Raw genomic sequence first — 72,089 nt, 5'->3', positions numbered from 1 at the left:
GTTAAGACGTCAAAAGCCTAAATCTTATTTATATATATACATATATATACAACACATTTTAGCGTAAAATCCGAACTTTCTGTGAATGTGTGCAAATCAAATCATCAAATTTCTCTATAGGTCACCAAAATACTGTTAATGTCTATATCCATTGTTCATCAAGAAAATATTTGCATCCATGTTCCCAAATAAAAAGAAAATATTTCCTAACACACTGGTTAACCTGTAAGGAAAGCTCAAAAGTCGGGCGGGGCCGACTATATGATACCCTACACCACTATGCATATTTAGTAGAGCTCTCGTAAACAGGTTTATACAGGGCATTTCAGAGCTCTATGAGATATTTGGTACAAAATCAAAATCTATCTAATTCTATCGTGCATTTTACGAACTATAGCTATCTCTGAACCGGGTTTCTCCAAATTTGACGTATTAGCTTCTAGACTGAATTCGGTCTTATGTACGAAAATTCATGCCATTTGGGCTGATATTGGCCATTTGATGCACAATTAACACGAAATCGGATGAAGATGTATATGGGAGCTATAGCTATATCTGAACCGATTTTTACTAAAATTGGTGTACTTGCTTCTAAGCTGGTTTCGGTCGGATTTGCCAAAATTGATGCTATTACGGCCATTTGGTGGTCAATCACCCGAAATCGGATGAAGACATATATGGGAGCTATATCCAAATCTGAACCGATTTCGATAAAATTACAAACAGCTATTTCTGGGCTGTATCTTTTATCTGGTGCCAAATATCATTCTTGTGGAGTGCATATTACGAATGTGAGAGGCTTAAACAGCAAATCGGATAAAACATATATATGGGAGCTATAGCTGTTTCTGAACCGATTTTCTCCAAATTTGTTGTATTTGCTTTAAGGCTAATCTCGGTCACATGTGCCAAAATTCGGGCCATTTGGGCTGATATTGGCCATTTGGTGGCCAATTAACCCGAAATCGGATGAAGATATATATGGAAGCTATATCCAAATCTGAACCGATTTCGATAAAATTTAAAACAGCTATTTCTGTGCTTCATCTAATACCTGGTACCAAATATCACGGTTGTGGAGTGCATAGTAGGAATGTGAGGGACTTAAAGATCAAATCGGATGAAAGATATATATGGGAGCTATAGCTATATCTGAACCGATTTTCTCTAAATTTGATATACTTGCTTCTAGGCCGAACTCGGTTGGGTGTGCCAAAATTCAGGTAATTTAGACTGATAGTGGACATTTGGTGCACATTTAACCCGAAATCGGATGAAGATATATATGGGAGCTATATCTAAATTTGATCCGAATCTCACCAATTTCAATAGGGTTCGTCCTTGGGCCAAAAAAATATTGTTTGGAAAATTTCATCTCAATCGGATAATAAATGCGACCTGCATTTTGTTCACAAGAATACATGGACAGACGGACGAACGGACGGACAGACGGACTGACATGCATAAATCGACTCAGAAAGTGATTCTATGAAGGTTCTCAAAAGTAACTATGGGTCTATCTCGTTTCCTTCTCCACGTTACAAACAAATGCACAAAGACATAATACCCTTACCACTATGTGGTGTAGGGTATAAAAATGGTTAAAAGGCTCGCAAGCCAACCAGTAGGTGAAGTGATATCTAATATCAAAATGGAATTGAAGCCTGGGAACATGTTTTGATATAGTCGTAACATTTAGTACAAATCCTTTAAGGTATATAATAAAAATATCTCAACTTAAACTCTGAAACAAATTGTATTTCTGCATCATACTCATGCCAATAGTAGTATAACATTCATATCACGGAATCAATGAATGAATTTGTGACGTATTGTTAATAAAATACTTAAATGATTAATCAGTCAGTTTGTTCAATGGTTTCAAAGAAAAACAAATGCAAAACAGTTACTCTATTCTCGTACTTGGAATATTTAGAAATTTTGCAAACACAGTTTTTTTCTCTGTTCATTGAATACGTGATTCTGCAAATACCGCAAAACAGCCACTGATCGAGTGAGTAATTTTCGCAGCCACCATGTGACACACTGAGCTGTACAAAAACAAACCCCAGTAAAAAAACAAGTTTAGATAAAACCCAAACAAGAATATTAAAAGTAAAGAATTCAATATTTTTTTGTTTGGGGTGTGAAGAAGTAATCCGTTAAATTGTAAATTTGAAAAAAAAAAAAAATAGTAAAAATTTTAATTTAAAAAAAATTCTTTTTAATTTTTACAAAAAATAGTAAAAATTTAAATTAAAAAAAACCTTTTTATTAATAAAAAAAAAAAAAAACACTAGTGAGATAGTATCAGTCGGTTTTGCCGACAGATGTATACCCCCAGACTTGACTTATGAATATTCAAACCGCCGACTCTTTAGGGGGATGTTCCGAAGCGGTTGGTCAATATTGGTATCTGATCAGACCGATTCGTATCTGAACTAGTACAAATGTTTGTATGTGGGATGTATGGATTTTGAAGCTTACTTAACTTTCTTTGAGCGTTTTGTTTTTCAAAATCTTGAACCCTATGTGGGGGAGGTACCAGAAGAAATGTTGCGATCTCTACCATATTTATAACATATTTTGTGTTGATGGAAATATTGAGGTGTGCCCAGTTTGAATGGAATCGGATGTTAATTTCGTGTTTTATGAGCTTCATGGATATTCAAAATGTTAACCCTTTATGGGGGAGGTACCAGAAGGAGTGGACCGATGTATTCCATCTTAACACCAGATCTTGATCTTATAAAAATATTGAAATGTGTAAAATTTATAAGAGTTATAATTATTCGAAATTTTGACAGTCTGTGGGAGAGGTACTTGCTGTAGTAGACCGATATTGTCCATTTTCGCATCTGACCTAGCGCTGATGCAAATATTACGACATGCAAAGTTGGAGCATAATCCGATTTTCTCATTTCTGTGTGGTAAATTATTTTCTTTGAAAATGTTGACATTTTGTGGGGGAGGTACCAGAAGGAGTGGTCCGATAATGCCCATCTCCGAACTCGATCTAAGACAGACAGATGGACGGACAGACATCGCTAGATCGACTCCAAATGTCCTGCAACGGATTTGGTCCAAAAAGACCTAGGGTCTAAACCCATTAGTTTGATGAGGCACATTTTGGCCATATCAAATGATATATACCCTCTCGGGTCATATGGCTGAGGGTATAAAAAAACAATGTTGAGGGCTTGAAAATTATTCAACAAATATTCTTAAAAATTTTAAAAAGTATCAACCAGTATCAGACTTCTACCATCTATCTGTATGTATAAAAGTGTATTGAAATAACTGACTGACCGAGACGAAACGGCTGAGGCTTGAATCTGGAAATTTTGCATAAGGGTCAGTCATGGTGCGTAGGCATGTAATAAGGTTGTGTTTTTGGAAATTCGTGCCGAAAGGATACGAAAAATACTAAAAATTGAATTCTTTGTATTGGACAAACGAAATGAGCTAGAACTCAGAAATTTGAAGTGAGAGTCACTCCATTACAGACTACTGATTTGGATATTTTGGGAAATTTAGGGTTTTTAGAAATTCGAACTTTAAGGTTAAAAAAAGTTCTAAAATGGTACTAAACATCTAAAATTAAAAAAAAAACAAATTTTGAGTTCTGATTGGTCATGAAAAAATATTCCTAAATATCGACGTTACAAGCTCTGATAATCCTAGAATAAATCCAAAAAATCGATTTGAGAACGTTTTCAAAAAATATTACCTGGAAAAAAAAAAACAGTTGAAACCTGCGCTGTTTTCTAAATTATTCTCTTGTGAAATTTAGATTGAAAGCTTCAAGATTTATTAAAAATCTACGCTGAGAACGTAGGTTGTCCTTGAAAAAAAATCCACATGGAGAGCCTGGATAATTGACAAAAAAAACTCTTTAAAAATCAACTTAAAGAGCTTTGGTAGTCCCTTAAAAATATAAAAAACACGTTTGGATTTCTGATAGGCCTTGAAAACACATTTCAAAAAACCAGTAAGGAAAGGTCAAAAGGAGGGACTGACTATATTTTACCCTACATCACTATGTGTACTTAGAAGACTTCTTGAAACAAAATTGGACTTTTATGGGAAGTAGATCATATCTCTTTGGACCAAATCCGTTTCAAGACATTCGGAGTCGATCTAGCGATGTCCGTCCGTACATTCGTCTGTCTGGTGGGCACGATAACTCTCGAAGGGAGCACCCGATTTGATCCAAACTTGGTATATCTTAATATTATTATCAAACTTAGATGGAGTTCGGAGATGGGCAATAGATGTCCACTCCTTCTGGTCCCTCTCGCACAAAATGTCCACATTTTCAAAGAAAATAATTTACCTCACAGAATGAGAAAGGATAATCCGATTTTGCTCCAACTTTGTGAATCCTAATATTTGCATCAGTGCTAGGTCAGGTGCGAAAATGGACAATATCGGTCCACTCCATCAAGTACCTCCCACACAAAGGTTCAAAATTTTGAATATCCATGAAGATCATCAAAAGCGAAATTATTCTCAATTACACTCAATATTTCCATAAAAACAAGATCTGTTATAAAGAAGGTAGTTTTGCATGTACCAATTGTTTGGCCCAAGGACGAACCCTATTGAAATTGGAGATAATCGGTAAAAATTTAGATATAGCTCCCATATATATCTTCGTCCGATTTGCCTTTTATTGTGCACCAAACGTGTAATATCAGCCCGAATAGTATGGAATTTTGCACATACAACCAAATAAGGCCTGAAAATAAGTATGCCAAATTTGATCGAAATCGGTTCAGATATAGCTATAGCTCCCATATATATATTGTTCATCAGATTTGTTATTTTTGTCCCTCCACAGCCGTAATATGCACTCTGTATCAACAATATTTGGGGAAATACATCAAATGCAGCTCAGAAATACCTTTGCAAAATTTTATCGAGATCGGATCAGATTTGGATATAGCTCCCATATATAACTTCGTCCAAATTACCTTTTATTGTGCACCAAACGTCTAATATTTGTGAATTTGGGATGGAATTTGGCACATACGACCGAATTTAGTCTAGAAGGTAGTATGCCAAATTTGGTGAAGATCGGTTCAGATATAGCTATAGCTCCCATATATATTGTTTATCCGATTTTTTGTATTTGTTACCCACAGCCGTAATATGCACTCCGTAACAACGATATTCAGGGAAATATATGAAATACAGCTCAGAAATATCTTAGCCAAATTTTATCGAGATCGGTTCCGATTTGGATATAGCTCCCCAAATATATCTTTATATGATTTCAAATTAATTTTGCACCAAATGGACAATACAAGTCCGAATTTAAAAGATACAAATGTTTCGGCATATTTAGTCCTTTGAATTTTAAATTATAATTATAATCATAGGGTGTATAATTGAATTCTCCCATAAAAACTTTTAATTGTTATGTGGAACTCAACTAAATTAGCAAAGTGGTGTAGGGTATCATAAAATCTGGCCCGCCCGACTTTAGGACTTTCTTTACTGGTTTTAACTGCATTAAATGAAGTATGAGAATGGAATACTTCCTTCCGTTATATCTTTTACCTCACGCATTTTTCGACATATTCCGAAAATTTGCTCACATCTCACATAAAGTGAAGGAAGTAGTCGATTTATAGTCCAAACCTGGCACATTGTAATATTTATATTAGTCTTTGGTCAGATACGAATTGGTCAATATTGTCCAATAGCTACGGAACCTCTCCCATAAAGAGTCAACAGTTTCAATAATCATAATTCAAGGCTGGGGGTACACATCTGTCGGCCAAAACCGACTGATACTATTTTACTTTTTAAAATCGACTTTGACAGTGTTTTAATTTTCAAAAAAATTACTTTTTAATCTCTGGTAGTCTTTATAACTTTTTTCTTAAAAAAATCTACATTGATAACTTAAATAGTCATCCATCGAGCTCTTAAAATGTCCTTGAAAATCCAGTTCTAATATCATTTGTTGTAACCAAAGTCGATTTTGTTTAATAAATTTCTAATCTAGAGTACTGTGTGGTATTAATTGTAACGAAATGGTCAAACCCACAAATTTAACACAAAATTCCCCCAAATGACTCATAACCTCATAGATAAACTTGTATGTGCTCAATTAAAATCATAGATTTGTTTTGTTTTTAGTTTTGGAATTGCCACAAAATGCAAAAAAAAAACTGAAATAAAAACAAGAAATTAAAACATAAACAAGTCAACCAAGCCAACCACAAGTAGAGCTTCAAACACATCCAAGAATTGGAAAAAAACCCTCAGCAAACATGAATGACACAACCAAGCGACCGAAAAACAAAGAGTACGAACTCCAGCATAAGTGAACGATAGGAAGAGCGAGAGAGAGAGAGACATAGCCAGAGATGGGCTTGAATACCATTCATGTGCTGCTCAGTCATTGATACGACTTCCATCGCACCAGTTGCTAAGGCATATCAAACATTCAGTTGTAGTTCGAACGTTAGGTAGTTCGGTTGTGTTTACGGTTGTTATTATTATTTTACTACGACAGCTTGTTAGCGTCCAAGTGCTAAGCGTGCTTATTGAGATATTAACAATCTATTAAAAGTAGGCAAATATTAATCTGTAGAAAACAGTACCACCGCCAACAACAACAACGACGAGAAGTGGTTTTTGTATTAGGTTGGTAGTCATAATGAGATACAAAAAAAAAAAAAAAAAAACAAAAAAAAATTAAATAAACAAAAATGCTTTTTGTTGTGATTTGAAATTCATTATTGGCATGGAAATGTGAAGTGATTTAAAAAAAAAATAATAATAAATTTTGTGCTCGATTTTAAGTAACATAATATTCACCAAGAGCTGGAGGTTGAAGATGCGAAAAACAAAAACAAATAAAAACAAAACCTCAAATTTAATCTGAAAAAAAAAAATCCAATGAGAACGTGTTCCCCAGAAAACAAAAGACTTAAGCAACAAACCTGTGAAACTTAATCTAACCAAATGAAAAAAAAAAGAAAAAAAAAAAAAAACAAGTTAAAAAGCACAAAGAACTTTGAATACCCTCCACCCTTCAACGAATTTGGAAATTTAAAAAAAAAATAAAATTCTTAAAAAATTCATTTAAAATTTTAAAAATACCGAATATAGCCATTATTTTGGGATTTATACGATGTGGACCTACATAGGCATTATTTGTCATAAGCCATTACCATATTCAAATTCGAAAATTGAAATAAACGGTGAATAATGTAGCTAAAATCATCAAAAAAATTCATATATGGGGAGGTAACGTAATATCGGAGCTGTGCGAAGACCTGGAGCAGCATAGAAAATACTCTGTCATAGGCTGTAGCATCCATTGCGAACGTCAAATACGACATCTCAAATAATTTCGGTGCGTTTAGTACCTAAACTTGTCGAAATACCGAATATCGGGAGGTACTGATATATGGGGTCTATACGAAGACCTGGACCTGCATAGATAATTTTCTGTCACAGACTGTAGTTCCTTTTACGAACTCTAAATACGTAATTTGAAACAATTCCGGTGAAGAATGCCGATAAAATCATCAATATACCGAATATTGGGAGGTACGGTTATATGGGGGCTATACGAAGACGTGGACCGGCACAGACAAGTTTCTGCCTTAGGCTGTAGTATCCACTATGAACTTCAAATACCAAATTTGAAACAATTCCGGCGAATAATTTCGCTAAAATCATCAAAATACCGAATATAGGGAGGTACCGTTATATGGGGGCTATACGAGGACGTAAACCTGCACAAACAATCTCCTGTCGTATGCTGTAGTATCCATTACGAACTTCAAATACCAAATTTAAAACAATTCCGGTGAATAATGTCGCTAAAATCAACAAATTACCGAATATCGGGAGGTACCATTATATGGGGGCTATACGAAGACGTGCACCGGCACAGACAATTTTCTGTCTTGGGCTGTAGCATCCATTTCGAACTTCAAGTACCGAATTTGAGACAATTCCGGTGAATAATGTCGCTAAAATCATCAAAATACCGAATATCGGGAGGTACAGTTATATGGGGGGCATACCAAAACGTGGACCTACATGGCCCATTTTCAATACCAAAAGTCCTGCAGACATAGTATACATTTGAGTAAAATTTTATCAATCTACTTCAATTCGTTCGGAAGCGAGAGTGATTTCCACAGACGGACAGACGGATAGATGGAAAGACGGACGGACATCGCTAAATCGACATAGAATTTTATGCTGATCAAGAAATTATATATAATTATATATTTATATATAATTTGTGGGGACTAAAATGTTTATTTCGAGGTGTTACAAACGGAATGACAAACTTAATATACCCTCCATACTATGGTGAAGGGTATAACAACAAAACAAAATTGTGGTCACACATGGACACCGAACACAAACCTAATCTCATGAAAATATTGTAAACAAGTGGATTGGATGTTGAGAACATAAAGTGTTGAAAAAAATTAAAAAAAAAAAATAGCAAATATTTGGATTCGCACTGAAAAAAATGCTAAATTCTGGGAATTCCCTATTGTCCGGATGTACTTTTCCGTTTTTTTTTCTCTTCCAACTAGCCGGCCGATCACGTGAATACTAATCAGCAAAAGTGCAATAAACTGACTGACAAATGCAAATTATCAGCAAATTTCCATTGTAGCCTGTTGTGACAGCAAATTAGAGTTCTTCGAATAGCTTGTCTCCCAAAAAAGGGGAGTAGTGCGAAAATTAAAAAAAGAAAAAAAAAAACAAATTAAAAAGTATCAGTTGATTTTGCCGACAGATGTATACCCTCAGCCAATGTTCGTTTATTTGAATATATTTTGACTTCTGTTGAGATTTTTTAAATTGTTGACCTTTTATAGAGTAGGTTCCGTAGGAGTGGGTCAATATTGTCCAATTCGTATCGGAGCTAAATAAATATGATACAAATATTGCGACGTGCCAGATTTGGACTATATCGACTACTTCCTTTACTTTATATGAGATATGTGATAATTTTTAGGAAATGTTAAAGTGTGCCTTAGGTACCAGATATAGTCGTCCAAAGTATTCCATTACCATACTTCATCTTATTTAGATAAAACCAGTAAGGAAAAGTCAAAAGTCGGCCGGGGCCAACTGAAACCCTACACAACTATGCATATTTAGTAGAGCTCCCGTAACAACATAATTTATTTAAAGTAGATCATACCACCTATCAACATTTGGCTTTAATGCAGTTATAGACTGGTTTCAGACGGAACTAATATATCGGAGACATATCCAATTCTGAAGAGATGTTCACCAAACTTGACGGAGACGTTTTTATCTTTTTAATGCCAAATAACATTGCTTGATATCACTTCGAGAAGGATTTTATAAGAAAATATATATCGGATACTAGTTCCAAAAAATGGAAACGTACGTCCCGAAATTCACTCCATTTGGGCTGATATTAGCCATTATTTGTACAATAAATATATCCATATATCTATATCCAAATCCTAGCTGATCTCGATAAAATTTGGCAAAGGTATTACCGAGCTCTATAAGGTACCTGATACACAATATCATTTTTGTGGGGTTGATATTGCGAATGTGAGGAAGTTAAAGCCCCAAATCGGATGAAATATATATATGGGAGCTATAGCTATATCTGAACTAATTTGACGTACTTGCATCTAGACTGAATTCGGTCGGATGGGACAAAATTCAGGTCATTTGGACTGATATTGGCCATTTGGTGCACAATTAATCTGAAAACGTTTGAAGATATATGCAGGGTGAGATGAAAAAACAGCAACAAATTTTTACATTTTTTTTAAATTTTATCAAATGAAAGCAAAAAATGTCGGAAATAGGATCAAATTTTAGAATAAGTTTCAATTTGTTCGAATTGGCCTTCAAACGGCCAATGAAACCGTCACACTCTGCCCGAATGTTGCTCTGCCGTATTTTGGCCCATTCCCGGCGAAGCGGATGCTAGAGGTGATCGACGCATTGGTATTTTTTAGTGCCAGCCTTCCTTTCCAAAATACTCCAGTATCCATTGTTATCCAAAGATTTTGGTGACCATTGAGCGCTGGTAATGAAGCGAAGAACCTCATTTTGTAACCATTCTCGGGTGGCGCGTGCTGAGTGCGATGGTGCTGAGTCCTGTTGGAATGTCCAAAGTCTGCGGCCAAAATGTTTGCGTGCCCAAGGCTTTAATACACCCTTCAGATTATTTTCACTATAATATTCGGCATTTATTTTGATGCCACGGTCGATTAATACTAGCGGAGAGCGACCATCGGCTGTTATAGTGGCCCACATAATCACAATGGCCGGAGCTTGAGTTATGGTGGCCAACCGAAGGTGCACATTTTCAGCTGACCTCTTTGGCAAGTAAACACGATGATTTTGTTTGTTTACAAACTGTTGGACAACGAATGTTTTCTCATCGGAGATCGGAGGAAAGCAAATTCGGCAGATCTCTACTTTCGGCAGTTCACCAAGCGAAGCAACTCTTTACCTCTTTTGAGTCTATTTTCCTTCTGTTGCGGTGTAAGTTCTTGCACTTTTTGGAATTTTAATGGATTTATCCCGAACTCATTTTTCAATATTTGCCGAATGGAATATTGCGATATATTCATCTCGCGAGCCATTTTTCGGCCACCGCGACGCGGGTTCCGATCAAATCGCTTTAAATTTATTCACATTTAAATGCTGGAGTGCTCTAACGATAGCCACTTGTGGTTTTCCAGGCAAATATAAAGAAATCACACTATCACGCTTGAATTCCATCACGAATAAATTTTTTTCTGGAAAATTTGTACGCTTATAAACAATATAATGAGCTGTCCATGGAAAAATTTTAACAGCTGTCGGACGAGTGGCTTAGAAATGACAGCAGTCTGAAATTGGTTGCAGTTTTTTCATCTCACCTTGTTGTTTGAAGACAATCGGATTTTTACATCACATTTTATAAGGGTTATAATTATTCAAAATTTTGACCTTTCGTGGGGGAGGTACTTGATGGAGTGGACCGACATTGTCCATTTTTTTCACCTGACCTAGCACGGATGCAAATATTGGTATTTGCAAAGTTGAAGCAAAATCGGATCATCATTTCTCTTTCTGTGCAGTAAAATATTTTATTTGGAGAATTTAGACCTGTGGTGGGGGAGGTACCAGAAGGAGGGAAGGAGTCTACATACCAGACCTAGACTTGTTAGATAGATATTGGAATATGCGAAATTTTAAGACAATTGTCCTCTTATTTGACATTCTATAAGCGTTAAGATTATTCAAAATGTAGATCCTCTGTGAGGGAGATACTAGAAGGAGTCAGTCTCTATTGTCCATATTTGCACATAACCTAGCACAGATACAAATATTAGGATTTGCAAAGTTCAAACAAAATCGGATGGTCCTTTCAAGTTCTGTGGAGTAAATTATTTTCTGTCAACATTTTGACATTTTGTTAGGGAGGTACCAGAAGGAGTGGACCGATATTGTCCATCTCCGAATTTGATCTAAGTTTGATAATAACATTACGAAGTACCAGGTTTGGACCAAATCGGATACTCCCTTCAAGAGTTATAGTGCGCACCAACCAGACAGATAGACGGACGGACGAACATCGCTAGATCGACTCCAAATGTCCTGAAACGGATTTGGTTCAAAGAAACCTAGGGTAAAATCCATTATTTCGATGAGGCACGTGTTGGCCGTATCAAAAGATATATACCCTCTGTAGCCATATGGCGGAGGGTATAAAAAATTGGTAGTGAGGGAAATTAAAGAGCTGAAATCCTGAAATTTCATATTGAGGTCTCTGTTGGTATCTGGGATAGATTTTTTTTAAAGGGCGTGCTATAATTGTTTCGAGAATGTCTGAAATTTTATCAAATTTTGTTTTGGGTTACATTCTGAAATTTGCTATTGAGGTCACTGTTGGTTTCTAGGGTTTAAATATGGAGAGGTTGAAATCGTTTTGGACAAAAAAAATTGAATAAGGGTCCGGTGGTGGGCAGTGGTTTTACTAATATCCGCCTCGGTTAACCTCAAAATGAAAGGCATTTTTTCTAACCGGAAAGCACCGGAAATATTTTGGTTTTGATGCCTTCAATTTAAAAAAAAATAGGTATTGATAAAAATTAAATTTTTTTCTTCTTTTTAAAGGCCGTGATTGTCATCAGATTCAAAACATCAAAGTTTTGAATAGATGATTGGAGCGTGCAATCTTTTAATGGCACATCTTTCATTTAATCATTTCGCCATGGCCAAATATTACATTGTTCAAAACACAGACTTAGTCGAATATAAGATATTTTCAAACCATTCAGTTAGTGTAGACATCGAACATATGTCCTCCCGGCAACCGTGGCTCAAAAACATTTGATCATAGGTGAGTTGATTTTGGGGATGATATGATCCAAAAAGAGTGTGCGCATGCATGTGTGTGAGTTTCGGTGACAGATGTTGCTTCCCTCTCCCGCAAGATGTTCGAACACCTGAACTATTCAGAGAAGATTCTTTGATGACAAATTAACATTTATATTTGTTACGGGAAAGGCCTTCTGGCCGAAAAAAATATTATCAAAGAGCATGCGCGTGTGTTTCTTAGTTGTTGTTATTATTGTTAGATGCTACAACAACACATAACGTTGTTGGCTTGTATTTGTTGTCCAAAAGATGCTACAAATTCAAAAGTAATTTAGTGAAAGGTCTAAGCGGGAGTGGTGTGTCCCATGTCTTTCGGCTTTTTTTAAACTCTTCGTTTTTAGGCTATTGAATTAATTTTCCCTTTCTAAATCGCTTGTTATTATTTTATGGGTGTGTGTGTGTAGGTAATTTATGAAGATCTCTCGGTTCTCATTCCTACCGTTAAACAGCTTGGCAACAAATTATTGGTTCTAAAATGACCTTTTAGTGTTCGAATCAATGGGTAATTTATACAAAACGAAGTCAAGTCGTTTGAGATAACAACGATAAACGATTTCTCATCGCCCGGTTGAGAGTCATAACTCAATTCAGCAGAACAAAGCCACTAAGTGAGCTACACAAATTGTCCGATTTTATGAGTTTTTAATTGATCCTAAGGTGGGGATTTCTTGTGATTTAACATTAATTAGGAGTGGCTAATAAAAAGGTGGATTAATGGACTGGCACTTAAGTACTCTAAAATGTGTTCTTAATAAATTCTTATTTAGTTAATCAAAATTTTAACATTTTTTAGGGATGGTACCAGAAGAAGAGGACCGATAGATTCCATTTTCATATCAGATCTCTGGTTGTAAGATCTCTGGTTTAGTCGATCTCTGGTTGAGTCGATATACCAAAATTGAAAAAGATTGCTAACTTGTTTCGCAAGTTATGAGAGATGACAAGTAAAAATGCTGTAAGTTCGGCCGGGCCGAACTTGGAATATCCTCCACCATTTAACAATTTTCAAAAAAATAAAATTCGTTAAAAATTCTGTAAAAATCTTGAAAATACCTAATGCAGCCGTAGAGTCTATACGACGACGTGGACATGCATAGGTAACTTTTGTCACAAGCTATTACAATATTCAAATGCGAAACTTGAAAAAAAAAATCTGTTTATAATGTAGCTAAAATCATGAAAATACCGAATATAGGGAGGTACCATGGTGGTTATAAAACGTGGATCTGCACAGACAATTTTCTGTCATAGTCTGTAATATCCATTACGAACTTCAAATGCAAAATTTGACAATTCCGGTAAATAATGTCGCTAAAATCATCAAAATACCGAATATCGGGGTGTACCGTTATATGGGGGCTATACGAAGGCGTGGACCTGCACAGACAATTTTCTGTCATATTCATTACGCACTTTAAGTACCAAATTTGAAATAGTTCCGGCAAATAATGTCGCTAAAATCATTAAAATACCGAATATCGGGAGGTACCGTTATATGGAGGCTATGGAAAGACGTGGACCTACATGACCCATTTTCAATACCAAAAGCCCTGCAGACATAGTACATTTGAGTAAAATTTTATCCACCTACTTCATTTCGTTCGGAAGCTAGAGTGATTTAGAATTTTATACTGATCAAGAATATATATATTTTGTGGGGTCTAAAATGTATATTTCGAGGTGTTACAAACGGAATGACAAACTTAATATACCCTCCATACTATGTTGGAGGGTATACAATTATTGAAAATTGTTACCCTTTGTGGGAAAGGTACCTTAAGGAGTGGTCCGATATATTTCATCTTCATATCAGATCTTGCGTTAGTAGAAATTTTGGGATATGAGAAATTTTATGCGAATCGGATGATTATTTCGCCTTTTATGAGAGTCATAGTTACTCAAAATGTTGACCCGTTGTGGGGTAGGTACCAGAAAGAGTGATCCGATAAAGCTCATTTTCTCACCTGATATTGTGTTGATAGAAATATTGGGATGTACTAAGTTTAAAAAAAATCGAATGCTCATATCGCGTTTTATGAACTTCCCAGTTATTCAAAATGTGGACCCTTTATGGGAAAGGTACCATAGGCAGTGGATCGATATCTATCATCTTTACACCAGATCTAGTGTTAATAAAAATATTTGGATGTCGGAAATCTGAGGACAAACGGATGATAATTTTGCGTTTTATAAGCTTCATGTTTCTTCAAAATTTTGACCCTTTGTGGGGTAAGTACCTGAAGGAGTGGTCCGATACTTTTCAACTTCACACCAGATATTGTGTTAGTAGAAATATTGGGATGTGTGAAATTTGAAGAGAATCGGATGATTATTTCGCCTTTGATGAGAGTTATAATTATTCTAATTTTTTCACCGTTATGGGAGAGAAACGGGAGGGAGTGGTCCGATATATTCCATCTTCACACCATATATTGTGTTAATAGAAGTATTGGGATGAGCCAAATTTAAAAGTAATCCGATGATTATCCGATGCTTTTTATGAGCTTATGATAATTCAACATATGGAGTTGCCAGAAGGCGTGGTCAGTTCTATCCGTTCTTTCGATCAGATCATGTGTTGGCAGAATTGTTGGGATCTACCAAATTTGAAGACAATCGGACTTTTAGTTTACATTTTATTAGAGTTATAATTATACAAAATTTTGAACCTTTGTGGAGAAGGTACTTGATGGAGAGGAGCGATATTGTCCAAAAGAGGAGCGATATGGTCCAAAGAGACCTACCTGTCTCCGGTCAAAATAATGCGTAAAATTATTCTTCTTAAGGCTATTTGCATTTTTCTTAAAAAATCCACGTTAATGCCTAGTTTGATCCTTGCCATTTTTCTTACAAATTCAGGTTTATGGCTCTCTGATCCTTCCTTAAAAAGTTTACGTTTGGTTTTTTTTTTAAATTTGTCCTAAAATGTCCACTTGTGGGTTCTTCGAAAAATTTCTTTAAAAAATCCACGTTTATGAATGCGATCTTTGAAAATGTTCTTAAAAATTATGTCCTTGAAAAAAATCCACTTGTCTGGCTCCGAATTATTCTTGAAAATATTTCTTAAAGGCCTCTGAATGGCTTAAATAAATGTATCTTAAAAAAATTCACTTTTTAGGCTCTGAACCTCTCAGACAAATATTCTTGAAAAAATCCACATTTATGGCTCTGAAGGGTCCTTGAAAACATTCTTAAAAAAACCATGGTTTCGAAAGATCATTGAAATCCACGTTAAAGGCTATGAAAATGATAATTGAAAATTATTCTTAAAATCTCTTTTTTAGGCTCACAGACAATATTCTTTAAAAAGTCCCTTACATGGCTCTTAATGATCCTTAAAAAAAATTGCCTAAAAATGCTCGGGGTAGAGCCATTGAAATTCCAAAAACTGCAAGAACTTACACCGCAGCTGAAAGAAAATAGACTCAAAAGAGCTAAAGAATTGCTTCGCTTGGTGAACTGCCAAATTTGGTTTTCTCCGATCTCCGATGAGGAAACATTCGTTGTGTAGCAGTTTGTAAACAAACAAAATTATCGTGTTTACTTTCCAAGGAGGTCAGTTGAAAATGTGCAACTTCGGTTGGCCACCAGAACTCAAGCGCCGGCCATGGTGATGGTGTGGGCCGCCATAACAGCCGATGGTCGCCCTCCGCTCGTATTTATCGACCGTGGCATCAGAATAAATGCCGAATATTATCGCGAAAATATTCTGGAGGGTGTATTAAAGCCTTGGGCACGCGAACATTTTAGCCGCAGACCTTGGGCATTCCAACAGGACTCAGCACCACCGCACTCAGCACGCGCCACCCAAGAATGGTTACAACATGGTTACATTTCCAGCGCACAATGGCCACCAAAATCTCCGGATACCAATCCGTTGGACTATTGTGTCTGGAGTATTTTGGAAAACAAGGTTGGCACTAAAAAATACCAAAGTGTCGATCACCTGGAGCAAGCGCTTGGACGGAAATGGACCAAAATACCGCAGGGCAACATTCGGGTAGCGTGTGACTGTTTCATTGGCCGTTTGGAGGCCATAATTCGTGCCAAAGGTGGCCAATTCGAACAAATCTAAACTTATTCTAAAATTTGATTCTATTTCCGATCCTTTCCTTTCAATCAATGAAATTTAAAAAATGCCAAAATTATGGCTTTTGACTTTGTTGCAGTTTTTTATCTCACCCTGTATTTGAAGCTCTCTATACGAAACATATTTTGTAGTTTTTAAAGATTTCGATTTTCCATCCCTGGTTTAGGTTTCTGACAAGTCTATAGGCGATGAGAGAAATAGAATTGCCATTTGATTCGCATAGATCACCGACAAAACATAACGCACTTAACAATGCCCAAGTGGTAGACAATTCGAAGCACAGATATCAAATGCCAACTTAAAAAAAAGAAACAACAACAATAATAAACAATCGCTTGTTGAATTGATGTTAAATCACAGATTGAAAACAGAACAAAAAAGCGAGATTTTAAATAATACCTCAAGGCCAAAATGCTTAGAAGTTAGCTATTTAAGAGCATTGGGTACCAGGTACTTATGGAAATAATTCCTTTCTAATTTTTATTCGTTTTTTGTTTCTTTGCAGAACTCCCAAATAAGAAGTTTTCAAAATACCACCTGAAGTAGTGCGGAAATAATGACGGCGAAGTTGAAATGTTTCGCATCGTTAGGGTGGCCGTGTGGGATGTTGTGCTTGTTGACGCTTGCCTTTGTTGCCACCACCATTGAGGCTAATGACAATTTACGCGTGGCCTACGAATGGAAAGAAATGGATTTCAAATATGCCAATTCCGAGTTACGTTGGCAGGCCATAGAAAATTTTGAATTCAAACCCGAAAATGTTATACCATTCGGCATTGAGATCTATAAGACGCGGCTGTTTGTCACACTGCCACGTTGGCGGGAGGGGGTGCCAGCATCGCTGGCCTACCTTGATTTAAATGGTGAGTAATGAGGTGAAGTAAATTACCCAGTTTCGTGTGGGGAAGGTCGTCGTCGTCATCGTTAATGTAGCGGTAATTATAAAGTGCGTGAGTGTGTGTGCGGGAGCGTGTGTTGAACGTGTGAACTACTAGATATTGTTTGTGGGTTGGATAATGTGTTTTTGTTAGGAGATTTTTGTTGTAATTTTGAAAAGATAATAATTTTGGGGGTTTTATCTGGTTTTAGAGGTGGGCTTGATTGTTACGAAGTTGATTCATATTTATTTTTGAGGTTATGCAAATATCTATTCGTCGTGGATTAAAAAAAAATCCAGGCCATTTTCAGGTCAATAGGCGTGGATTTTTTAAGATTTTTTTTTAAACAACATCTTCAGGTCAATAGGCATGGATTTTTAAAGATTTTTTTCAACAACATCTTCAGGTCAATAGGCGTGGATTTTTAAAAATTTTTTTCAACAACATCTTCTGGTCAATATGCGTGGCTTTTTAAAGATTTTTTTCAACAACATCTTCAGGTCAATAGGCGTGGATTTTTAAAGACTTTTTTTCAACAACATCTTCAGGTCAATAGGCGTGGATTTTTAAAGATTTTTTCAACAACATCTTCAGGTCAATAGGCGTGGATTTTTAAAGATTTTTTTTCAACAACATCTTCAGGTCAATAGGCGTGGATTTTTAAAGATTTTTTTTCAACAACATCTTCAGGTCAATAGGCGTGGATTTTTAAAGATTTTTTCAACAACATCTTCAGGTCAATAGGCGTGGATTTTTAAAGATTTTTTTCAACAACATCTTCAGGTCAATAGGCGTGGATTTTTAAAGATTTTTTTCAACAACATCTTCAGGTCAATAGGCGTGGATTTTTAAAAATTTTTTTCAACAACATCTTCGGTCAATAGGCGTGGATTTTTAAAGATTTTTTTCAACAACATCTTCAGGTCAATAGGCGTGGATTTTTTAAAGATTTCTATTCAACAACATCTTCAGGTCAATAGGCGTGGATTTTTAAAGATTTTTTCAACAACATCTTCAGGTCAATAGGCGTGGATTTTTAAAGATTTTTTTCAACAACATCTTCAGGTCAATAGGCGTGGATTTTTAAAGATTTTTTTCAACAACATCTTCAGGTCAATAGGCGTGGATTTTTAAAGATTTTTTTCAACAACATCTTCAGGTCAATAGGCGTGGATTTTTAAAGATTTTTTCAACAACATCTTCAGGTCAATAGGCGTGGATTTTTAAAGTTTTTTTCAGGTCAATAGGCGTGTATTTTTAAAGTTTTTTTCAGGTCAATAGGCGTGTATTTTTAAAGATTTTTTTCAACAACATCTTCAGGTCAATAGGCGTGGATTTTTAAAGATTTTTTTCAGGTCAATAGGCGTGGATTTTTAAAGATTTTTTTCAACAACATCTTCAGGTCAATAGGCGTGGATTTTTAAAGATTTTTTTCAACAACATCTTCAGGTCAATAGGCGTGGATTTTTAAAGATTTTTTTCAACAACATCTTCAGGTCAATAGGCGTGGATTTTTAAAGATTTTTTTCAACAACATCTTCAGGTCAATAGGCGTGGATTTTTAAAGATTTTTTTCAACTACATCTTTAGGTCAATAGGCGTGGATTTTTAAAGATTTTTTTCAACAACATCTTCAGGTCAATAGGCGTGGATTTTTAAAGATTTTTTTCAACAACATCTTCAGGTCAATAGGCATGGATTTTTAAAGATTTTTTCAACAACATCTTCAGGTCAATAGGCGTGGATTTTTAAAGTTTTTTTCAGGTCAATAGGCGTGTATTTTTAAAGATTTTTTTCAACAACATCTTCAGGTCAATAGGCGTGGATTTTTAAAGATTTTTTTCAGGTCAATAGGCGTGGATTTTTAAAGATTTTTTTCAACAACATCTTCAGGTCAATAGGCGTGGATTTTTAAAGATTTTTTTCAACAACATCTTCAGGTCAATAGGCGTGGATTTTTAAAGATTTTTTTCAACAACATCTTCAGGTCAATAGGCGTGGATTTTTAAAGATTTTTTTCAACAACATCTTCAGGTCAATAGGCGTGGATTTTTAAAGATTTTTTTCAACAACATCTTCAGGTCAATAGGCGTGGATTTTTAAAGATTTTTTCAACAACATCTTCAGGTCAATAGGCGAGGATTTTTAAAGATTTTTTCAACAACATCTTCAGGTCAATAGGCGAGGATTTTTAAAGATTTTTTTCAACAACATCTTCAGGTCAATAGGCGTGGATTTTTAAAGATTTTTTTCAACAACATCTTCAGGTCAATAGGCGTGGATTTTTAAAGATTTTTTTCAACAACATCTTCAGGTCAATAGGCGTGGATTTTTAAAGATTGTTTTCAACAACATCTTCAGGTCAACAGCCGTGGATTTTTAAAGATTTTTTTCAACAACATCTTCAGGTCAATAGGCGTGGATTTTTAAAGATTTTTTTCAACAACATCTTCAGGTCAATAGGCGTGGATTTTTAAAGATTTTTTTCAACAACATCTTCAGGTCAATAGGCGTGGATTTTTAAAGATTTTTTTCAACAACATCTTCAGGTCAATTGGCGTGGATTTTTAAAGATTTTTTTCAACAACATCTTCAGGTCAATAGGCGTGGATTTTTAAAGATTTTTTTCAACAACATCTTCAGGTCAATAGGCGTGGATTTTTAAAGATTTTTTTCAACAACATCTTCAGGTCAATAGGCGTGGATTTTTAAAGATTTTTTCAACAACATCTTCAGGTCAATAGGCGAGGATTTTTAAAGATTTTTTTCAACAACATCTTCAGGTCAATAGGCGTGGATTTTTAAAGATTTTTTTTCAACAACATCTTCAGGTCAATAGGCGTGGATTTTTAAAGATTTTTTTCAACAACATCTTCAGGTCAATAGGCGTGGATTTTTAAAGATTTTTTTCAACAACATCTTCAGGTCAATAGGCGTGGATTTTTAAAGATTTTTTTCAACAACATCTTCAGGTCAATAGGCGTGGATTTTTAAAGATTTTTTTCAACAACATCTTCAGGTCAATAGGCGTGGATTTTTAAAGATTTTTTCAACAACATCTTCAGGTCAATAGGCGTGGATTTTTAAAGATTTTTTTCAACAACATCTTCAGGTCAATAGGCGTGGATTTTTAAAGATTTTTTTCAACAACATCTTCAGGTCAATAGGCGTGGATTTTTAAAGATTTTTTCAACAACATCTTCAGGTCAATAGGCGAGGATTTTTAAAGATTTTTTTCAACAACATCTTCAGGTCAATAGGCGTGGATTTTTAAAGATTTTTTTTCAACAACATCTTCAGGTCAATAGGCGTGGATTTTTAAAGATTTTTTTCAACAACATCTTCAGGTCAATAGGCGTGGATTTTTAAAGATTTTTTTCAACAACATCTTCAGGTCAATAGGCGTGGATTTTTAAAGATTTTTTTCAACAACATCTTCAGGTCAATAGGCGTGGATTTTTAAAGATTTTTTTCAACAACATCTTCAGGTCAATAGGCGTGGATTTTTAAAGATTTTTTCAACAACATCTTCAGGTCAATAGGCGTGGATTTTTAAAGATTTTTTTCAACAACATCTTCAGGTCAATAGGCGTGGATTTTTAAAGATTTTTTTCAACAACATCTTCAGGTCAATAGGCGTGGATTTTTAAAGATTTTTTTCAACAACATCTTCAGGTCAATAGGCGTGGATTTTTAAAGATTTTTTTCAACAACATCTTCAGGTCAATAGGCGTGGATTTTTAAAAATTTTTTTCAACAACATCTTCAGGTCAATAGGCGTGGATTTTTTAAGATTTTTTTTTAAACAACATCTTCAGGTCAATAGGCATGGATTTTTAAAGATTTTTTTCAACAACATCTTCAGGTCAATAGGCGTGGATTTTTAAAAATTTTTTTCAACAACATCTTCAGGTCAATAGGCGTGGATTTTTTAAGATTTTTTTTAAACAACATCTTCAGGTCAATAGGCATGGATTTTTAAAGATTTTTTTCAACAACATCTTCAGGTCAATAGGCGTGGATTTTTAAAAATTTTTTTCAACAACATCTTCAGGTCAATAGGCGTGGATTTTTTAAGATTTTTTTCAACAACATCTTCAGGTCAATAGGCGTGGATTTTTAAACAGTTTTTTCAACAACATCTTCAGGTCAATAGGCGTGGATTTTTAAAGATTTTTTTCAACAACATCTTCAGGTCAATAGGCATGGATTTTTAAAGATTTTTTTCAACAACATCTTCAGGTCAATAGGCATGGATTTTTAAAGATTTTTTTCAACAACATCTTCAGGTCAATAGGCATGGATTTTTAAACAGTTTTTTCAACAACATCTTCAGGTCAATAGGCGTGGATTTTTATAGATTTTTTCAACAACATCTTCAGGTCAACAGCCGTGGATTTTTAAAGATTTTTTTCAACAACATCTTCAGGTCAATAGGCGTGGATTTTTAAAGATTTTTTTCAACAACATCTTCAGGTCAATAGGCGTGGATTTTTAAAGATTTTTTTCAACAACATCTTCAGGTCAATAGGCGTGGATTTTTAAAGATTTTTTTCAACAACATCTTCAGGTCAATAGGCGTGGATTTTTAAAGATTTTTTTCAACAACATCTTCAGGTCAATAGGCGTGGATTTTTAAAGATTTTTTTCAACAACATCTTCAGGTCAATAGGCGTGGATTTTTAAAGATTTTTTTCAACAACATCTTCAGGTCAATAGGCGTGGATTTTTAAAGATTTTTTCAACAACATCTTCAGGTCAATAGGCGAGGATTTTTAAAGATTTTTTTCAACAACATCTTCAGGTCAATAGGCGTGGATTTTTAAAGATTTTTTTTCAACAACATCTTCAGGTCAATAGGCGTGGATTTTTAAAGATTTTTTTCAACAACATCTTCAGGTCAATAGGCGTGGATTTTTAAAGATTTTTTTCAACAACATCTTCAGGTCAATAGGCGTGGATTTTTAAAGATTTTTTTCAACAACATCTTCAGGTCAACAGCCGTGGATTTTTAAAGATTTTTTTCAACAACATCTTCAGGTCAATAGGCGTGGATTTTTAAAGATTTTTTTCAACAACATCTTCAGGTCAATAGGCGTGGATTTTTAAAGATTTTTTTCAACAACATCTTCAGGTCAATAGGCGTGGATTTTTAAAGATTTTTTTCAACAACATCTTCAGGTCAATTGGCGTGGATTTTTAAAGATTTTTTTCAACAACATCTTCAGGTCAATAGGCGTGGATTTTTAAAGATTTTTTTCAACAACATCTTCAGGTCAATAGGCGTGGATTTTTAAAGATTTTTTTCAACAACATCTTCAGGTCAATAGGCGTGGATTTTTAAAGATTTTTTCAACAACATCTTCAGGTCAATAGGCGAGGATTTTTAAAGATTTTTTTCAACAACATCTTCAGGTCAATAGGCGTGGATTTTTAAAGATTTTTTTTCAACAACATCTTCAGGTCAATAGGCGTGGATTTTTAAAGATTTTTTTCAACAACATCTTCAGGTCAATAGGCGTGGATTTTTAAAGATTTTTTTCAACAACATCTTCAGGTCAATAGGCGTGGATTTTTAAAGATTTTTTTCAACAACATCTTCAGGTCAATAGGCGTGGATTTTTAAAGATTTTTTTCAACAACATCTTCAGGTCAATAAGCGTGGATTTTTAAAGATTTTTTCAACAACATCTTCAGGTCAATAGGCGTGGATTTTTAAAGATTTTTTTCAACAACATCTTCAGGTCAATTGGCGTGGATTTTTAAAGATTTTTTTCAACAACATCTTCAGGTCAATAGGCGTGGATTTTTAAAGATTTTTTTCAACAACATCTTCAGGTCAATAGGCGTGGATTTTTAAAGATTTTTTTCAACAACATCTTCAGGTCAATAGGCGTGGATTTTTAAAGATTTTTTCAACAACATCTTCAGGTCAATAGGCGAGGATTTTTAAAGATTTTTTTCAACAACATCTTCAGGTCAATAGGCGTGGATTTTTAAAGATTTTTTTTCAACAACATCTTCAGGTCAATAGGCGTGGATTTTTAAAAATTTTTTTCAACAACATCTTCAGGTCAATAGGCGTGGATTTTTTAAGATTTTTTTTAAACAACATCTTCAGGTCAATAGGCATGGATTTTTAAAGATTTTTTTCAACAACATCTTCAGGTCAATAGGCGTGGATTTTTAAAAATTTTTTTCAACAACATCTTCAGGTCAATAGGCGTGGATTTTTTAAGATTTTTTTCAACAACATCTTCAGGTCAATAGGCGTGGATTTTTAAAGATTTTTTTTCAACAACATCTTCAGGTCAATAGGCATGGATTTTTAAACAGTTTTTTCAACAACATCTTCAGGTCAATAGGCGTGGTGTTTTAAAGATTTTTTTAAACAACATCTTCAGGTCAATAGGCGTGGATTTTTAAAGATTTTTTTCAACAACATCTTCAGGTCAATAGGCGTAGATTTTTAAAGATTTTTTTCAACAACATCTTCAGGTCAATAGGCGTGGATTTTTAAAGATTTTTTCAACAACATCTTCAGGTCAATAGGCGTGGATTTTTAAAGATTTTTTTCAACAACATCTTCAGGTCAATAGGCGTGGATTTTTAAAGATTTTTTTCAACAACATCTTCAGGTCAATAGGCGTGGATTTTTAAAGATTTTTTTTCAACAACATCTTCAGGTCAATAGGCGTGGATTTTTAAAGATTTTTTTCAACAACATCTTCAGGTCAATAGGCGTGGATTTTTAAAGATTTTTTTCAACAACATCTTCAGGTCAATAGGCGTGGATTTTTTAAGATTTTTTTTTAAACAACATCTTCAGGTCAATAGGCGTGGATTTTTAAAGATTTTTTTCAACAACATCTTCAGGTCAATAGGAGTGGATTTTTAAACAGTTTTTTCAACCACATCTTCAGGTCAATAGGCGTGAATTTTTAAAGATTTTTTTCAACAACATCTTCAGGTCAATAGGCGTGGATTTTTAAAGATTTTTTTCAACAACATCTTCAGGTCAATAGGCGTGGATTTTTTAAGATTTTTTTCAACAACATCTTCAGGTCAATAGGCGTGGATTTTTAAAGATTTTTTTCAACAACATCTTCAGGTCAATAGGCGTGAGTTTTCAAAGATTTTTTTCAACAACATCTTCAGGTGAATAGGCGTGGATTTTTAAAGATTTTTTTCAACAACATCTTCAGGTGAATAGGTGTGGATTTTTAAAGAATTTTTCAACAACATCTTCAGGTCAATAGGCGTGGATTTTTAAAGATTTTTTTCAACAACATCTTTAGGTCAATAGGCGTGGAGTTTTAAAGATTTTTTTCAACAACATCTTCAGGTCAATAGGCGTGGATTTTTAACGATTTTTTTCAACAACATCTTCAGGTCAATAGGCGTGGATTTTTAAAGATTTTTTTCAACAACATCTTCAGGTCAATAGGCGTGGATTTTTAAAGATTTTTTTCAACAACATCTTCAGGTCAATAGGCGTGGATTTTTAAAGATTTTTTTCAACAACATCTTCAGGTCAATAGGCGTGGATTTTTAAAGATTTTTTTCAACAACATCTTCAGGTCAATAGGCGTGGATTTTTAAAGATTTTTTTCAACAACATCTTCAGGTCAATAGGCGTGGATTTTTAAAGATTTTTTTCAACAACATCTTCAGGTCAATAGGCGTGGATTTTTAAAGATTTTTTTCAACAACATCTTCAGGTCAATAGGCGTGGATTTTTAAAGATTTTTTTCAACAACATCTTCAGGTCAATAGGCGTGGATTTTTAAAGATTTTTTTCAACAACATCTTCAGGTCAATAGGCGTGGATTTTTAAAGATTTTTTTCAACAACATCTTCAGGTCAATAGGCGTGGATTTTTAAAGATTTTTTTCAACAACATCTTCAGGTCAATAGGCGTGGATTTTTAAATTTTTTTTCAACAACATCTTCAGGTCAATAGGCTTGGATTTTTATAGATTTTTTTCAACAACATCTTCAGGTCAATAGGCGTGGATTTTTAATAACTTTTTTTCAACAACATCTTCAGGTCAATAGGCATGGATTTTTAATAACTTTTTTTCAACAACATCTTCAGGTCAATAGGCATGGATTTTTAAACAGTTTTTTCAACAACATCTTCAGGTCAATAGGCGTGGATTTTTATAGATTTTTTTCAACAACATCTTCAGGTCAATAGGCGTGGATTTTTAAAGATTTTTTTCAACAACATCTTCAGGTCAATAGGCGTGGATTTTTAAAGATTTTTTTCAACACCATCTTCAGGTCAATAGGCTTGGATTTTTAAAGATTTTTTTCAACTACATCTTCAGGTCAATAGGCGTGGATTTTTAAAGATTTCAATATGTTTATGTTTTTTTTATAAAATCATTAAAACATTATATCAATAAAACTGACTCATCTATATACGTGTGTATGCATCACCATCCATTCTAAAATAAACGGAATTTTTGAAATCGATTTCTTTCATGTCGCAAATAAAAGCATAAAAATGTCGAAAATTACATTTGGCCAATGTAGGTGGCGGTTAATTAAGAAATGAAAAAGGCTGCGAGAAATGAGAAAAAAGTTCCAAATGACTGACTGCCTGTCTGACACGGAGACTGGCCAAAACACACAAAAAAAAACCATTCACTTTATGTACAAATTTCTGAAGCTAATTTGGTGGTGGTTGGGATAAATCTCTGTGTGTGGGTCGATCTAATTTTCAGAAGGTGAAAATTTAATAATTTGTTATTTTTAAATTTGGAATTTTTATTTTTAAATTTGAAAATCATGGGGAAAAACTTTATTATGTGTATGCAGGTGAAAATTCGAAAGTAATCATAAGAAAATTTGTGTCAATAAAAATATTGATATATTCTTCAGAGATCCCATAGAATATAGATAATCGCCATTGGCATAAAATTTTAATTCAATGTTACCATCTCTGTTTTATAATCCAGATCAGTTGAAATCACAGGAGGACTTTCTGAGAATGGTATTGAAAATTACTTATATCCGGCATAATTTAACATGGTTCCATAAGGCAAAGTCACTTCCTCGCCAGGGTCGCGCTGGCAATGAAAACGATAAAATCGATTTTATTCAAAAACCCAGAGAATCCATTCATTCAAGTTAATTGATAATACCTTCACCTTGTTACGTTTTCACACCTCCAACTTCCATGTATTTCCTTTTTGGAATCTTCTCTTCACAACAACAACAACATCCAGTAGTAATTAACACGTAAATAACAAATTTAACACTTCGCCATAAAATTTTATTTGCCATTGGCAAATTGAGCGCTCACGGCAATTAGGGCGGCAAACAAAAGTTGATTGATCGCTAAATTGTCTCAAAAGCGTTTAACGAATACTTAGAGACATGCTGGCACATCGGATGTATTGATGAGCTAATGTCTGGGATGTATCATCCCAGATCAGCTGCCGCAGCATCAGCTAGGTTGTAATGGTCAATTGACAAAAATTATTCAATTATTTGAAAATTTAATTAACAAATTATTTTTAAGAAAGGAAAATATTTGACATTTATGTGCGGCGATGGATTCTTGTTTGAAATTAAATTGAAATTACTCATACCATTGTGACTCATCTTAAAAATACGCACATTTGATCTTTAAAAAATTAATGATCTGAAAATGATTTTGAAAAAAAATCTTTTAAAATCCATGTCTATTGACCTGAAGATGGTCTTGAAAAAAATATGGTTTTGAAAAAAAAAAAATCCAAGCCTATTGACCTGGAAATGGGTTTAAAAAAATTATAAAAATCCACGTCTTTTGACCTGGAAATGGTGTTGAAAAAATCTTTAAATATCCACGTCAATTGACCTGGAAATGGTGTTGACAAAATTTTTAAAAATTCACGCTTATTGGACTGTAGATGGTGTTAAAAACTTTAAAAATCCAGTCCTATTGACCTGGAAATTATTTTGAAAAATTCTTTAAAAATCCATGCCTATTGACCTGGAATTGGTTTTGGAGAAAACTTAAAGAATCCACGACTATTGACCTGGAAATGGTGTTGAAAAAATCCTTAAAAATGACCTGGAAATGGTGTTGAAAAAAATCCTTAAAAATCCACGCCTATTGACCTGAAGATAGTCTTGAAAGACTCTTTAAAAATCAACGCCTATTGACCTGGAAATGGAGTTAAAAGACTCTTTAAAAATCCACGCCTATTGACCTGATGATGGTCTTGAAAAAAATCTTTAAAAATCCTCGCCTATTGACCTGAAGATGGTTTTGAAAAAAATCTTTCAAAATCCACGCCTATTGACCTGAAGATGGCCTTAATTTTTTTTAAACCCACGACTCTTGGCCTGGAAATGGGTCAGATGAGGGTCTTCTCATGGAAGACCAGAAGAGGATCTTCTCATAGAAGACCGGAAGAAGGTCTTCTCATAGAAGACCAGAAGAAGGTCTTCTCATAGAAGATCAGATGCAGGTCTTCTCATAGAGAACAGATGCAGGTATTCTCATAGAGAGCAGATGCAGGTCTTCTCATAGAAGAGCAGATGCAGGTCTTCTCATAGAAGAGCAGATGCAGGTCTTCTCATAGAAGAGCAGATGCAGGTCTTCTCATAGAAGAGCAGAAGAAGGAATTCTCATAGAAGAGCAGAAGAAGGTCTTCTCATAGAAGAGCAGAAGAAGGTCTTCTCATAGAAGAGCAGAAGAAGGTCTTCTCATAGAAGAGCAGAAGAAGGATTTCTCATAGAAGACCAGAAAAAGGTCTTCTCATAGAAGACCCGAAAGGTTAGAATACCAAGAGAGGGTCTTCTCATAGAAGACCAGAAAAAGTTCTCACTGCAGACCAATCTTTTTGCTTATAGGAGACCAATAGGTCTTCTAATAGAAATACAGCTGGTCTGCATATACTGGGCCGATATAGAAGACCCATAGGTCTTTAAATAATAAAATAAATTAAATGTTTGTATTTAATTAATTTCTTTATTTTACCTCTCTCTTTCTCCCTTACAGACAACTCAACAAAATCTCCCGCCCTGATACCCTATCCCAGTTGGGAGGCGCATAATTTGGAAAATATTGAACCTGAATTGGTATCACCTTTCCGGGTACGGGCCGATCGTTGTGGCCGCTTATGGGTGCTGGATTCCCGTCTGGATGGAGTTCTGGAGGATACTCAAATCTTTGGTCCCGCCCAGCTGTTGGTCTACGATTTACACAACGATGATCTGCTGAGACGCCATATCTTCCCTCCCAATCAAGTTAAGGAGAATTCCTTCTTTGCCAATTTGGCCATTGAGGATGGAGATTGTGAGAACACCTTTGCCTATGCTGGAGATTTGGGTAATCCTGGATTGGTGGTTTACTCTTGGAAGCAAGAGGAATCATGGCGTGTTGTGCATCATTATTTCCACCCTGACCCAATGTCGGGTAACTTCAGCATTGGCGGCCATATGTTCCAATGGGATGATGGTCTGTATGGTTTGTCGTTGAGTAAGCCGGAGGAGGATGGTTTCTCTACACTCTATTTTCATCCTCTCACCTCGACGATGGAATTTTCGGTGAGCACCAAGATATTGCGCAATAAAACCCTGGCCACAGAGGGTAAAATCTATCGGGAGTTTAAGGTTTTGGGTTCTCGTGGCATCAATGCCCAATCGGGTGCCTCATTTTTAGATCCCAAAACGGATGTACTGTTCTATACTCTGCCAAATTTGAATGCTGTGGCCTGTTGGAAAACTAGCAGTGTGGAATATAGTCCCAAGTCCCAGGGTCGTGTCTACATGCATCCCGTTGAAATGCTCTTTCCCAGTGATGTGAAAATCGACGGAGAGCATAATTTGTGGGTCCTTTCGAATCGTTTGCAGGAATTCATTTATGGCGAATTGTTCCCCAACTCGGTGAATTTCCGTATCCTTACGGCTCCGGTAATGGAGGCCATAGCCAATACTGTATGTGAAGAGGGTTTGAAGAGATCTGTTTTGGAAGATTCCAGAGGAAGTATGCCCTCGGATTTCAATGTCAACAATGATCTGCATCATAATCATATGAATCATCATCATCACCACCACCAACATGATCATCATAATGCAGCGGATTCGATTTCAAGATTTTCGATGATGATGTTGGGAATATGGATTTGCATTTGGCAATTGTTTAGATGATATGTTTAAATTATTTGAAATATTTGTTAAAAAAAGAAATAGGTTTTTAAGAACAGAACAACAACAAGAACAAAGTATTGCTGCCCCCAACTCCTCCCACTACTTATCAGTTCATTCGAAATGTAGTTTTTAAGATTAATTTTTGCATAGCACGTAATTTATATATAGTTGTAGGTTATTCTGAATTTAAGTTAAAAAATAAAAAAATTATATTTTTAAAAAAAAAATTAATTATTTTGGAAAGTCTCTCGGATCTGTAAAAACTGATTTTTAAAAATATTTTTGATTGCTGAATGAGAATTTCTTCTCACAAAAGACTGGAAGGTCTTCTCATAGAAGACTGGAAGATCTTCTCATAGAAGACCGGAAGGTCTTCTCACAAAAGATTGAAAGGTCTTCTCACAAAAGATTGAAAGGTCTTCTCATAAAAGACTGGAAGATCTTCTCATAGAAGACTGGAAGGTCTTTTCACAGAAGACTGGAAGGTCTTCTCAAAGAAGACTGGAAGAAGAAAGTCTTCTCATAGAAGACCAAAGGGTCTTCTCATAGAAGGCCAGGGGGTCTTCTCATAAAAGGCTAGGAGATCTTCTCATAGAAGGCCAGGGAATCTGCTCACAGCAGACCAAAAACCGAGATTCAAATGTGTTTATTGAGGATATATTTTTGAAGGATCATCCAGAGACTCAATTGTGGACTTTTAAGCATATTTTTAGGGGACTATCTAGAGCCTTATATGAGGAACTTTTCCTGGTCTCAAACATGGATTTTTTTAATAAAAGCTTTAAAGAACTTTTTAAGTACCTTCCAGAGTCCTAAACAAGGATTTTTTTGAGAATTTTTTTAGGATCATCCATAGGTTTATATGTGGATTTATTAAACACATTCTCTGTGGAACATATAGAGCTTTAAAAGAGGATTTTTTAGATTTGGGTAAGGGCCATCCAGAGGCTTGAAATTGGATTTTATACGAATATTTTGAAAGCACCATCTAGAGTTTCAACGAGGATTTTTTAGAGGACCATCTAGAGCCTTGAAAGTGCATTTTATGAAAATTCTCCTCGAAGATCATCAATAGGCTCGAAAGAGTTTTTTAATAATATTTTTAAAGACCCATACAGAGATTTAAATGTGGATTTTTTAAGAATATTTTTAAAGGATTTTTTGAGATTTTTTTTGGGACCATTCAGAGCCTTGTAATTGCATTTTGTGATTATTCTTAAAAGGGAATTTTTTTAAGAATATTTTTAAGAGACCAACTAGATCCTTTGGGAATTTTAAATGCCTATTTAGAGTCTTGAATGGGAATTTTTTTAATGTGCAATGTGGAAAACTTCCCTTATAGATCATCGAAAGGCTTAAAAAGGATTTTCTAAGAATATTTTTTAAATGTAGATATTCTAAGAATACATTTGAAGGACCATTCAAGGGTTTAAATATGTTTTTTTTTTGGAAATTATGGACCATTTACCTGTAAACTAGTATTTTTTAAAGGACCATCCAGAGCCTTGAAATTGCTGTTTTTGAAAATTTTCCTCCTTTCCTTCCTTTTTTTAGAAATATTTTTAAAGGATTATTCAGATGCTTAAATGTAGATATTGTAAGAATATATTCCAAAGCCCATCCAGGGGTTTTTTGTTGGGGGACGTCTAAAAAGATATACAGAACCATCCAGAGGTTTAAATTTAGATTTTTTAATATGTAAAATTTAAACCTAGCTTTAAACGAAAATTTTTTTGAGATTTTTTTAAGAACCGTCCAGCGCTTTGAAAGTGCATTTTGTGAAAATTTTCCTCATTAATAGGCTTCAAATAGAATTTTTCTAAGAATATTTTATAGGGACAACTAGGGCCTTAAACGGGAATTTTTTAAAATTTTTTTAAAGGACCTTTCGGTGTCTTGTGGACCATCTAGAGCCTCAAAAATGGATCAGTCATATGGCCACAGAATAATTATCATTTAAAACGGCCAAATTGTTCCTAATAGAAATAACAGTTTTAGACCCTAGGTCTCTTTGGACCAAATCCGTTTCAGGACATTTGCAGCCGATCTAGGATTATCCTAGAATCTTCGAAATCTTTCATTCTGCATTTTACCGAGGAGGATATTAGTAAAACCATTGCACAATGGACCCACATCCTATTTTTCTGTCAAAACTATTTCAACGTCTCCATATGTAAATCCTAGAAACCAACCAAGTGACCTCAATATCAAATTTTAGGATTTCAGCTCTATCCCTTCACTCAATATCTAATTTTGTACGACTTAGTACTTTTCGTACAATTAAAGTACAAATTTTCAAAACCACATCCATATCTTAATCCCAGATTCCAACAGTGACCTCAACATCAAATTTGAGGAATTCAGCTCTATCCCTTCATCCCATACCAAATTTAGTACCATTTAGTACTTTTCGTACAATTATAGTACGCATTTGCAAAACCACTATCAGATCTCAACACTAACAGGGACCTCAAGATTGATTCCAACCCAATTCCTTCACCCAATACTACATTTAGTACCATTTAGTACTTTTCGTATAAATATAGGACCAATTTCCAAACCAGCTCCAAATCTCATTCCCAGATACCAAAATATAATATATAAATATGTATCAATATAATATTTCAATATAAAATTTCGGGAATTAAGCTCTATCCCTCCACCCAATACCAAAATATGTACCACTTAGTACTTTTCGTACAATTACAGTACACATTTCCAAAATCACCTCCATATTTTAATTCCAGTTACCAACAGAGACTTTTCCTCAACACACAGATACCATTAGTAATCTTATCTAAACTTCTAATCTAAACTTAAAATTTCTCAATTGTATCTGTATCCCTTCACCCAATATCAAATATAGTACAATTCAGTACTTTATAGTACACAATAGCAATTATAGTACACAATTCCAAAAACCACCTCCAAATCTCAATCCCAGATACCAACAGAGACCTCAATATTGAATTTGAGGATTCCAGCCCTATCCCATCAAATATTACCAAATTTAGTACTCTTTAGTACTATTTTTATACAAACAAGGGCGCCAAAACTATCTAACTATCACCTATCTCTATCTCTTCACCCAATACTAAATATAGTACCATTCAGTACTTTTAGTACAAATTTCCCAAACCACATGCATATGTCCAGGCTACACATGAATGGCGACCCTAATAGCAAATTTCAGATTTCAAGCACTATTTGTTCACTCATTACCAAATTGTACCAAATATAGTACTATTTAGTACATATCGTACAATTGTAGTACACATTTCTAAAAACACCTCTCTATCACAAACCAACCATCAGCAGGGACCCCAGAACAAAATTTCAAAATACCAACATCATCCGTTCACCCTAAACCAAACTGTTCCAAATTTAGTACTGTTCGCACACTTAGTTCACATTTCCAAAAATATCTTCACATATCAAACTTACCTTTCAACCTTAGTTCTCTTACCAAATTTTAAGTTTTTTGCTTTATCTGTTTACATAATACCAAATGGTACCAGTTTAGAAGTTTAGTACCATTTTAGAACTTTTCGTAACATTAAAGTTTGAATTTTCCAAAACCCTTTGTTACATCTATCCTGCACTCCATCAGAATTCCAGCTCATTCTGTTTGTCTAATACAAAGTATTATAGTTTGTTTTAGTACTTTTCGTACTCTACGTACCAATACTAACCCTTGTGCAAATTTTCAAGATTCTAACTTCAGCCGTTTCTTCTGGGAGTCTCAGTCAGTTATTTAACTTTTTTTATACCCTCCACCATAGTACGAAGGGTATATTAAGTTTGTCATTCTGTTTGTAACACCTCGAAATATACATTTTAGACCCCACATATATTCTTGATCAGCATAAAATTCTATGTCGATTTAGCGATGTCCGTCCGTCTATCCGTCTGTAGAAATCACTCTAGCTTCCGAACGAATTGAAGAAGTTTGATAAAATTTTACTCAAATGTATGTTATGTCTGCAGAACTTTTGGTATTGAAAATGGGTCAGGTAGGTCCGCGTCTTCGTATAGCCCCCATATAACGGTACCTCCCGATATGCGGCATTTTGACGATTTTAGCGACGTTGTTTACCGGAATCGTTTCAAAATTGGTTTTTGAAGTTCGTAATAGGTACTACAGCATAAGACAGATACGTTTTGTATAGCCCTCATATTCAGTATTTTGATGATTTTAGCGACATTATTTACCGGAATTCTTTCAAATTGTGTATTTAAAGTTCGTAATGGCTGCTACAGCCTATGACACAAAATTGTCTGTGTAGGTCCATTTCTTGGTATAGCCCCCATATAACGGTATCTCCTGATATTCGGTATTTTGATGATTTTAGCGACATTATTTACCGGAATTTTTTCAAATTTGTTATTTGAAGTTCGTAATGGATACTACAGCCTGAGACAGAAAATTGTCTTTGCCGGTCCACGTCTTCGTATAGCCCCCATATAAAGGTACCTCCCGATATTCGGTATTTTGATGATTTTAGCTACATTATTACGATTTTTTTAATTTTCGCTTTTAAATATTGTAATGGCTTATGACAAAAGTTACCTATGCAGGTCCATGTCGTCGTATAGACCCTAATGTAACAGCTACATTCGGAATTTTTAAGATTTTAACAGAATTTTTAACGGATTTTATTGTTTTTGAGAATTGCCAAATTAGTTCCAAATGATGGAGGGTATTCAACGTTCGGCCCGTCCGAACTTACAGCTTTTTTACTTGTTAAATATTTCAATAAACGGATATTAGCTAAGTGTATACATCTGTCGGCAAAACCGATTGATAGTTTTTAATTTTGGAATATTTTATATTATTATGGTCTATATCCAGAACTTCAAACGTGGATTTTTTTTGAAATTTCTCTAAAATTTCCACATGGAGACTCATGTGTAAGTTTAAGGATCCATCCTGTATTTTAAATATTTTTTAAGATTTTTTTTTGAATTGTAAAGAATATTTTTAAAAGAGGATTTTAGAGAGACTATTGAAAATATTTTTTTGAGGATTTATTTTAAAAATACAATCCAGTCAGGGTCAGGGACGTGGAAATGTCGAGAACAATAATCGCAGAAGTTTTTTTCGAAATGATTTCGAAAATCCTTTCATAGGTTCTCTATAAAAATAATCAATATTTTGTTGGCCTTTAATAGAATTAAGGGTTAAAAAAATTGTAAATTTATTTTTTTTAATTAATTTTTTTATTATAATTTATTTTTATTAATTTCAAAGACCCTCCTTGGAGATGGTGGCAATATCGACAGTGGCATCACTATTTTCCGAACCCTTATCCACCTCTTCATTCATTTTGGTACGTTTTTCATGACTTCTCTGCATTTTCTTGATGACACCGCCGCACAGCAGTAGAGTTATCTGGAAAATATCAAATAGGGGAGTTTTTAGTCTGAAATATCAAAAATCGTTAAAACTCAACCTACATGTTCCAATATGCCAATGAGACCCAAAACGGATAGGCCCAACAGGAAACCCAAGGAACCACCAACATCGGCTATAAATTGTGTTGTGTCATAGCTGGGACGTTCCTCCATCATCTAAAGAAAAAAAAAATAAAATGGAATAAAGGTAGATTTAATTGAAAAAATATATGTAAATTAAAGCCGCTTCTGATCATACAGGGTGAGATAAAAAAAATTCAACCAAAATTCAGACTGCTGACATTTCTAAGCCACTGGTCCGATAGCTGTTAAAATTATTCCAGTGACAGCTCATTCTATTGTTTACAAGAGTACAAAAGCATTTTGGTGAGAATTCTCCAGAAAATAAGTTATTCGTGACGGAATTCAATCGTGATAGTGTGATTTCTTTATATTTGGCTGGAGAACCAGAAGCGGCAATCGTTAGAGCATCCGGCATTTAAATGTGAATAAATCTTTTGTGTCTCGTACCATCGCATCGTTACCGTGATACTGGTAGCGTAGCCCGACGTCAAGGAAGTGAAAGGAAGAAGAAAAGTAAAGAAGCGACTTGATCGAAACCCGCGTCGCAGTGGCCGAAAAATGGCTCGTGAACTGAACATATCGCAATATTCCATTCGGCAAATATTGAAAAATGAGCTCAGGGTAAACCCATTGAAATTCCAAAAAGTGCAAGAACTTATGTCGCAAAGGAAAGAAAATAGAGAAAAAGAGCTAAGGAGTTGCTTCGCCTGGCCGAAAGTGGTGAACTGCTGAATTTGGTTTTCTCCGATCTCCGATGAAAAACATTCGTTATCCAGCAGTTTGTAAACAAACAAAATGATCGTGTTTACTTGCCAAAGGGGTCAGCTGAAAATGTGCACCTTCGGTGGGCCACCAGAACTCAAGCGCCGAGCGTCGGCCATGGTGATGGGTGGGCTGCCATAGCAATCGATCAGAATAAGTATCGAATATAATGGCGAAAATATTCTGGAGGGCGTATTAAAGCCTTGGGCCCGCAAATTTTTTGGCTGCAGACCTTGGACATTCCAACAGGACTCCAACACCAGCCACATCGCACTCAGCATGCGTCAACCAAGAATTGTTACAAAATGAGGTTCCTCGCTTCATTTCCAGCTCAGAATGGCCAACAGATAGCCAAGGTTGGCACTAAAAAATACCAAAGTGTCGATCACCTCAAGGAAGCGTTTCGCCGGGTATTGGCCAAAATACCACAGAGCAATATTCGGACAGCGTGTGATGGTTTCGTTGGCCGTTTGAAGGCCATAATTCGTGCCAAAGGTGACCAATTCGAACAAATCTAAACTTATTCCAAAATTTGATGCTATTTCCGACCTTTTTTGCTTTCATTCAATAAAATTTAAAAAAAATATAAAACTCATGGCGTTTGACTTTGTTGCAGTTTTTTTATCTCATCCTGTATATGAGTCAACTGTGTATTAACTCCTGCAAAACTTGTTTCGTGGCAGAATTTTCTCTTACCGATATCAGCTTTGTTGTATAGTAAATATAAATCTGGCTACTTGGCTCAACGTTTTTGGTGAAATTTTTCCTATTCTGTATATAGGTTGAAAATATTCTCGATTCACATGGTTGATCACAATCACATTCCGGATCATCGTCGCTCTCATATACCCTGAAATGAGAAAAGTAACTTTGAAGTGAAAAGAAAATTTTGGAAAAGGCAATCCTTTCCCCTCAACTTACCTCGAATATTCTCCAATTAATTTCATTATCGATTTATAGGAGTTGCAAGGTTCCATTTTAATGTCATTGTCCAACCAGGGTCCTGAACAATTTGCATATTCACCAACTGCCTGGAGGATGCATTTTTCGCCGCACTGGTAAAGAAAAGAAACAAAACAAGTTAAAGTTCAAAATTTTGAACCCTATGTGGGCATGAAATCGAGTGTTATTTTCGCGTTTTATGAGCTTCATGGATATTCATAATTTTGACCCTTTGTGGGGGAGGTACCAGAAGGAGTGAACCGATATTATGCATCTCCGAATTCTATCTAAGTTCATAATAATATTACGATGTACTAAGTTTACACCAAATTGGTTTGGAGTTATTTTGCGGATCAACCAGCCAGACAGACGAACGGACAACCCTAGATCGACTCCAAAATGTCCTGAAACGGATTTTGTACAAAGAGATCAAGGTTCTAATACCGTTATTTCTAAGGGACACATTTTGGCTGTGTCAAATGATATATACCCTCTGTAGCCATATGGCTGAGGGTATACAAATCCACATAAAGATTTTGCAGAATATTCTTAAAAAACGTGGAGGTCCTTGAAAAATAATTTTTTAGGTCCTTTACAAAAATAACAAGTAAAAAAGTTGTAAGTTCGGCCGGGCAGAACTTTGAATACCCTCCACCGTTTGGAAGGAATTTAACAATTTTCAAAAAACAAATAAGAATAAAATCCGTTAAAAATTCTGTTAAAATCTTAAAAATACCGAATGTAGACGTTATATTAGGGTCTATACGATGAAGTGGATCTGCATAGGCAACTTGTGTCATAAGCCATTGCAATATTCAAATGCGAAGCTTTAAATAGAATTCGGTGAATAATGTCGCTAAAATCATCAAATACCGAATATGGGGAGGTACCGTTATATGGGGGCTATACGAAGACTGAAACCTGCACAGACAATTTTCTGTCTTAGGCTGTAGTCTCCATTACGAACTTTAAATACCAAATTTGAAACAATTCCGGTGAATAAATTCGCTAAAATCATCAAAATACCGAATATCGGTAAGGTACCTTTATATGGGGGCTATACGAAGACATGGACCTGCAAAGACAATTTTCTGTCTTAGGCTGTAGTATACATTACGAACTTTAAATACCAAATTTAAAACAATTCCGATGAATAAATTCGCTAAAATCATCAAAATACCGAATATCGGTAAGGTACCTTTATATGGGGGCTATACGAAGACGTGGACCTGCACAGACAATTTTCTCTCATAGGCTGTAGTATCCATTACGAACTTCAAATACCAAATTTGAAACAATTCTGGTGAAAAATTTCCCTAAAATCATCAAAATACCGAATATCGGGAGGTACCGTTATATGGGTGCAATACCATGGACCTACATGGCCCATTTTCAATACCAAAAGTTCCGCAGACATAACATACATTTGAGCAAAATGTTATCAATCAACTTCAATTCGTTCGGAAGCGAGAATGATTTCCACAAATGAACAGACAAACAGACGAATAGACGGACAGACGGACGGACATCGCTAAATCAACATAGAGTTTTATTCTGATAAAAAATATATATCCTTTGTGGGGTCTAAAATGTATATTTCGAGGTGTTACAAACGGAATGACAAACTTAATATACCCTCCATACTATGGTGGAGGGTATAAAAACTAGTATTTCGAGGATGTGAAGTGGAATTTTTACAAATATTCACTATTATTTCTCCAAGGACCCCCACCTTTAATTCTTAAAAAACAATTTTAAGGACATCCACTCTTGATCCTTAGAAAATTATTTTTAAAAAATACTTCTGCAAAAGTTCGCGTTTACTCCAAAAAAAATTCTACGTTTAGTCTCTGAAAAATTTTGAAAAAACTCCTCGAAAAATAAAAAAAAAAACAAATTTAGTCCTTAAGGAAATATTAAAAAAATTCTAAAAGACCGTGGTATATTTTGTAAAAAACTTTACATTCAGGACTTATGGTCCTTAAACACATGTTTTTGAATTCTTGAATGATTCAATGAAAAATATGTTTTAAAAATTCATGTTCAGAGACTGGTGGTCCCTAACAAAATATCCTTAAATTGGTCACTGATGATCCTTGAAAGTATATTTTTTATCAAAAACTCCTTCAGGCCCCGTTATTCTGTTCTATGTTGCTCCTTGAAAAATGTTCCTAAATACTCCATGTCGAGGCACTTAAAAATCCGCAAAAGTCCATATGCATGTTAATGAGTGTCCTTAAAACATATCCTTAAAATCCTCTCTGTGTTTAGGTCTCTGGTGTTTTTTTAGATATCCTTAAAAACTCTATTTATAGGCCACACATAGGCCTTGAAGAAATGAGTGTTAGATTTCCATGATAACGCCTTTAATGGTACTTAAAGGATACTCCTAGGACTTTACATTTAGCCACTAATGCCACTAGAAAACATTTCCCAAATACTCCATGTTACGGCCATTGATGGCCCTTGAGAAAATATTCCTAAATTACCTATACGATCATGATGATCATTGATATCGATTAGGCAACAGATAGACCTTGAAGAAATGGGTGTTAGATTTCCATGATAACATCTTAAATGGTGCTTAAAGGACACTCCTAGGACTTCACATTTAGGCCACTAGAAAACATTTCCCAAATACTCCACGTTACGGCCATTGATGACCCTTGAGAAAATATTCCTAAATTACCCTTGAGAAAATATTCCTAAATTACCTATACGATGATATCACGATCATGAATAACAAAATTTCAGAAAATTCAACTTTCAGATAAACGATGGGCCTTAAACAAGTATTTATAAACTCCAAGTTAAGGCTATAAATAGTCCTTTGAAAATTTTTGTTTTAACAGACAACGTCAGGCCACTGATAATCCTTGAAAGTTATTCCTAAGTCTCCTCGTTAAGGTCACTAATGGTTCCGGTAAACTTATCTTAAAAACCCTCAGATTTTGGCCACAGATAATCCTTGGAAACCTACTCCTCAAAATTTCAGATAATCCTTGAAAAAATCCCATAATTAGTCTACTGATGGTCATCGATAAATTATTCCTGAAAAATCCACATCCTGTTTGCTGGGGGTCCTTTAGAGAATATTCTTAACACGAACTGAAAATATCTTGCATTTAATTTAATTTTCTAAATATCAAGTTAATATGGGTTACAGGTCCGAACAACACCAATTTACCCATGAGAATTTTATCTCTCTCTTTCCAAAGAAGAATTAAAAACTCTTACCTTCAACTCACTATAACTCTCATCCTTATTGCAGTATTGATTTTTTGTTGGAATATTTGAAAAATATTGACTCTGCAACTTGATCTCAATTTCCTCATCGATATCGACGAAAACATATTCCACACGTCCCGATGCCTTCATACTGACTTCGGTGAAATTTTCCTTGGGATCGTGAATATAGAGATGCCAACCCGGTCGCGCTTCATACTTGTCCAAATCGACATCGGCCTTGGGAACATGATGTTGCAACATTATCGAATAACCGGAAGTTTTTGTTGCCCTCTTGAGAGCAACCTTGGGTCGAATGGTATGGCAGCGGCCACGATAGAATTGGGTACTGGTGGTAATCTCTACATCTGGTTAAGAGGAGAAATTTGAAATAAAAACATAGTTTTATTCATGCACTGTACGTTTGCGTTGATTTAAATTCTCTCTTTTGCTGGGACCTGGATATATGGAAAATTAATAGTTTTTCAGCTATTTTTGTAGTTAATTTACAATTTTTACTTTATTAGATTAAATCATATTTGTCAAATCATTATAAAAGAGGGAAATATAGAAAAACGCATCTTTGAACTATTTAAGAGAAATGTCTGTCTCTCTTTCTCTCTCTCTCTCTCTCTCGCGATGTGTATCGACGTTTAATCCCAGCGGATTTTTTAGCACATACATCTTCCATCTGAGACCAATGACAATGTAGGTGCGACCCATCCAAAGCCTGTATACAATTTCTACTTACATTTACACAGAGATGGCCTAGGCCGTCAGACGAGTCCGAAATCTAACGACAATGTAAGCGAATGTTGGATGGGTCCGAAATCGACCGACAACGTAAGCGAATGTTGGATGGGTCCGAAATCTATCAACATTGTAAGCGAAGGTTGGATGGGTCCGATTCCATCAACATTTTAGATTGTGGAACTTAAATTTCAGCTGTCTTTTATTAAAATATTCGTATTATTAACAGTGTTTTCAACAATAAAATATTCTTATTATAATTAGAAATAATGCATAAAAACGAAATTCATAAAACTTATTCAAAAGACGTGGGAAGAAATAAAGCTTAAACTAAAGGAAAAAAAATATATTTTTCCAGTTTTATATTGTAGGACATTGTTCGGAAGTGTCTGGCCTTAGGGAATTTGAAACAATTTCTAATCCTGTTCATTGAATCCTTCACATATGACAGCTTCTGAAATAAGCATAGAAAATATAGAACAATTTTTTTAATATTAAACAGTTATACTATAGAATAGACTAATGGACTACATTTTAAGGTAATATAATATCACATTTCAATAAATATGTAAGAAAAAATTTAACTTACCGAAAATGGCCATGATTAAAATTTATATTCCTTAAACGCCTTTTTATTTTGGGTACCATCATAGCTGTAAGATAATATTATAGAAATGTCATTAATTTTAATCTGGCGAAATTATAATTTTTATGATACTTACCTGAAAGAATTTAAATTATTAATGGATTATAACGGAGAGTTTTTAATATTCTTACATATTTTCTAAAATCTTCTACAATTTTGGAATGCATGGAATCTGCTCATTTTGTAGAATATCATTGTTTTCCAAACAGTCCGTCCTCAACTGTGCATTTCTTTTTAAATTGTCTGCTTCCACTTCCTTTAGTCGTCTTAAATTACTCCTACTGAATCCTGACATTTTATTTAACTTATTTAACACACAACACTTACTATATTCTTATTTTATTAACTTTTGTTCAAAATTCACTACTTGCAATTTCAAAAACACTTCACAGAATAAAATTTTGCTTCAAAAAAGAAAGAAGCATCAAAAATGAATAACGGTACAACAGCAGCTGCAACAATAAACAAAAAAAGTTACAAAACAATACAAAGGCATCCGATTCAGATGCAAGTGCGATGGACAGTTTTTATTGTATTTTGTGTTGTTCTTTAATTCTAACATGGATTTTGTTTCACAATGTAATAGCAATACGACTCATCCGATTCGGATGCTAGTTGTATGCTATTAACCACTGTTATGTCATTTTTTCCTATTGACAATATAGCATACATTTGGATGGGTATTAAATTGTAATGGCCAGCGGACTGCTGGGATACTTACTCGATTTCAATGAGCTCAACCCATACTGTTTGTTGTAGAACGTTTCAGTTTCATTGAATGTTGAATTGACGAAAAATTCCGAAATTGGTACTTCATCATAGGGATAGAAATTCCAGCAGGAACTGTATTTCGGATGAGTGCAAGTATTTCCAGAGATTTCCTAGATGTATGAAAAAATTCGGATAAAAAAGAAAAACTTGAGATTTGTAATTTTAAAATAATAATAATTCATTGGACACTAAGGACTCATAAAAACAATCAACGGAAAATTTTCCAAAATTCTTCTTTTTGGAGGTCTTGTATATTCTACCTAAATTTTTCATCCGGAACCTTTTTTTGCCAACATATTTTTAGTCTATACAGGGAGAGATGAAACAATTGCAACCAACTTCAGACTGCTGTCATTTCTAAGCCACTCGTCCGACAGCTGTTAAAATTATTCCAGTGACAGCTCATTCTATTGTTTAAGTTAAGTTAAGTTATTCGTGATGGAATTGAAGGGTGATAGAGTGATTTCGTTATATTTGGCTGGAAACCCACAAGTGACTGTAGTTAGAGCACTCCAGCATTTAAATGTGAATAAATCTTTCGTGTCTCGTACCATCGCTCGTTACCGTGATACTGGTAACGTAGCCCGCGACCAAGCAAGTGAACGAAAGAAAACAGCAACATCAGCAGAAATGGTTCGAAAAGTAAAGAAGCGTCTTGATCGACCCCAATGCGACCCGACTCGCAGTGGCCGAAAAATGGCTGGTGAGCTGAACATATCACAATATTCCATACGGTAAATATCGAAAAATGAGCTCGGGGTAAAACCATTGAAATTCCAAAAAGTGCAAGAACTCACACCTCAACAGAAAGAAAATAGACTCAAAAGAACTAAAGAGTTGCTTCGCTTTGTGAACTGCCGAAAGTGGTGAACTGCCGAATTTGGCTTTCTCCGATCTCCGATGAAAATGTGCAACTTCGGTTGGCCACAAGAACTCAATTGCCGGCCATGGTGATGGTGTGGGCCGCCATAATAGGCGATGGTCGCTCTCCGCTCTTATTAATCGACCGTGGCATCAGAATAAATGCCGAATATTATCGCCAAAATATTCTAGAGGGTGTATTTGGCCACAGACCTTGGATATTCCAACAGGACTCAGCACGCGCCACCCAAGAATGGTTACAAAATTAGGTTCCTCGCTTCATTTCCAGCTCACAATGGACAGCACGCGCCACCCAAGAATGGTTACAAAATGAGGTTCCTCGCTTCGTTTCCAGCGCACGAAAATCTCCGGATACCAATCCGTTGGACTATTGTGTCTGGAGTATTTTGGAAGCAAGGTTGGCACCAAAAATACCAATGTGTCGATCACCTCAAACAAGCGCTTCCCCGGGAATGGGCCAAAATACCGCAGAGCAACATTCGGGTAGCGTGTGACGGTTCCATTGGCCGTTTGAAGGCCATAATTCGTGCAAAAGCTGATTAATTCGCACAAATCTAAAAATATTCTAAAATTTGATGATATTTCCGACATTTTTTTGCTTTTATTGAAAAAAAATAGGTTTTGATATTTGTTAAAACTTCTCAAAAATATTTTAATTTTTTCTTAATTCCCCTTTATAATAAAACCGAAAAATATTTCTAAAAAATAAAAATCATTAAAAAACATTTTTTTTAATTCCGAGAAGTTTTGGATTTTTTAAACGAGACTTTTTAAGTCGAGAAATTTTTTTGTTGTTTTTGTTTTTATATCCTATAACACTATGTGTTGGGCGTAACATAAGTTTGATTGGGGCAAAAATTATGTATGGCCCTGCACATAGGTATGGAATTTTCTATCTCGCTTAGCTGAATCCATCTAGCTATCCATCCGTCTGACCCCATGGAGGTGGGATTAGGATCAGAATAGAAGCCTATTGTTAGGGGAGATAACCGTAAAATATTTAGGGATTGGAATGGACCAAAAACATAAAAAAAATTTAATCGTTGCTCTAGAGGCCACAATTATAGACCAATCGAATTTTGCATGGGGCTAGAGTTTAGGGTTGGGCAGAAGCCTACTAATTTCTTTTTATACATGGACCACTACACAACATGGACCAATACACACAATCTTCCGCCACCGGAGCATCAACCCTACAAATATCAATTTTTAGACAAATATAGAGTTACCGTTGTATGGCGACTATACCAAAATGGGGACTAATGTATCTCATTTTCAATACCAAATTACAAATTACAAAAATACAAATTTGGTTTAGGGGAAACTAATATATGAGAGCCATATCCAATTCTGAATCGATTTTCACTAAATTTGACGGAGACGTTTTAATCTTTTATATCAAATAACATTGCTATAGAGTGCATGAGAAGGATTATATTAAAAAATATATATCGGAACTGAGTTCCACAAAAGTGGAAACGTACGTCCCGAAATTCACTCCATTTGACTAATATTGGTCATTATTTGCACAATAAACCTGAAAACGGATTAACTATATTTAGCCGATCACGATAAAATTGGGCAAAGGTATTTCCAAATATCACTGTTGTCGAATGCATATTACGAATGTGAGGGACTTAAAAACCAAATCGGATGAAACATATATATGTAAGGGAGCCAAAGCTATATCTGAACCGCTTTTAACCAAATTTGATTTACTTGCTTCTAGAATGAATTCGGTTGGATGTTCCGAAATTCAGGTCATTTCGATTGATATTGGCTCTTTGATGCACAATTAACCCAAAATCGGTTAAAGATATATGGGAGCTATATCCAAATCTGATCCGATTTTCACCAATTTCAATAGGGTTCGTCCTTGGGCCGAACAAATATTGTTTGGAAAATTTCATCACAATCGGATAATAAATGCGACCAGCATTTTGTTCACAAAAATACATGGACAGAAGAAATCGACTCAGAAAGTGATTCTATGAAGATCCTCAAAAGTACATATTTTTGTGCTTTACATATCACAAGAAAATGTGCATGTGCACTTAATTTCCATACCTCATCTAATACTAATAAAAATATTGGTTTGGACAAAATTACCAGAAAACCGAAAATTTATATCAAATTTTATGCGAAATTATAAATTTCATCTTTATCTCAGGTTTTGGGTTGAGAGAAATATTAGATATAGGAAGTTGTAAAGAATCGCTGACTTGTTTCGCAATTTATGACAGATAAAAGTATTGGAAATTGTGACTCTTTGTAGGTGAGGTGCCAGAAGGGGTTCGCAAATATATATCATCTTCATAAGAGATCTTGTGTGAGCAAAAATGTTTGTATGTGTGAAATTTGAGGAAAGTCGGATGCTTATTTCGTTTTCTTTAAACGTTTTGTTTTTTAATACATTTTGAACCCTATGTGGGTGTGGTTCCAGAAGAAATGGTCCAATTTCTACCATCTTTATAACAGATCATGTGTTGATAGAAATATTGGGATGTGTCAATCACATTTTATGAGCTTTGTTGATATTCAAAATTTTTATCCTTTGTGTATGTGGTACCAGAAGGAGTGGACCGAAATATCCCATCTTCACAGCAGATCTTGTGTTAGTAGAAATAATGGGATGTGTAAAATATGAAAAGAACCGCGTGGTTGGTTATTCAAAACTTTTTCCCTTTGTCAGGGAGGTACCAGAAGGAATGGTCGAATCTCTACAATCTTTCTAACAGATCCTGTTTTGATAGAAATATTAAGATGTGCTTAGTCTAAATGGAATCGGATGTTAATTTCGTGTTTTATAAGCTTCATGAATATTCAAAATTGTGACCCTTTGTGGGGAAGATACCATCAGTAGACCGATATATTCCATCTTCACACCATACCTTGGGTTGATAAAAATATTATGATGTATTCAAATTGAAGATAATCGGACTCGTACATCACATTTTTTAGGAGGTACTTGATGGAGTGGACCGATATTGTCCATTTTCACACCTGACCTAGCACTGATGAAAATATTAAGATTCACAAAGTTGGAACAAAATTGTATTATCATTTCTCGTTCTGTGCAATAAATTATTTTCTTTGAATATCTTGACATTTTGTGGGGGAGGTACCAAAAGAAGTGGACCGATATTGGTCATCTCCGATCTCGATCTAATTTTGACAATAAAATAACGATGTACCAAGTTTGGATCAGATCGAATACTCCCTTCGAGAGATAGACGGACGGGTGGACATCACTAGATCGACTTCAAATGTCCTGAAACGGATTTGGTTCAAAGAGACCTAAGGTCTAAAACCGTTATTTCTATGAGGCACGTTTATTGGCTGAGGGTATAATGAAAGAGAACTGTGATTTTATGTCAGATTTTATTGAAGTTCCGATAATGTTGACAGTTTTGTGGGGAAAGTACCGATATTGTATTTCACATTCCCCATTTTCAAATTTGATGTTAATATTAAGTTTCCCCAAATTTGGATCAAATCGAATAATTCCGTCGAAAGTTTTGAAGCACATTTGATGGCCACTGGACTTAAGGTGTAGAAAGTCTAGTCAAAATACTAGATTTTTCACACTAAAATAATATAAATTCTGATGAGCCATTTCGGTCCTCCTCTTCTTCTTCCTCAAAAAGAGGATTTACATTTTGAAAAATTGTAAATTCCATTTTGTATCAACACGGAGCCTCATCTGCTTGATTTTTTTAACCTCAGTCATATGACTACAGATGGTATACAGCCAAAACCTGCCTCATCGAAATAACGGATTTAAACCCTAGATTTCTTTGGACCAAATCCGTTTCAGGAAATTTGGAGTCGATCTAGGGGTATCCGACCGTCTGCCTGTGTGGTGCGCAATAAGGTAATATCAGATTTAATTCAAACGTGATACATTTTCATATTATTGTTAAACTTAGATCGATTTCAGAGATGGGCAGTATCGGTCCACTCCTTCTAGTACCTTCCCCACAAAAGGTCAACATTCTCTAAAAATCTAATTTAAATAATAGAAAGAGAAAAGATTATAAGATTTCTGTCAATCTTTGGTGTTAAAATCTACAATATAGGTTTACTCCTTTTGGTACCTCCCCCAGGAAGGGTCAACGTTTTGAACAATCGCAACATTTCTAAAATGTGAAAGAAGAGTCCGATTGACTTCAATATTTCTTACAACCCTAGGTTTGGTATGAAAATAGGATAGATCGGACTATTCCTTCTGGTACCTCCCCCGTAACGGGTCAACATGTTAAATACCATTCACACTCATATATGTCTCATTTTATTCGTAACAGGTCAGCGATTCTCTTCAAACTTCGCGTATCACAATATCTCTTTCAACCATAAATCCAATAAAAATATGGGATATGTCGAGCCACATTTTCAGGTTCTAGCCCCGCAAATGTTCATGATATGGACTGAGGGTATACAAATCGGACGGCAAAACCGACTGATAATTTTAATTTTTTTTTGTATTTCTATCAAACTTAGATCAATTTCGTAGATTGTCCATTTTAGTCCACTTTTTCCCCGAACCTCCCCGATTCAAAAGCTATATTTATACCCTACACCACAAGGTGGTCAGGGTATTATGTCTTTGTGCATTTGTTTGTAACAGGCAAAAGGAAACGAGATAGACCCATAGTTCCTTTTGATGATCTGCATAGAATCACTTTCTGAGTTGATTTATGCATGTCAGTCCGTCTGTCCGTCCGTCCGTCTGTCCATGTATTCTTGTGAACAAAATGCAGGTCGCATTTATTATCCGATTGAGATGAAATTTTGCAAACAACATTTGTTTGGCCCAAGGACGAACCCTATTGAAATTGGAGATAATCGGTAAAAATTTAGATATAGCTCCCATATATATCTTCGTCCGATTTGCCTTTTATTGTGCACCAAACGTGTAATATCAGCCCGAATAGTATGAAATTTTGCACATACAACCAAATAAGGCCTGAAAATAAGTATGCCAAATTTGATCGAAATCGGTTCAGATATAGCTATAACTCCCATATATATTGTTCATCCGATTTGTTATTTTTGTCCTCCGAAGCCGTAATATGCACTCTGTAACAACAATATTTGGGGAAATATATTAAATGCAGCTCAGAAATACCTTTGCTTAATTTTATCGAGATCGGTGCAGATTTGGATATAGCTCCCATATATAACTTCGTCCGATTTACCATTTATTGTGCACCAGACGTCTAATATTTGTCCAAATGGGATGGAATATGGCACCGAATTTAGTCTAGAAGGTAGTATGCCAAATTTGGTGAAGATCGGTTCAGATATAGTTATAGCTCCCATATATATTGTTCATCCGATTTATTGTATTTGTTACCCACAGCCGTAATATGCACTCCGTAACAACGATATTCAGGGAAATATATCAAATACAGCTCAGAAATATCTTTGCCAAATTTTATAGAGATCGGTTCAGATTTGGATATAGCTCCCATATATATTTTTATCCGATTTCAAATTAATTTCGCACCAACAAATGCTTCGGCATATTTAGTCCTTTGAATTTTAAATTCTATTATAATCGTAGCGTGTATGATTGAATTCTCCCATAAAAACTTTTAATTATTAAGTGGAGCTCAACTAAATTAGTAAAGTGGTGTAGGGTATCATAAAATCGGCCCCGCCCGACTTTAGGACTTTCTATACTGGTTTTAATTTAAAATCTTTTCATTAAAGTTCACTTACCTTTAATTCTTCCTCTTTATATGGCGGTTCGCGACATATGGTCACCGCTGGCATTTCAATGGTTTCGTTTAAATTATAATACGAATGGGTGGATATTGGCGGATTATCCAATTTCGAGAAGCACTCATATAACTACGAAGGATACAAAACACGCACATAACATATTAATTTAAACCAGAGTATTTCAATTATATATCATCCTCCTCCTTTTTTTACAACTCCGCCCTACCTGGACAATAACAATAATACAACACACAAACAACACAAGGTAACGGATAATTTTGGCAGGATCTTTAAATAGCCAGGCTCGTAACTCCGACCAATAGCCCATGTTGTGACTTGTTTTTTTTTTGCGAGACTGCGAACCGATAATCCCGGCGACTTGTTTCAAACTGATTCGTGGCAAATTCCAGAGGAGGAATATCAAAGGTTCCATTCAAGGGTAAATATGGAACATCTTGAAAAATTTCCCAGGCTCATTGATAAATATGGAGATAGTCATAGCACTGGGGACAGGTGATAACCTTTTTTTTTTTTTTTGATTTACAAACCATTTCCTGATAACTTGACTGACTAACTCGCAGACTGGCTGATAAGGAATTTCGTGTTAACAGGTTTTGTTACCGTGCATGACTATTTTTTCGGCAGAAATTTCCACCACAGGTGGGGACATTGGTGGTACGCAATTAATTGCTGTGACATGCCAATGGTGATGATGATACCGTCGGAACAGGATCTAATGTTGGAGGTACTCCATTTGGATAACTGGGTAAACAAGAATTTTATTGGCCATAGCCATGTTTGGGGTATTTGTTTTTTTTTTTTTTGTAGAAAGTGAAGTGGTGAGGAGGTTGATGGAGAGTGTAGAGGAGGGGTAGAGTTGGCCATCTGTTGTTATCTTTTTTTGTTTACACATTTATTCACGGGCCATAATTGATTTTGCCCTCCGTATAATCTCCGTGTTGAGACGAGTTGTAAACACATCGAGGATATTCACCTGGGGTGGGGAATAAAAAATAAAATTTATGTTTTGTTGTTATTTTCTATAAACAAATTCTAATTAGGGAAGAATATACAAATAGACACACATGTAGCTATATATATTTATACATGTAATTAGTGGGGATTTTGTTCGGCATATAAATACGCATATACGCATGAAGAAAAATAGAAGTGAGGCATAGAAGTAATATGAAATGTAAAAGTGGAAATTAGAGAAATATGGAAAGATCTATTGGTCTTTCCCAATGCAGGCCCAGAAGTCAATTCCTATAAAAACACAAAAATATTTTATCACCATTGATTTATTAAATTCTGATGAATTTGGAAGTTAAATTAAAATTGGGAAAAATTAGTCAAAAATTTTGGATGGAGTGGTGGTTCTAAACAACGGCGTGATATATTGGAAAATATGTAAATTTTCTACATTTCTGGAGAAGAAAATATAAATTTCCCAAAAAAAAAAAAAAGTTAGGAAGTATCAGTTGTTGTTGTAGCAGTTTTAACATGTTCCGTCGTTTGTTTCCTGACTAATCCGGTTCTTCCTCAATGTCCAGGTTTAGGAATTCTGCTACCTTTATGGGCTGTAGCCATAGATGCTCTGGACGGAGTTGGGTAGGTTTGGCTGGACAGTTAAACAGGTGCAGCGTATTGTGCGGCCCTGTATCGCACGCTGGGCAGGCGTTCCGCACATTTTCGTCAATTCGTGCCCAATACGAATTGAGATGGCTGCACCTGAACGTAGTTGGGCCAAAACTTCCCTGGTTTTCCTAGGCAGCCGACGTTCTTCAGCTGCAATGGATGGGGGTGGACTCCGAGTATGGCATTCATACTGTAATTATTAATTACCTCTGCGACAGCATCAGTATGAATGCCATTCAGACCCGCTTGATAGGCTTCATGATCTAGGGGCTCTCTCTTATATCACTGGATCTCACTCCTTCTTGACACGCCTGGGTGGGGGAGTTCTATCCACCATATGGTGGTTAGGGTGACTCCCACGATTACACCCAAGCAGATACTGCAACGAAAGCATATGATTATGCTGACGTAAGGGAAATCTCCTCATGTAAATGATCCACAGGAGTCATGAGGAGGCACCCTGTTGCTGTTCTCAGGGCGGCATTCTGGCAGGTCAGAATACTTTTCCACTGCGTTACACTCGTATTCGCCGACCACACTGGAGCCGCATAGCTAACCACAGACCGACTTATCGCTTTATAAGAGGTCAACAAGGTCTCCTTATCCGCACCCAAAGTGCTGCCGGCTAGCACCTTGAGGACCTTGTTCCTACTTTTCATTTTATCGCAAATAGCTGTGGCTTGCGCGGAAGACTTGAACATGCTATCGAATGTGACCCCAAAGATTTTGGTGGTCGGAATTATGTGCCCCTCGACCTGCACATTCAGCTGTGTTCTCATCTCCGCAGTCCGCAGTGATAAATAGTGTGGCTGTCGATTTAGGGGCGGATATTTTCATATTCCTCGCATAGAAGAAGGCGCCAAGCTCCGCGAAATAGTTATTCACCCTGTCACATAGGGCATCAACTACAGGACCCAACGCCATGATCGTACAATCATCCGCATAAGTTACGATTTCGATGCTGTCTGGAGGGCGCGGAATTCCGGAAAGGTAGAGGTTAAACAGTTCCGGAGATATTACCCCACCTTGGGGAACTCCCTGTTTCACTCTACGAGGCTTGGACTTCTTATTCCGGAATTCCACGTACGACTGGCGTCCACACATATAGTTGACTATCCAACGTTTCAAACTTGGCCGGAGGGTAGTGTTCTCAACGTCCTCGAACAGCGTGGCATGGTTGACCGTATCAAAGGCCTTTGTTAGGTCGAGAGCCACCACTACTGTTCTGTGGCACGGCCTGTTCTGGTTGAGTCCTCGACTGATATGTGTGGATATGGCGTGCAATGCTGTTGTAGGGCTATGTAGTGGACGGAAACCGTGTTGATGGTTAGCAACTGAATAGCTTAAATAGCTGGAAGCTAAAAAGTATGGGTGGGTTATGCCGACAAATGTATACCCTCAGCCAATGTTCGATAATTATACCCTCAGCCATATGGCTAGATAGGGTATATAGCATTTGATACGGACAAAACGTGACTTATCGAAATAACAGTTTAAGACCCTAGGTCTCTTTGGACCAAATCCGTTTCAGGACATTTGGAGTCGATCTAGCGATGTTCGACCGTCCGTATGTCTGTCTGCTGTCCGGCTGGCAGGTGCGCACAATAATTCTCGGTGGGGGGAGTATCAGATATGGTCCTAACTGAGTACATCGTTATATTGTTATTATTAGACTTAGATCGAGTTCGTCCACTTCTTCTGTTACCCCTCAACAAAAGGTCGACATTTTCAAAAAAAAAAAAAGTAAGCAAAGGCTATAGTCGTGCGGGGCCGACAATGTGATACCCTACAACACTACAATATATTGGGAGCTCTCTTACGCCCAAATTAATTTTGCAAGATTTCGATTTGGAAATAATGTCATTGGGCCCTGCCCAGATGTTACCCTTATTTATGCACACCACCGTGTTCGAAATAAATTCACAAATAAATTAGTCCCTGTAACTAACTCTCTCCTCATGTAGAGCACCTGCAAAATCAGGAAAATGCTTTTATTTTCCATTCATCATTCATCTCCATAACAGTAGGCTTTAATTCTGACCCTAACGCAACTCTATGCAAAATTTCGTGAGGATCGGACGATTATTGCTACCTATATATAATACCTTCAACACATAGTGTAGGGTGTAGAAAAACTTTCGAAAATGTACAATTCAAAATTGTTAGTCAAATTGAAAAAAAAAACAAGTAAGCAAAGGCTACAGTCGAGCGGGGCCGACCATTGAATACCCTACAACACTATAATAAACGATACAGTTTATATATATTTCCAATTTAATTAACGAAATAGCCAGAAGTGCGTCTTTCCTGTATTTGTGAATTCTCCAAAAAGTCACTGGAATGGACATTTTCGTATTTTGTCTACAAAAGTTGGCAAACTCCTTCACACATATATATTTTTCGATGGCCATCCAAAACTGCTTGGCTTTTGCAATGTCCGGTAACCCCCAATCAAATGTGCGTAAGGATCGGGCGATAATTACGACCTCCTGACAACATTTGCAGTTTTTTGGTCCATTTCAACCCCTAAATATATGGCGATCATCTCCAAAAAGAGTAGGCTTCTATTCTGACCCTCATCTTATCTCCATGCAAAATTTCGTAAGGATCGGGCCATAAATGCGATCTGTATATGATATCCTGATATCCTAACTACTTAGTTTTGTTAGCTGTAGAAATATTACCAAATGTTTAATTCAAAATGAAAATATGCCAAAAATATGACAAAATTTGAAAAATATGAGAAAATGTTACAAAATCAATATTTTCATCTTTAGAGAGATATTTTTATGCGATTTTTTAGACGTTTTATGTTTCCTGCCAAGAGGACATTCTGAATTAATGAGAACTGTCGAAATCAGTTCAGCCGTTCTCGACATATATGAGATCTTTCAAACATATCTTCTTTGATAGACATATATATCGCACATATTTTGCTATATATTCGATTTATTGGATCTTTACATCAATGTAAAGATCAGAAGTAACCTTGTAATGGCTTTGTGATTTAGCCGGGATTTAAAATATTCGCGGTTTAATGAAAAATTTTGAATTTTTTCAACAAAACAGATATGGTCTATTTTACCCGCTAAATACTATCCGATGACCACCTAAATTGGTAGGCTTCTTCCCCGGCCTAAACTCTAGCTACATGCGAAATTCCGCGTCGATTAGTCTACAATTGCGATCTGTATAGCTACTGCAAAATCAGGAATTTTTTCAGTTTTTAGTCCATTTCAACCCCTAAATATTATGCGATCATCTCCAAAAGAAATAGGGTTCTATTCTGATCCTATCCCCACCTTCATTCTGAATTTCCTGAAGATCGAACCATAATTGCGACCTGTAGAGTGATTACAAATTAACATGGACAGACGGACAGACGGACAGACGGACAGACGGACGGACGGACATACATAGCTAGATCGACTCAGCTCGGCGAGCTAGGAAGATCCATATATACTTTCCTATATGGGAAACCAATATTTCGAGGTGTTACATAATTTTTGGCCCAATCAAACTTATAATACCCCCAACACATAGTGTTGTAGGGTATAAAAATCGCATGCGATAAAATATATGACAAAAATTTAAGAAAAGATATTTTTATTTTTTATTGGCCTATTTTTACGCGATTTTCTTAGATTTTATCCTTTTCTGACAAGAGACCATTCCGAATTGATGAGAATTGTGAAAATCAGTCAAGCGGTTCTTGACTTATGGTCGCTCTATCTAACATCCCCTTCTTTGATATAAGAGATTGCATATATTTTGGATATGAGCATCAATGTTACGATCAAAAGTGACATCTTCGTGCCTTTGTGATTTCGCCAGGATTAAAAATATTTGCGGCTTAGTGGAAATGTTCGTATTTTTTACAAAACATTTATTTTACCCCCTAAATATGGTCCGATGACCATCCAAATTAATATGCTTCTGCCCAGTCCTAAACTCTAACTCCATGAAAAATTCCGAGCAGATGTGGTATAATTGTGGCCTGTAGTGCAACAGAAAAATTAAGATTTTTTCTGTCTTTGGTTCATTTCAACCCCTAAATATTTTGCTATCACCTCCAAAAACAATAGAGTTGTATATGTAAACAAACAGACAATGGCAGAGGGTATACAGGGTAAGATAAAAAAAACTGCAACAAAGTCAAACGCCATAATTTTTACACTTTTTTTTTTTAATTTTATTGAATGAAAGCAAAAAATGTTGGAAATAGCATCATCATCAGATTTTAGAATAAGTTTCTATTTGTTCGAATTGGTAACCTTTGGCACGAATTATGTCCTTCAAACGGCCAATGAAACCGTCCTACGCCGCCCGAATGTTCCTCTGTGGAATTTTTGCTCATTTCCGGCGAAGCGCTTGCTTGAGGTGATCGACACTTTGGTATTTTTTAGTGCCAACCTTGGTTGGTATCCGGAGATTTTGGTGGCCATTGTGCGCTGGAAATGAAGCGAGGAACCTCTAATTTTGTAGCCATTCTTGGGTGGCAGTGGCGTGCTGAGTGTAATGGTACTGAGTCCTGTTGGAATGTCCGAGGTCTGCGGCCAAAATGTTTGCATGCCCAAGGCTTTAATACACCCTACAGAATATTTACGCGATAGCATTCGGCATTTATTCTGATGCCACGGACGAATAATACTAGTGGAGAGCGACCATCGGCTGTTATGGCGGCCCACACCATCACCATGGCCAACCGAAGGTGCACATTTTCAGCTGACCTCTTTAGCAAGTAATCGCCGATCATTTTGTTTGTTTACAAACTGCTGGTAACGAATGTTTTCTCTTCGGAGATTGGAGAAAACCAAATTCGACAGTTCACAACTTTCGGCCAAGCGAAGCAACTCTTTAGCTCTATTGAGTCTATTTTATAGCCTCCACCATACATAGTATGGAGGGTATATTAAGTTCGTCATTCCATTTGTAACTCATCGGCAGGTCAAGTTCGAAGATGGTCTATATCAGTCGACGATATCGTATAGCCCCCATATAATGCTATCCACCGATATTCGGTATTTTGATGATTTTAGCCACATTATTCAACGGAATTTTCTGAAAATCTACACAAGGAGTTTCTTGTGAGTGTTTTATCCCCTGGAAGAGAACTGTCCATATAGGTCCACGATATCGTATATCCCCAATATAACGGTACCCCCCGAATTTTCGGTATTTTGATAATTTTACCCACATTTTTTAACGGAATTGTCTACACAAGGAGTTCTGTGAGAGTACTTTACCCCCAGACATAGATTTGTCTATGTAGGTCCACGATATGGTATACCCCCCATCAATATATCGGCAGAATTTTTAATGGATTTTAGTTTTTTGAAAATTTCCTAATTCGTTCCAAATGGTGGAGGGTATTTATTTGGGTATTATTTGTTCTTTCTGTTGCGGTGTAAGTACTTGCACTTTTTGGAATTTCAATGGCTTTGCGCCGAGCTCATTTTTCAAGATTTGCCGAATGAAATATTGCGATATGTTCAGCCCACGAGCCATTTGTCGGACAACTGTAAGCGGGTTTCGATCAAGTCGCTTTCGTTACTTTTCGAACCATTTCTGCTGATGTTGCTGTTTTCTTCCGTCCACTTCCTTGACGTCGGGCTACGCTACCAGTATCACAGTATCACAGTATCACGGTAACGAGCGATGGTACAAGACACAAAAGATTTATTCACATTTAAATGATGGAGTGCTCCGACGATAGCCACTTGTGGTTTTCCAGCCAAATATAATGAAATCACACTATCACACCCTTCGATTCCATCAAGAATAACTTTTTTTGCAGAAAATTCTCACCAAAATGCTTTTGTACTCTTGTAAAAATATAATGAGCTGTCACTGGAATAATTTTAACAGCTGTCGGATGAGTGTCTTAGGAATGACAGCAACCTGAATTTGGTTGCAATTTTTTCATCTCACCCTGAATAGGTATTCAAATTCTTCCTATTTTCCTAAAAAGTCTGTGCATTTCTTCATTTACGAACAATTTCTATTCCCATCCAACCCAGGTATTTTACACATTTCCTAAAATTACATTCATATGCCTCCTCCTCCTCTTCGAAATGTGTCTTATAATTAGAAGTGTGAAAAAAGGTCAAATATATGTCTCCAATTTTTTAACACGATGACCTATATTTTAGTTTTTTTCCCCAGCAAATACTGCCGACCGGCTACATGCAGCTAAAGAGCAGCCAAGACAAGAAATCTTCGGATAAAAATAAACGGAAAAATGTTTATGAGATCTGTTTTCTTGAGTTCAACAAAATTCTATATTTGGAATTATGGCCCAAAAAAAATAACAACAACAACAATACAACCAACAAGGAACCAAGTAAATGGGGGGAAAGATTTCAACACCTCACTCATAGCTGCACAACAAACAAATAAACAACAACCAGAACCTTCTCCTCTCCTCACCTTTCTTCTCCTAGGGAGGGTATTTGTGTGTTCGTCATGAAAACAGCATCATAATTAAGGCAACAACAACAATTTCTATCAGCAGCAACATCGGCCTCACCATTGGATTATTGGTCCTGAAAATGAAATGTTTGTCTTCATGTTCTGTCCATACTTGTGTGGATATGAGTTCATAAGTTCTGGATGATCGTATAAAGATTTCGTTCGATATTATTCAGAGAAAGTAAATAGGTAGTATTTATTTTCGATTTTGGCATAATGTTAGCATGTATGGGTAGGGTAGTCAAAGGTGCAAGAATATATCTATTTTGAATCTATAGTAAACAGATTCAAGAGAAATTCTCTCTCTCTCTTTTGTTGAGTGAAAAGTGTTTCGGTGTTTTTGTTGTTGTTGTTTCTAAAAATATGCCCACCAATTGCCACCGGCAGCATTGGCATCAACAACATCTCATTTTTTTCTGGTAGTTGTGTCTGGTGACCATCACTGGTAGTCAGTGATTGTATTTGGCTGGTGACTTTTGCAATGCAGCAGCAACAACAACAACATTTTAAAAAATAATATAATACAAATAACAACAACAACAATGCCCAATAGTTGAACATAATACTGGAAGATACTCAAATCACTTGATATCCAAAACCAATTTTATTATATCCTATAGCCGAATGACCACAGAGGATATATATTATTTGATAGGTCAAAATAAGTTAGAAAATATCAGTCGACTTTGCTGACAGATGTATACCCACAGCCAATGTTCGATTATTTAAATATATTTTGACTTCTGTTATGATTATTCAAATTTTTGATCCTCTATGGAGTAGGGTCCAAAGGAATGGGCCAATATTCTCCATTTCATATCGGACCTAGATAAATATGATATAAATATTGCGACGTGCCAGGTTTGAACTATATCGACTGCATCCTTCACTTTATATGAGATATGTGATAATTTTTAGCAAATGTTAAAATGTTCGTGAGGTATAGTCGACAGAAATATTCCATTTTCATACTTCATCTAATACAGATAAAACCAGTAAAGAAAGACTTAAAGCGGGGCGGGACCGACTTTATGATACCCTACACCACTTTGCCAATTAAGTAGAGCTCCACATAACAATTAAAAGTTTTTATGGGAGAATTCAATCATACACGCTATGATTATAATTATAATTTAAAGTTCAAAAGACTAAATATGCCGAAGCATTTGTATCTTTTAAATTCGGACTTGTATTGCCCATTTGGTGCACAATTAGTTTGAAATCGGATAAAAATATATATGGGAGCTATATCCAAATCGGAACCGATCTCGGTAAATTTTGGCAAAGATATTTCTGAGCTGTATTTGATATATTTCCCTGAATATCGTTGTTACGGAGTGCATATTACGGCTGTGGGTAACAAATATAACAAATCGTATGAACAATATATATGGGAGCTATAGCTATATCTGAACCGATCTTCATCAAATTTGGCATACTACCTTCTAGACTCAATTCGATCGTATGTGCCAAATTTCATCCAATGTGGGCAAATATTAGACGACAATAAAAGGTAAATCGGACGAAGTTATATATGGGAGCTATATCCAAATCTGAACCGATCTCGATAAAATTTAGCAAATGTATTTCTGAGCTGTATTTGATATATTTCCCCAAATATTTTTGTTGCAGAGTGCATATTACGGCTGAGGAGGACAAAAATAACAAATCGGATGAACAATATATATGGAAGTTATATCTATATCTGAACCGATTTCGATCAAATTTGGCATACTTATTTTCAGGCCTAATTTGGTTGTATGTGCAAAATTCCACAGTATTCGGGCTGATATTACAAGTTTGGTGTACAATAAAAGGCAAATCGGACGAAGATATATATGGGAGCTATATCTAAATTTTTACCGATTATCTCCAATTTCAATAGGGTTCGTCCTTGGTCAAACAAATGTTGTTTGGAAAATTTCTTCTCAATCGGATAGTAAATGCGACCTGCATTTTGTTCACAAAAATACATGGACAGACGAACAGACGGACGGACATGCATAAATCGACTCAGAATGTGATTCTATGCATATCATCAAAAGGAACTATGGGTATATCTCGTTTCCTTTTGCCTGTTACAAACAAATGCACAAAGACATAATACCCTGACCATGTTGTGTTGTAGGGTATAATAATATAATACAAATAACAACAACAACAATGTCCAATAGTTGAACATAATACTGGAAGATATTCAAATCACTTAATATCCAAAAGCAATTTTATTATATCCTACAATCTTCATAACAGACTTTGTGTTGATAGAAATATTCAGATATGCCAGGTCTGAATGGAATCGGATGTTAATTTCGCATCGCTAATTGAGCTTGATAGATATTCGAAATTTTGACCCTTTGTTAAGGAGGTACAATAAGGAGTGGATCGATACATGCCATCTTCACAGTAGATTTTGTGTAAGTAGAAATAATTAGATGTGTGAAATATGAAGAAAGTCGGATGCTTATTTCGGATTTTATGATAGTTTTGATTATTCAAAACTATGGTCCTTTGTGAGGGAGGTACCAGAAGAAGTGGTCGGATCTCTACTATCTTTTTAAAAGATCTTGTGTTCATGGAAATATTGAGATGTGCCAAGTCTGAATTTAATCGGATGTTAATTTCTCTTCGCTAATTGAGCTTCATAGATATTCGAAATTTTCACCCTTTGTGGAAGGAAGTGGAGCCGATACATCCTATATTCACAGCAGATCTTGTGTTAGTAAAAATAATGAGATGTGTGAAATATGAGGAGAACAGGATGCTTATTTTGGATTGTATGATCGTTTTAGTTATTCAAAACTTTTAACCTTTGTGGTGGAGGTACCAGAAGAAATGATTCGATCTCTACAATCTTTATCCCAGATCTTGTGTTGATGGAAATATTGAGATGTGCAAAGTCTGATTTTAATCGGATGTTAATTTCGCTTCGCTAATTGAGCTTTATAGATATCCGAAATTATGATCCTTTGTGGAGGAGATACAGGAAGGAGTGGACCGATGTATCATATCTTCATAGCAGATCTTGTGTTAGTAGAAATAATGGGATGCTTATTTTTGATTTTATGATCGTTTTGGTTATTCTAAACTTTGAACCTTTTTGGGGGGATGTACCAGAAGAAGTGGTCGGATCTCAACCATGTTTATAAAAGATCTTGTGTTGATGGTAATATTGACATATACCAAGTCTGAATTTATTCGGATGTTAATTTCGCTTCGATAATTGAGCTTCATAGATATCCGAAATTATGAGATACCAGAAGAAGTGGTCTGACCTCTACCATCTTTTAAACAGATCTTTTTTTGGTGAAAATATTGAGATGTCCAAGTCTGAATGGAATCGTCTTATGAGCTTCTTAGATATTCAAAATATTTAGCGGTTGTGGGGGAGGTGTACCATGAGAGAGTACCGATGTATCCCATCTTCACAACAGATCTTGTGTTAGCAAAAATGTTTGTATGTGTGAAATATAAAGAGAACCTGATGTTTATTTCGGATTTTTCCCCCCAGAAGGAATGGTCCGATCTCTACAGTCTTTATAACATATCTTGTGTTGATAGAAATATTCAGATGTGCCAAGATTAAGATTAGATTAGAATCGGATGTTAATTTCGCGTTTTATGAGCTCAATGGATATTAAAAAAATTCGACCTTTTGTGGGGGAGGTACTTGCACCTGACCTAGAACTGGCGCAAATATTAGGATTTGCAAAGTCAGAGCAAAATTTGTTTATTGCTTCCCTTTCTGTGCAGAAAATATTTTTTTTTTTGAAAATTTTGACCTTTTCTGCGTTTGCTACCAGAAGGAGTGGACCAATATATCCCATCTCCATATCAGACTTTGGGTTAATAAAAATATTGTGATGTGTGTAAGCTGAAGACAATAGGACTCTTACATCACATTTTATAAGAGTTATAATTATTCAAAATTTTGACCCTTGTGGGGGAGGTACTTGATGGAGTTGGCTGATATCATCCATTTTCGCAACTGACGTAGCACTGATGGAAACATTAGGATTTACAAATTTGGAGCAAAATCGGATCATCAGTTTCCTTTTTGTACCGTAAAATATTTTCTTTGAAAATTTCGATCTTTTGTGGGGGAGGTACCAGAAGGAGGGGAATGATATTGCCCATCTCCGAACTCCATCTAAGTTTGATAATAATATTACGATGTTCCCAGTTTGGGGCAAATCTGATACTCCCTTCGTACGCACCAGCCAGCCAGACGGACATTGCTAGGTCGACTCCAAATGTTCTGAAGCGGAGTTAGTACAAACATAAATAGGTGCTTTTGGAAATGTGTTCTACAAGTGCACTAAAAGTACTAAATAGTACTATATGTGGTAAAATTTGGTGCTGAGTGAACAGATATTAGTGCTTGAAATCTGAAATTGGGTATTAGGGTGGCTGCTTCTCTGTAGCCTGGATATATGGAGGTGGCTTCTGAAATGAAATTGAGATATGGAGCTGGTTTCGGAAATGTGTAATTTAGCTTTACGAAAAGTACCAAATTTTGAAATTGGGTGAAGGAAAAGAGCTGAATTCCTGAAATTTGATATATAGGTCATTGTTAGTATCTTAAGTTGAGATATGGAAGTGATTTGGGAATTTGTACTACAATTGTACGAAAAGTTCTAAATAGTGCTAAATTTGGTATTGGGTGAAGGAATGGAGCTGAAATCTTGAAATTCGATATTCTTGGATGGAAAGAAGGAGGCAGTTTTGGACATGCGTAGCATAATTATTCGAAAAGTACTAAGTGGTACTAAATTGGATAGTGGGTGAAGACATTTTAAATTGAGGTCGCTGTTGGTATCCGGGATTGAGATGTGGAGATGTTTTTAGAAGTATGTTCTATAATTGTTGAAATATGTACTATAAAAGTACTAAATGGTACTAAATTTTCCATTGAGCAAATGTATAGAACTTTAATCCTGAAATTTGATATTGATGTCACTGTTGGTGTCTGTTAAGATGTGGAGGCGGTTTTGGAAATGTGTACTATAATTGTACGAAATGTAAAAATAGTACTAAATTTGGTATTAGGTGAAGGGATAGAGCTGAAATCCTGAAATTCGACATGAATGTCACTGTTGGTGTTATGGAGGTCACTATTGGTACCTTGGGTGGGGAGAAGGAGGCAGTTTTGGACATGCGTAGTATAATTATTCGAAAAGTACCAAGTGGTACTAAATATGGTAATGGGGAAAATTACAGAGCTGAAATCCTGAAATGTGATATTAAGGTCACTGTTGATATTTGAGGTTGTGATGTGGAGATGGTTTTGGAAATGTGTACTTTAATTGTAGGAAAAGTACTAAATGGTACTAAAATTGATATTGGATGAAGGGATAGAACTGAAATTCTGAAATGAGACATAGATATCACTGGCGGTGTCGGTGTTTAATATATGGAGGTGGTTTTGGAAATGTGTACAATAATTGTTCGAAAAGTACCAAGTGGTACTAAATTTGGTATTGGTTGAAGGAATAGAGCTGGAATCCCGAAATTTGATATTGAGGTCATTCTTAGAATCTTGAGGTGGTTTTGCAAATGCGAAGTGAAATTTTTCGAAAAGTACTAAATGGTATTAATTTTAAATCACTGCTGATGCTTGTGATAGAGCGATGTAAATATCACAACATTTGGTATTGGGTGAAGGGATATAAATATTTGATATTGAGGTCACTGTTCGTTTCTAGGGTCTACATATGGAGACGTTGAAGTAGTTGTGGACAGAAAAATTGAATATGGGTCTGTTTTACTAATATCTTCCTGGAAAAACTTACAAAATTAAAGATTTTTTGGTGTAAAAGGTAAACATTTTCCTATTATTCTTTTTGAAGTAAAAAAAACCTTGAACAAACAGTAAATTTTGAGTACTAAATAAGTAAAAAATACCCTCCACGATTTGGAAAAAAAACTTGAACATTTTCAAAAAATTCCGAAAAATACCTTTGAAATGATTATATGGGGGCTATACGAAGACGTGGACCTGCATAAGTAATTTTTTGTCATAGGCTGTACTACCCGTTACGAAATTTGAAGGGATTCCGGTGAATAATATTGCTGAAATTCTAAAAATACCGAATATCGGGAAGTATGGGGGCTATACGAAGACTGCCATCGAAATTTTTATTCATAGACTGTAGTAGCCATTACAAACTTCGAATTCGATATTTAAGACGATTCCGATGAATAATGTTGCTGAAGTAATCAAAGTATCGACTATCGGGAGGTACCGTTATATGGGGCCTATACGGAGACGTGAACCTGCATACAAAAATGTTTGTCATAGGCTGTAGTAGCCATTACGAACTTTAAATATGAAATTTGAAATAATTCCGGTAAAAATGTAAAATTTTAGCCTTCTATCTCAATTCGTTCGGAAGATAGCGTGATTACAAGAGACATATGGATAGACGGATATCGCTAGATCGTCTTCGAATTTTACGCTGATCCTGAATATTATTCTAATTTTATTATGATTATTTCGAGGAGTTACAAATGGTATGACAAAGCCAATATATCCTCCATAGAATGGTGGAGGGTATAAAAAGCCTAACACAAAATGTGTGAATGAATCTAAAATTTTAAGGGGGAGTTTTCCACTGAAAGTTTTCCGAATCTGTAATTGAAGAAATACTTTATTTTATAGACTATTAACCTTATTTGTCAGCGAACCGACTGGTACCTCCTAATTTATTGTTATCTCTGTAAAATTGGGACGGAACTGGTGTGGTTTTCGGGTAATGGTGTGGTTTTCACTTTGAGTTCTCGAATAAAGTCTTCTCCGGCGATGTTATTAAAGACACACTCTTTGGTACAAAGGATTTTCAATTATTCCCTATGCCATAAGATGTGGGCAACACCTCGAAATATTCGTCGGTGACCTCATAGGGTATATTTTTCTTGAATCCTCATAAATTTTTAAGTCGATGTAATGATATACGATAAGAATTCTTAAGATAAATGTACGACATTTGGCATAGATGTTTGTAGTACTCCTAACATATTTGGTATTGAAAAGTGTCCTGCATCGTCCTACTTTAGGGATAGACCCTCAAAATATCGATATTCGGTGTTTAGATAATTTCAGTCAATTTGGGATTTTCATGATTTCAGTCAAATTTTCAAAGGAAATTTTTTTGAAAGTTTATATTTTATGTTCGGAATGGACACAAAATCTCTCTGAATCTCTCTAAACGAAAATATAGGATCCCATATATCGATACCTCCCAATATTCAGTATTTTGATGAATTCAGTCTAATTTTTTTTTTCAGCGGAATTATCTAAAACTTGGTATTTTGTATTCGCAATAAGTACCATCAGCTCTGGAAGAAAATCGAAAATCGGCCACGACTTCTTATATCTCCCGATATTCTGTATTTCACTTTAAAAACTTGAATTTTGCTAGTCATTCCAAAGCAAGGATAATTTTCTCTTGCATGTTCAGCATTATCAAAATAAAAAAAAAAAAATCCTGTTCCCGATCCGCCGCACCAGCATGATACAATGGCCCTGCTCGGTGGCAGTTTGAAGACTGGCAACATTTTTTTTTTCAAAGCAACCACTCACTGAAAAAATGTCTTCTATGCTTTATTTTCGGATTTGTTTTCATTTTTTTTTTTTCAAATCGGTCATAGTGGCGATGTTGTTATTGTTTTTTTTAGCAATTTCAGGTTGATCAGGAGCAAGAGAAGAAAAAACAGCGGCTGAATTGTTTCACAGAATCACATATACAAATAAGTGGTATACATGGGTATGTGTGTATGTATGGATATGCGTACACTGTTGTGGGGAAATTCGAAAGGAGAAACAACAACAAAAGCTTCCAATTCATGCCATGGAATGTGTATGGAAACTGTGGCCCAGTGCTTGGTTGGTTGGCTGGTTGTTTGGCAGTCTGGCTGCCTATTTTCATCCAAAAAAATTAAAGTTCTCTCAGTGCTTTTTCGTGGATCATTGGCATACATGTATGGCCTTATATGTTGTCTATGTATTCTATTTGCCGTGCAAGTGTGTGGGACTGCCATCTTTGTTGGTATTGGTTTTTAAATCGAAAAAAAAAACACTTTTCGTTTTTCTTCTTCTTTTTTTTCGTCGTTGGTTTATTTTTAGGTTTTGAAATTCTTTTGCTTTGAGTAAATCTGTTTTTCTCAAAAAATTGTGCACAGCAACAACAATTAAATAAAATAAATAACATACAAACAACAACAACAGCAACTAGTAGTAGAAAACCATTAACATTCAAAAATTTCTTTTTACGTCACATCGGCAATATTTTGTTCGTTATTTATTTTTTTCTGAATTTAAAAATAAAAAAAAAAATAATTGAAAGCTACCAAAGTACGGAGAGCATTAATTATTTGCTGAAAATTATTGTTTTTGTTTTTTTTTTTTTTACTTTCCAATTATTTTCAATGTCATTTTGTTGAGCATCGTCGCGTCTTCGGGGGCCTTTCAACATTTTGAACACAGTGTGAAGTAACTTATTCCACCCTGCTGTTATTGATGTACGACCTGTGACTTAATATTTTACAAATTCCATTAATTTATTTTAACCTGAACCACTTAAATTTGGATTAAGCTATTTTAGCCTTCATTTTGGGATATATTTTTAACACCGTGTTTTAGTGTTCAATTTTAAGATATATATTATTTTTTCTAAATATTGATTAGAAGCAGTAAACTGATATAATAAATTGAATGAAGATGCCAAACACTTTTACTAATATTACTTATATTAAAATTATTATCTTCTTTAAAGGGGGCAATGTTGCCTATTTTCCCAAGGTATGAATACCCCTTAAACCAGACTCTTAAATATACAATTTTTTGGCTATAGCTGTCAAAAACAACCTCTAGATGGCATTAAATGTATTAATTTTTTTTTTCTTCTTCCCATATAAAGCATTCTCTTCCTCAAAATAATCATTATATGGAATATGTCGGTCCACTCCCTCTGGTGCCTCCCCGCAAAGGATCAACATTTTGAATATCCATGAAGTTCATGAAACGCGAAATTTACATCCGATTCCATTCAGACTTGGTACATCTCAATATTTCCATCAACACAAGATATTTTCTAAAGATTATAGAGATCGGACTATTCCTTTTGGAATCTTCCCAATGGAGGATCAAAGTTTTGAATAACCAAAACTATCATAACAACCGAAAAAAAACATTGGGCTCTCTTCATATTTCACACATTCTATTATTTCTACTAATACAAGATCTGCTGTGAAGATGGAATATATCGGTTCACTCTTTCTGGTACCTCCCCCTCAAAGGGTCAAAGTTTTGAATAACCAAAACGATCATCAAACGAAATAAGCATCCGATTCTCTTCAAATCAAATTTCACACATCTCATCACTTCTTCTAATCCAAGATCTGCTGTAAAGATGGGATATATCGGTCCACTCCTTCTGGTACCTTCCCCCACAAAGAGTCAAAATTTTGAATATCCATGAAGCTAATAAAACGCGGAATTAACATCCGATACCATTCTGACTTGGCACATCTGAATATTTTGATTAACACAAGAGCTGTTATAAAACCGGTAGAGATCGGACCCCTCCTTCTGCTACTACCCCTACAAAGGGTTCAAAGTTTCCATCCAACTCTCTTCAAATTTTAAACATCCAAACATTTTTGATAACGCAAAATCTGTTGTAAAGATGATGGACCTGCCAACCCCTCCTGTCACGTCACCCACAAAGGGTCACAATTTCCAATACTTACAGGGTGAGATGAAAAAACTGCAACCAACTTCAGATTACTGTCATTTCTAAGCCACTCGTTCGACAGCTGTTAAAATTATTGCAGTGAAAGCTCATTATATTTTTTACAAGCGCGCAAAAGCATTTTCGTGAGAATTTTCCAGAAAAAAAGTTATTCGTGAAGGAATTCAAGCGTGATTGTGTGATTTCTTTATATTTGGCTGGAAAACCACAAGTGGCTATCGTTAGAACACTCCAGCATTTAAATGTGAATAATAAATCTTTTTTGTCTCGTACCATCGCTCGTTACCGTGAGGCCACTGCCTTGCCGTCGGGCTACGCTACCTGTGGACGGAAGAAAATAGCAACATTAGCAGTAATTATTCGAAAAGTAAAGTTCGAAACCGCAACCGCGTCGCAGTGGCCGAAAAATGGCTCGTGAGCTGAACATGTCGCAATATTCCATTCGGCAAATATTGAAAAATGAGCTCGGGGTAAAGCCAAAGTGCAAGAACTTACACCGCAACAGAAAGAATATAGACTCAAAAGAGCTAAAGAGTTGCTTCGCCGAAAGTGGTGATCTTCCGAATTTGGGTTTCTCCGATTTCCGATGAGAAAACATTCGTTGTCCAGAAGTTTGTAAACAAACAAAATGATCGTGTTTACTTGCCAAAGAGGTCAGCTGAAAATGTGCACCTTGGGTTGGCCACCAGAATTAAAGCGCCGACCATGGTGATGACGTGGGACTGCCATAACAGCCGATGGTCGCTCTCCGCTCGTGTTAATCGACCGTGTCATCAGAATAAATGCCTAATATTATCGCGAAAATATTATGGGGGTGTATTGAAGCCTTGGGAACGCAAACATTTTGGCCGCAGACCTTTGACATTCCAACAGGACTCAGCACGCCCCAAATGAGGTTCCTCGCTTCATTTTCAGCGCACAATGGTCACCAAAATCTCTGGATACCAATCCGTTGGACTATTGTGTCTGAAGTATTTTGGAAAGCAAGGTTTGCAGTAAAAAATACCAAAGTATCGATCATCTCAAGCAAGCGCTTCGCCGGGAATGGGCCAAAATCCCGCAGAGCAACATTCGGGCAGAGTGTGACGGTTTCATTGGCCGTTTGAAGGCCATAATTCGTGCCAAGGGTGACCAATTCGAACAAATCTAAAGTTATTCTAAAATTTGATTCTATTTCCGACATTTTTTACTTTCATCCAATAAAATTAAAAAAAAAATGTAATAAATATGGCGTTTGACTTTTATCTCACCCTGTATATCATTTGATAAGGCGAAAACGTGCCTCATCGAAATAACGGGTTTAGACCCTAGGTTTCTTTGGACCAAATCCGCTTCAGGACATTTGGAGTCGATCTAGCGGTGTCCGTCCGTCTGGCTGGCTGGCTGGTGCGCACGACAACTCTCGAAGGGAGTATCCGATGTGATCCAAACTTGGTATATTATAAAATTATTGTCAAATTTAGATCGAATTCGGAGATGGGCAATATAGGTGTACTCCTTCGGTACCTCCCACACAAAATGTCAAAATTTTCAAAAAAAATAATTTATTGCACAGAAAGAGAAAGGGATAATCCGATTTTCCTCTAACTTTGCCAATCATAATATTTTCATTAGTGCTAGGTCAGGTGCGAAAATGCAAAATATCAGTCCAATCAATCAAGTACCTCCACCACAAATAATCAAAATCTTGGAATAATAATTACTCTTTTTGTTTAAGCCCAAAGTCTGGTGTAAAGATGGAATAGATTGGTCCACTCCTTCTAGTACCTCCCACACAAAGGGTCAAAATTTTGAATATTCATGAAGCTCATAAAACGCGAAATTAACATCCGATTCCATTCAGACATTGTACATCTCAATATTTCCATGACCGCAAGATCTGTTATAAATATGGTCGGACCATTTCTTCTGGAACATCCCCCTTCAAAACGGGGTCGAAGTTTTGAATAACCAAAACGACATAAATAAAATCCGACATAAGCATCCTGTTGCCTACAAATTTCACACATCCCAATTATTTTTACTAACACAAGATCTGAGGTGAAAATGGGATTTATCGATGCACTCCTTCTTGTACTACCCCCACAAAGGGTTCAAAGACAAAATGCTCATAGAACGAAACAGGTCAGATACGAATTGGACAATATTGGCCAACTGCTTTGGAACCTCCCCCATAAAGGGCCAACAGTTTGTGTAACCATCAGTCAAGGCTGGGGGTATTTCGTCTAATGCTCTTGAGGTCATCTGTTTAATTCTGAAATTTGTATTCTCAACCACTGTATACAGGACATACCTACATTGACCCTAAATGTTCTGAAATAGATTTGATTCAATAATCCTTGGTGTCTTCAACTGTTACTTCGATGAGGTACACTTTGTCAATATCAGATTATTTCTGCCTTCTGTAGGTATATAACCTTCCGAAAATAATTGAGACTGTGAATTCATCAATGAATAATTTTAAATTGTCCATTACTTCTGACCGTCCTCGCACACACGATAATACAGACGCAAACACACATACATATGTGCTTATATGATTTTATGGCTATGCCAATTTTTATTGCCGCAAATCGAAAGGGAAGTAGGTGGAAATTTCGAACAAAGGTATTTAAAATACCATTACCTTCATGATACATGTGTGTGTGTGTGACTCATTGAGAAAAACAGACCTCAGCATACAAATATACACATATGTTATGTACGTATTAGATAACAATATAAAATTTATAAATATTTTACGGAAACATTTAAAATCTCATTTATGGAAGCGTTTATATTATACTATCACTAGATGGCGTTAAATGTATTAAAATTATTTCTGATTCAAAGACAAGTAATAAGATTGGTCCAGTATGCCATATTCAAAGACAAAATGGGGATCTGTATCGAAAACAAATAAAAAAGCTGTAATTTCGGCCGTGCAGAACTTTGAATACCCTCCACCATCTGGAACGAATTTGGCAATTCTCAAAAATAATAAAATCCGTTAAAAATTCTGTTAAAATCTTAAAAATACCTAATGTAGCTGTTGCATTAGGATCTATACGACGACATGGGTCTGCATAGGTAACTTTTGTCATAAGCCATTACAATATTCAAATATTCCAAAAATCGGTGAATATCGGGAGGACCTGCACAGACAATTTTCCGTCACAGGCTGTAGTATCCATTACGAACTTCAAATACCAAATAAGAAACAATTCCGGTAAATAATGTCGCTAAAATCATCAAAATACCGAAAAAAGGGAGGTACCGTTGTATGGGGGCTATACGAAGACGTGGACCTACATGACCCATCTTTTGTCTTATGCTGTAGTATCCATTACGAACTTCTTAAATATACCCTCCATACTATGGTGGAGGGTATAAAAAATTGTAAGGCATTAAAACCTCAAATACTAAATTTTAGACAGCACCGTTAAAAAAAATCAGAATACCTAATGTAGGATGGTACCGTATATATACTTAGTGGGCTCCAAAATTCTTATTTCGAGAAGTTAGAAATGGAACGACAAACTAAATACGCCCTCTATAACAATGATGAATTCGAATATCCACGGTTTTAAAATAGGAATGAAATTAAAAAAAAATTTTATTACCAAAGAAAAGCCGCACATGGAAGAGGTATCGTACTGAGATATGCGAAATTTGAAGAAAACCGATGACTAATTTTAAAATTTAAGAGAGTTACCATTATTCAAATTTAGATTTTTGGGGAGAGATACGAGAAGTAGTGGGAGTAAATTTTTGGCGTTCGCGCCTGACCTACTAATACTGACCAAGTATTCGGGTATTCAACCACTAATACTGATCAAGTATTCGGGTATTCAATTTGTTCAATTTAGATCTATCTGAGATTTTTTTCTTCGAAATTTTGCTGGTATTGTTCGACCGATAAACTAAATTTTCCCACTAGCTATCGTGGGGATCATTTGACTGATATTTTTATACCCTCTATCTCGAAGTATACATTTTAGACCCCACAAGGTATATATATTCTTGATCAGCATAAAATTCTATGTCGATTTAGCTATGCCCGACCGTCTATCCGTCTGTGGAATCACTCTAGCTTCCGATCGAATTGAAGTAGATTGATAAAATTGTACTCAAATGTATATTATGTCTGCAGGACTTTTGGTATTGAAAATGGGTCATGTACGTCCACGTTTTAGTATAGCCCCCATATAACGGTACCTCCCGATATTCGGTATTTTGATGATTTTAGCGACATTCTTCACCGGAATTGTTTCAAATTTGGCATTTGAAGTTCGTAATGGATACTACAGCATAAGACAGAAAATGGAACATGTAGGTCCATGTCTTCGTATAGTTCCGTATAGCGGTACCTCCCGATATTGAGTATATTGATGATTTTAGCGACATTATTTACCGGAATTGTTTCAAATTTGGTATTTGAAGTTCGTAACGGATACTACATCCTAAGGTAGAAAATGAGCTATGTAGGTTCACGTCTTCGTATAGCCCCCATATAACGGTACCTCCCGATTTTGGGTATATTGATGATTTTAGCGACATTATTCACGGGAATTGTTTTAAATTTGGTATTTGAAGTTCGTAATGGATACTACAGCCTATTTTTTTTTTTTAAATTTTCATATTCGTTCCGAATGGTGGAGGGTATTCAAAGTTCGGCCAGGTCGAACTTACAGCTTTGTTACTTGTTGAGCATTGATACGTTATCTCAAAAAATTACATTTTCTCCGAATACAAAAATAACACCTATTATTGACAACCCCCTTTATTTTTTTAAAATATTCAAAAATTCCATCAATGTTGTCCTAATGAACTACAAGATGGCGCTTTATGTATTAAAGTCATATCTTAGTCAAACGTTGATAGAACGTACAGAATGAAATATTTTATTTTTCACAATGGTTTATTCAATGGTTTGTGTGTTTGTATTTTGAGAGATAAAAACATACAAACAATTTCGAGAACAGCCATATCATAGCTGCTATACATACTCGTACATCAATGGAGACAATTTCCTCCTACATAAAAGTGTTATCTAAATTATAAAAAAATATTGAAAAAAATGTATTGTCATTAAAAGGTACCACTAGATGGCGGTAAATGTATCAAAATCTCTATGGAAACATGGGATAAGGTGGACAATAGATATTATTGATTAGCTGATGCTCAATTTGGTCAATGCTACTTTTTTTATAAACTATGTCTTATGTCTAAAGAGGGCTAGTATCATTTGTTACGACCAGAATGTGCCTCATCAAAATAAGGTTCATCTGTCTATGCGTATGACAATTTTTGAAAGAAGTACCAGATTTGGTCGCAACTTGGTGTATCGTAATAATTGTACCCAAAGTCATATGGCTATAGGTCCGTCTATATGTCTGTCTGTCTATATGTCTGTCTGGTGCGCACGCTAATTCTCAAAGGGAGTCCGAATTCTCAATTTGGTCCGAACTTATCACAATATCGGTCAATCCCTTCTGGCGCCTCCCTCACAAAAAGGTCAACATTTT

General features: G+C 35.6%; 2 protein-coding genes and 1 long non-coding RNA gene across 3 annotated transcripts; 1 reads left to right on the top strand and 2 right to left on the bottom strand.

Moving 5' to 3' along the window:
* The first annotated feature begins 6,362 nt into the window (after positions 1 to 6,362).
* LOC101899101 (protein yellow) lies at positions 6,363 to 29,711 on the top strand. The gene is made up of 3 exons (XM_059124719.1): positions 6,363 to 6,660; positions 17,013 to 17,370; positions 28,388 to 29,711. Exons 2-3 carry the CDS (start codon positions 17,064 to 17,066, stop codon positions 29,536 to 29,538), a joined length of 1,458 nt encoding a protein of 485 aa, XP_058980702.1. The 5' UTR covers positions 6,363 to 6,660; positions 17,013 to 17,063; the 3' UTR covers positions 29,539 to 29,711.
* A 5,055-nt stretch (positions 29,712 to 34,766) lies between these two features.
* Positions 34,767 to 49,219, bottom strand: LOC101899273 (acid-sensing ion channel 4-A). The gene is made up of 8 exons (XM_005176274.3): positions 48,948 to 49,219; positions 48,719 to 48,850; positions 42,063 to 42,222; positions 39,958 to 40,313; positions 36,700 to 36,833; positions 36,475 to 36,628; positions 34,996 to 35,109; positions 34,767 to 34,930 (listed from the first exon to the last, which is right to left on the bottom strand). The coding sequence occupies exons 1-8, from the start codon at positions 49,152 to 49,154 to the stop codon at positions 34,784 to 34,786; spliced, it is 1,404 nt and encodes a 467-aa protein (XP_005176331.2). The 5' UTR covers positions 49,155 to 49,219; the 3' UTR covers positions 34,767 to 34,783.
* Positions 40,982 to 41,993, bottom strand: LOC131803400 (uncharacterized). Its single transcript, XR_009342562.1, has 3 exons — positions 41,418 to 41,993; positions 41,285 to 41,348; positions 40,982 to 41,149 (listed from the first exon to the last, which is right to left on the bottom strand). It is a non-coding gene; the product is annotated as an uncharacterized LOC131803400 (long non-coding RNA).
* Positions 49,220 to 72,089: the final 22,870 nt, after the last annotated feature.

This window comes from Musca domestica, unplaced genomic scaffold (assembly GCF_030504385.1).
Source record: "Musca domestica strain aabys unplaced genomic scaffold, Musca_domestica.polishedcontigs.V.1.1 3, whole genome shotgun sequence".
In the NCBI taxonomy this organism is placed as follows: Eukaryota; Metazoa; Arthropoda; class Insecta; order Diptera; family Muscidae; genus Musca; species Musca domestica.
The sequence above is the reverse complement of the archived record's forward strand: the minus strand, read 5'-3'. Positions and strand labels throughout refer to the sequence as shown.

Excerpts from the sequence above, each read along its gene's own strand:
- LOC101899101 (XM_059124719.1), top strand. The coding sequence starts at position 17,064 with ATGACGGCGAAGTTGAAATGTTTCGCATCGTTAGGGTGGCCGTGTGGG. Across the intron at positions 17,371-28,387 it reads GGCCTACCTTGATTTAAATG|ACAACTCAACAAAATCTCCC; the intron begins GTGAGTAATGAG and ends TCTCCCTTACAG.
- LOC101899273 (XM_005176274.3), bottom strand. The coding sequence starts at position 49,154 with ATGGAACCTTTGATATTCCTCCTCTGGAATTTGCCACGAATCAGTTTG. Across the intron at positions 36,629-36,699 it reads TTAATTGGAGAATATTCGAG|GGTATATGAGAGCGACGATG; the intron begins GTAAGTTGAGGG and ends TTCTCATTTCAG. Across the intron at positions 34,931-34,995 it reads TCATTGGCATATTGGAACAT|ATAACTCTACTGCTGTGCGG; the intron begins GTAGGTTGAGTT and ends GATATTTTCCAG.